We start from the raw sequence: 72,089 nt of genomic DNA, 5'->3' as shown, positions 1-72,089 counted from the left end.
CCTTGCCTTCTCTGCTTCCTGGCATCCCATCCTGCCTACAGAATTGTGGGAATCATCTCCTGCTTTCAAGCTTTCGGGACCCAGATTCCAGCAGGAATTTTGTCTTCAGGGGACTCCCTGTGCCTGGGCGCCCTTGCCCACCTGCTTGTTCTAAGGGAGGAGAGAAAGCCAGAAGCTAAAGGCACTGCAGGATGTTGCATGAATCAGCACTGGCTGCAGGATTGGAACCCAGCCCCAAGCAGATACAAACTATTATACATAAAAGAGATACACAACAAGGTCCTACTGTATAGCACAGTAATTGCTCTTCATTATTACGGCTACGGTGCAGTCAGGGAGAGGCGCTCAGCAAGCATCCCTGGAAGTGAAGATAAAGATGGATAATGACAGATCACATGTTTGCATTAAGCTCTGCAGTTTACAAAACCCTTTTCGAGTTTTCATTTTTATTTCATGCCTACATATACCTTGAGGTCTCCACTGACATCACATTCAATGGCAGGCACAGGACACCCGTGGCCGCCAGAGGACATCAGGGAGCAAGTAATAGAACTGGAACTCACAGCCTCGACGTCTGACTCCAGATCCAGGGCAACTGTTACTGGAATATGACCTTGCTTTTGAAATTCCGTCTTCAGCTTGGTCTGTTCAAGTCTCGTTGGATGGTCTGTCTCAGTCTGGGGACAGTGGTGGGATGATGTCTAGGAGGGAGGATTTTAGGAGATCTGGCATCCGGAGTCAGCCTGGAGCATTTTTTTCTTGCCTCTAAGGAAGTGTAACAAAGACAAAACTTATTTAAAGCGTCTGGTGTTTGATCTTTGATCCCTAATGAGAACACTTTTTTTTTTTTCTTTCAAGAAGACTTGTCATTGTAGAATCATTTTGAAGCTCTAAAGCTGTATTCGGTAGTTTGCAACTTTTAGACTAATGCACAAACACATTTCCAGTGAAGGAAATGAAATAAAATTTTGGGTCAGGATGCGATCAGAGAAACTTCCCAGGGCTTGCATTGGCTGAATGAGAATTATAATTGTATACAGTCCTGCTTTCCTTTTTTCCTTTCTTTTTCTCTCCCCTCCCTTCTCCTTTCTCTCTTGGAGAGGATGCGTGACTATATTACATAATAGGTGAGTGGCGCATCCACAAAGGAGAAGCCTTTTGTAGAGTCATTTTCTAAAGGATGCTGTTTTTCTGGTCTTCCCACTGGGGCACCAGAAGAGTAACAGAAAATTTTAGGTGAATGTATTGACTCTTGAGCACCCTCCCTCTGCCCTCCAATGTCCTTTTGACTTGGGACTTTAGGAAACATATTAAAAGATTCATTGGAGTTCCCCTCGTGGCTCAGCGGTAATGAATCTGATTAGCATCCATTAAGACGCAGATTCGATCCCTGGCCTCGCTTGGTTAAGGATCTGGCGTTGTCATGAGCTGTGGTGTAGGTCGCAGACACAGCTTGGATCTGGCATTGCTGTGGCTGTGGTATAGACCAGTGGCTACAGCTCCGAGGGGACCCCTAGCCTGGGAACCGCCATGTGCTGCAGGTGCGGCCCTTAAAAAAAAAAAAAAAAAAAAAAAAAAGATTCATTGAGCAGAATTACATGGACTCCTTGAAATAAACTGTACAGTATACTAAATATATAAGATAAAAATGGTAATAGCTAACTCAATTCTGGTAGAATCTACCAAGTGCTACTTTCCAGGTATGAGTGAATTCCTTCCAGGGATTACTTCCTATGGCACCTGTCTTGACGGGTCCAAACACCTTTCCCCCCATCTCCCTTGATCCACAGCACTCCTCAGCTTCTGCTTCTTATCTCAATTTACTATTCTCAGAGTTCCAAGTCTCATGGTCCACCATCACTGAAAGTCAAAACTTCTAAATACCTGGCAGCATTCTGCCCAATGAGATGGACTGTCCACGCTTCAACTGCTAACATTTTTTTTTTGCTCACAACCAAGTGCCTCTCTGGGTGTTAGCCTCAGCATTCAAGGACCATGTTCTCCAAGATACCCCCCTTCTCCCCTGTCATGAGAGCAGCCTCATGCAAAGGGAATGAGGGAGGTGGGGAGTGGATCGTAGAACTGGGTGTTCGCAGCTTGTTTGCAACAACTCTGAGGAGCCACTTAGCTCAGTGCTTCCCATGGAGTCACGAAGCCCCCATCCCGATGGCACTGGAGCCCAGCCTCTCCCTCTCCCTCCAAGTTCTGCTTCCCTCTGTCTCTTAGAGATCTTGTTTCTTTCCCATAAGATAAACAGTGTCCTCCAGAGAAACCATCGCCCCTCCATCTCCGCATCCATTTCCAGGAAACCCAACCTGTGACATAGCAGAAGTCCTTTTTTTTTTTTTTTTTTTTTTTTTTTGCCTTTTCTGGGGCTGCTCCTGCGGCACGCGGAGGTTCCCAGGCTAGGGGTCCAATCAGAGCTGTAGCCGCCGGCTTACGCCAGAGCCACAGCAACGTGGGAGCCAAGCCTGGTCTGTGACCTACACCACAGCTCACAGCAACGCCAGATCCTTAACCCACGGAGTGAGGCCGGGGATCGAACCCGCAACCTCATGGTTCCTAGTCGGATTCGTTAACCACTGCACCACGATGGAAATTCCTTTTTTTTTTATTTTTGATTTGGGTAGTATACTTACATATTTATTTGGGTTTTTTTTTAGCATATACTTGATTTATGGTTTTGTGACAATTTCTGCTGTGAGTGACCAGTCAGACATACATATACGTTCTTTTTCTCATAGTATCCTCCATCATGGTCTATCCCAAGAGACTGGATGTAGTTTCCTGGGCTGTACAGTAGGACCTCATTGCTCATTCATTCTATCTCAACCTGTTTATACGTTTCTGCTTTGATTTAACTTCTGGTATAGCCATCCCCTTCGGGCATACATTTGCGTTCCAGCTGGAGGGAAGTGCTCTCAACGTGCCATCAGAGGTCTTTGGATTCCAAGTCCCCCAACTCGCCCTTCAAATTGACATCCCAGATATAGAATGACACGGAGAAAAAGAAACATCTTGGGGTCATTAATGTGTGCAGTGTAATCCAGCCCAACTGCCCAACTTTCCTCTCTGCCATTGTTTAGAAATTTAGGACCCCAATTGCCAAACGGTCTCAGGGCTTGTGAGTGAAACGCCTGGGCCCCTTTAACCTTGGACCTAAACGATGCTCTTACCGAAGGAACTTTCCATCTCTGTGATAGGACTTGGAATATTTTCCTGTCTGGGTGACATCACCTAAAGTTTTGATCTCCGCCACCTTCGCTTGGAGAGCTGCTCCTTTGATAGACGTAGCTGGTATAGGAAAGAGCAGAGACAGGTCTTAAAAGTGTGGGGGCGGAGGAGTGGGGGAGGGGACGCCTCCATCCGTGCCTTCTCCGAGCCTGTTCACATTCCACAGTTTATGTGCTGAGACCAGGGCATGTTTGGTGAAGAAAGTTATACTTGACTAAATTGTCCTCCTGACGTAAACCTATAATTTAAAAATTATATATATTTAGAGCACAAGTCAAAACAGGAAACACTTTCCCAAAGAGGATAAAGATATTTATGTGTTAAAATACTTACTATTACCATAGGAGACCTGGGTCCCAGTATTTAAATAGAAAAACTCTGAAAAAATAAGGAGAAAAGGAGCAAAGAAGTCAACCTACATGCCTGCTTCTGGATGGGGCCATGGGCACTCTTGGGTTGGCAGATATTTCTTCCTTGCTGTCCTTCTCGGAGAGACCCTGGTGCCCACTGCCCCCCACATGGGGGCCGTTGTAGCAGCAGAGGTTGGAATGAGGCAAAGCATGACAAAAAGGAGAGGATGTTTTTGTGTGGGGAGCGGGGAAGAGGTTAAGGGACAGGATAAATGAACTTAAAACTCAAAGAAAGCCAGAGCAGAAGAAAGGAATCAAAAGTTGGGCAGGGAGTTCCCTCGGTGGCACTGCAGTAATGAACCTGACTGGTATCCATGGGGATACGGGTTCGATCCCTGGCCTTGCTCAGTGGGTTAAGGATCTGGCATTGCTGTGAGCTGTGGTGTAGGTTGCAGATGCAGCTCAGATATGGCATTGCTGTGGCTGTAGTGTAGGCCAGCAGCTGAGCTCGGATTTGACCCCTAGCCTGGGACCCTCCATATACCGCTAGGGCAGCCCTAAAACAAAAAAACCCCAAACCCACAAGGTATCAAAAGACTAAATGTGGAATTTTTTTTGTGGCATAGCAAGTTAAAGGATCCGGCATTGTCACTGCAGTGGCTTGGGTCGCTGCTGTGGTATGGGTTCAGTCCCTGGCCTGGGAACTTCCATAAGCTGTGGACATGGCTAAAAAAAAAAAAAAAAAAAAAAAGCCTAAATGTATTTTCCATGGCCACCCAAGGAAGCACTAACAAAATAAGAAATGGAGTTTAAATACCATTCCGGGACTTATTTTCTCCTAGACAGAAGATGATGGCAACCTTTTATGAGAAACATTATTAGTTTTGTTGGTTCCATGAGGTTCGTAGTCATAGCTCCTTTCTTACCTTCATTGAATTCCATTTTTATCTCTTCATGGAGTAACCATTCACTCATTCAGTGCCATCTCTCAGGGTATGTTATTCCTTTAACAAGATAACTTTGTCTTTTCTAAAGAGGGGGGGCAGATTCTAGGCATTCAACATGCATTTGAACAAAATGAGATGACGCATTGGAGAAAAGTAACTTTGAAATAAGCACATAATTATCAAGCAATCGTCTTTCTACCTATCATGTTTGGAACTATCCTATTCTCATTCTTAATTTTGTCCCCAAATTGACAATGCATAACGAAGCACCTCATAATTATACTTTTTTTTCTGTTTCTTTCTTTCTTTTTTTTTTTTTTGCTTTTCAGGGCTGCACTGGTGGCATATGGAGGTTCCCAGGCTAGGGGTCGAATCAGAGTTATAGCTGCTGGCCTATACATAGCCACAGAAACGTCAGCTCCAAGCCATGTCTGCAGCCTGTGCCACAGCTCACAGCAACGCTGAATCCTTAACCCACTGATTGAGGCCAGGGAGCCAACCCGCAACCTCATGGTTACTAGTCAGATTTGTTTCCGCAGCACCACAACAGGAACTCCTGCGCCACAATGGGAACTCCCTTTTTTCTTATTTAATCAAGTGGAAGGAGAAATTATTATATGTGCAAGAGCCGTGTTTTCCTTTCTAGTGAAGTGTTCAGCCAGGATCCTCAGCCTTCTTCCCACAGGGAAATAATAGTTTTGCGTTATCAATCCTGTGACTGAGTACAACATTTGACTATAAGAAAGCATCGCATCAACTAGGCCAATTTAAAACATGTATTGAAGAAACCTAACATGCGCTTAAAAAGAAAAGAGCCGTCTCACACTGTAGAATTCTATACTTCGAGTCTATCTATGGCTTAAGTGTTCCTTTATGATAATTCCTTAAGTACACCAAAAAGGGAGGCACTAGATTCTTACTGTAGTGGGGTCCTCATACTTAGTGACCATCCATGGCAAGCTGACCCTGGACCAGCTCCAAAATGCAGTGGCTGTATAACAAAGATGATTGTGCAAAGCTTTCATTATTGAGTGGTCAGTGAGATAGGAAGCTGTAAGCCTGACATTGGAAGAAAAATAACTTCATCGCTGGGGAGAAAATGACAACTCTAGGACAACACTGCCACTCATCTATGGCTCAAGGGCAAGGTGGTGCTTGAAGCCCTTGGAACAATGACAGGCACCGTCTCAGCAATGACACAGACACCATAAACAAGCTTCTTTAGATGAATAATTCCATGTATTCATCATGACAGCCCTGCTACTTAAGTATCACTTTCCCCATCATGCTGGTGGGAATCAGAGATGAGAAGCTGAATAACTCGACTAAGACCTTTTACCTAGAGAGGGGTTCAGATGATAGTTTTCCAAGCTGGATCACTTCAATTCCAGGGTCTGAGTGCTCTTGACTATGCTAGGTTGATTCTAAACCTCTGAATTCGGAGAAAAGTTGAGCTTCAGGCTTTTAGGTCCGGAGCTTTAACCCATGCTGGTGAAACACAGCTGCCCTTGGTAGAGTATACACACATCGGCAGTGTGGTCCCCTGGGTAGAGAGGAGGGGCTTTCTGGGGAGAACCATTACAAAGTAAGAGGCAGAGCTGAAGCCTCCAAACAACGAAGGTCCCAGAAAGATCAAAGAGTTAATCTTGGGGTTGGCAGCTGGTGAGTATTTTTAAGAGAGAAGCCCAGCCCAATTTTTGATATTCCCCTAAAGAACTCACATGCAAGTTTAGAATAACACAAAGGCCTTGGAGTCACTCACTGTCTGTTCATTATTATTAAGAAAGCTGAACATTTTAGGGCCACACCCACAGCATATGGAGGTTCCCGGGCTAGGGGTCAAATCAGAGCTGTAGCTGCTGGCCTATGCCACAGCCACAGCAGCTCAGGATCCGAGCCACATCTGCAACCTACACCACAGCTCATGGCAATGCTGGATCCTTAACCCGCTGAGTGAGCCCAGGGATCAAACCTGCATCCTCATGGATTCTAGTCAGAGTCATTAACAGCTGAGCCACGATGGGAACTCCAAGAACACTGAACATTTTAATATTTTCTATCCTAATTGAAGAATAATGCGGCTTTTTTCCCCCAATAGGGGCACTCAGCTTGATGTACCATAAATACTATCATAAAATCTGGTATTTTTTGTGTCATTTTCCCAGTAAATAAAATAATCTGACTTGTAACCCCAATAAATTATTAAGATATTCTTTTAGGGCCAATACTAATGCTCCTTTGATATTTAGAGTCAAAGAGGGGAAAAAAAAAGTAATGCATGCTTCCATTTTCTACAGTAATTCCAATTCCACTTGATTAAGTTCCCTAAGTGTTGATTTCCAATGGACAGAGACTCAATCTACCTACAAGTGTTTACTTAATGTCTATTAAAAATCATATTATGGCTATTATTCCCTGTTAGCCTGAGCCATTTGTAGTGAATTTCTCATATTTCCTGTCATTCTTCTGGTGATTTTCTCTTTATAGCTTCTATTTCCCCCCATTAATCCTTCAAAACCCCTGGGAGGTAAGACTGTGCATATAATTTCCTCTTTATTCTAAAATACTGTTTAGAGTTTTGCTTTGAAATTGCTTTTAGGGCTGAATGTTTGGCTTTCTTAAGTGAACCTGTAATAAACACTGTTGAATTCTCTCCAAATTACCTCGAAGAATTACCTGCTTATCTGGAAGAACCATCAGTGTAATTTTAAGGGATTTTATTTTTATTCGGTGGCTCTGGGTCTTTGAACTTCCCTGCCTCCATTTTTCAGTCTTTCCACAGGAAGAGCTCTGCTGCGAACAAGCACTTTGACTCATAAATGCAGAAGGGAGTGTTTTTGTTTCTACTTTGGTGCATGTGATTCTAGCTCCAAAGGAAGCAAGATTTCCCAGATTAGGACAGTTTAGTCTGGAAAGGAGACCGGTTAAAGAGGGTGTGATTAAAACGTACTTGGGGATTGGAGAATGCTTCTGAAAACTATAGGATCCTGCCCCCCTCCTTTGAACCTTTCACAAAACTCCACAAAGAAACACTCCATGAACCGGAGTAACAGTAGACGTTTAGGTCTGGTGATAAATTCCTCGTACAGGGTTTAGGTACAGGTGCCATTATGAGCCCTATTTTGCAGAGAAGGAAAGTGAGATGCAGGGAAGCTATGTGACCTGCTTCGTTAGAATCACAGAGGAAGCCACGGACTAGATGGTGCCCATGGCTGGATTCCAGAGCCCAACCCTTTTATTATAGTCGTATTGTGTTATTTATTATTAATGATCTGTGACGTGATCATTACTCTTGAAAACCAACTAGTAGCTAGTCGTAGGGAATAATTGCACCAAAAGAATTTAGGAATCCTCCCTGATGATCCACCAGTTCGCATGGGTAAGCAGAATCAAGGTGCTGCCCAGGCCAGGTACTGTTCTCCTGGAGGTAGGTTAGCGCGACCAAGTAAAAACACCAGCAAAGGAGGTTCAAAGTCTGCCTCTTCCAGCTGCAGGACCTGGAGATGTTATAAAGTCTCTCCAAACCTCAGTTTCTTTATGTGCTAAAGAAATGCAATAATAGTAACTATTTCGGAGGGTTCAAGGGAGCCTTCATTCAAGGATGACCACAGTGTTCCCTCAATATGAGTTATTATCATTGTTTTCTTGGAGAGGGTATAAGAAAGAAGCGTGATGCTGGCAGAACCCAGTGGAGGCATTGTATTCACTCCTGTAAGCTGGTGAGAGGAGGGCAATAAACTTGTCTCCCTTGAGTATTTGTGTCTATTTGTTACAGCATATCATGCACTCTGCTGACCTATCCTAATGCACAATGTCTTTTCTGTACTGGCCACTGCAATGGTGATAACAGCAGCTATTCTTCTTTCCTTCCTTCCTTCCTTCCCTCCCTCCTTCCTTCCTTCTTCCTTCCCTCCCTCCCTTCTTCCTTTCTTTCTTTCTTTTTAAATTTTTTGGTCTTTTTTTGTCTTTTCTAGGGCCACGGCATATGGAGGTTCCCAGGCTAGGTATCTAATTGGAGCTGTAGCCGCAGGCCTACACCACAGCAATGCAGGATGCGAACCGTGTCTGTGACCTACACCACAGCTCACGGTAATGCTGGATCCTTAACCCACTGAGCAAGGCCAGGGATCGAACCCACAACCTAATGGTTCCTAGTCAGATTTGTTAACCACTGAGCCATGACGGGAACTCCAAATATATTTTCTTTAATGCTCACACCGATGCAGGTACTGTCCGTAACTATACTCAACTAGTTAATAACAGTCATATTCTTTTACTGAATAGTGACCATGTATTGTAGGCACTATTCTAGATTCTACATATACTAATTCATAGAATCCATAAAACTACCCAAGAAGGCAGGTAGTATTTTTCCCTCATTTTACATATGAAAACACTGAGACACAGAGATGTAACAATTTGCTTAAGGATACATCCAAGAAGAGCTAAGATTAGTATTAAACTGAGGAGTTCCTGTTGCGGCTCAGTGGTAACTAACTCATCTAGTAACCATAAGGATGAAGATTCGATCCCTGACTCCACTCAGTGGGTTAAGGATGCTGCGTTGCCATGTGCTGTGGTGTAGATCACAGACGTGGCTTGGATTTGATGTTGCTGTGGCTGTGGCGAAGGCTGGCTGCTGCAGCTCCAGTTGGACCCCTAGTCTGGGCACTTCCGTAGGCTGCAGGTATGGCCCTAAAGAGAAAAACAAAAAACAGAAACCTGAGATACACTGGTAGCAGAGCCTGTCCTTTTAGCCACTGCACTGTTATTTCCTCTCTGTTCTATGGACATTTCACGAATCTCTATCAGGGAGGTTTTGGGGTTTCCAAGGAAACCTTTAGTAACTTGCATCTCTCCCGCATCTCTGTTTATTTTTATAAAAATAAAATTGGAGTTCCCGTTGTGGTGCAGTGGTTAACGAATCCGACTAGGAACCATGAGGTTGTGGGTTCGATCCCTGGCCTTGCTCAGTAGTTTAAGGATCCAGCGTTGCTGTGAGCTGTGGTGTAGGTCGCAGACGCGGCTCGGATCCCAAGTTGCTGTGGCTGTGGTGTAGGCCGGTGGCTACAGCTCCGATTAGACCCCAGCCTGGGAAACTCCACATGCCACCGGAGCGGCCCTAGAAAAGGCAAAAAGACAAAAAATAAGCTAAAATAACATTAAATAAGGAGTCAAGATATTTTATTATTGATGTCACGAAATTAGAGAAGCTCATTTACTGTGAGAACCTACAGGCTTACTCACTGACTGCAGAAATAGGTAGAATTATCCTCCCAAGAAAGCCATGTTGCATTCGTGTAGAGAATCTTACCTCAGGAAGACCAAGGCTTGGGAGAACCAGTGGGCAGTCAGCTTCCCATGGGAAGGGCTTCCTCCCAGAGAAGGGAAATTGAGCTCTGCCTGCCCTGCCGTTTCCCTCAAATGCGTCACGGAGGCCATTCCGTCTCCCCAGAAAGGAAGGGACCAGAGAGAGGTTCAGAATTACACTGATTGAACTCCCTTTGCAGAAAATGAGTTCCTTTTCCTAATAAGAATGGGGCATTAGTGTTCAAAGGACTGGGTTAAAGCATTTTACAAGAATTGGCTGCGAGCAGACATGAAGTTGAAAAACAAAACAAAACTAGGAGTTCCCATTGCGGCACAGTAGAAATGAATCCGACTCGTATCCATGAGGATGCCGGTTTGATCCCTGGCCTCGCTCAGTGGATCTGGGATCTGGAGTTCCTGTGAGCTGTGGTGTAGATCAAAGATGCCACTGGGATCCCGTGTTGCTGTGCATGTGGGGGAGGCCAGCAGCTGCAGCTCCAATTTGACCCCTAGCCTGGGAACGTCCATATGCCACAGGTGCAGCTCTAAAAAGCAAAAACAAAACAAACAAAAAAACTAAGGCTCAGAGAAGTTTAAAGATGTGTCTAAGATTGTAAAGTGGGTTTCCAGTGGAATCAGGACGTAAGTCCACACTATTCTTCACCCTGAGTACTGATGCTTTGCTCTCAGAGGAGGAGGCGTTATGCTTCAGCAAATTATCTGGCTACACATGTGAGTAAATCTCAGAAAAGCTTTCAATACTAAAGAGGGCAGCAATCAGATAAAATATTTCTTGTTTAAATCAACAAAGGCCTACTGTACAGCACATGAAACTATACTCCATCTTTTGTGATAACCTATAAGGCAAACACATCTAAAAAAGCATCTGAATCACTTTGCTGTCTACCTGAAACTAACACAGCATTGTAAATAAATTATACTTCAATTAAAAATTTTTTTGAGGTTGTGGGTTCGATCCCTGGCCTCACTCAGTGGGTTAAGGATCCTGTGTTGCCGTGAGCTGTGGTGTAGGTCGCAGACTCGGCTTAGATCCCTCATTGCTGTGGCTCTGGCGTAGGGCAGCAGCTACAGCTCCGATTAGATCCCTAGCCTGGGAACCTCCATATGCCACGGGAGTGGCCCAAGAAATGGCAAAAAGACAAAAACAAAAAAAAAATTTTTTTTTTGGTTTTACTAAATTAAACCATTATTGAAGCAGGCAAAAATATATCTAGGTATTATTCTAAACATGCATTCTTTATTATTAAAATGAAAATGTAAGTGACTCATCTTTAATATATATTTTTTTCTTTTTAATGACCACACCTGTGACATATGGAAGTTCCTAAGCTAGGGTTTGAATCTCAGCTGCAGCTGAAAACCTACACCACAGCCACACCAATGCTGGATCCTTAACCCACTGAAAAGGCTAGGGGTTTGACCTGCATCCTCATGTTAACTCTGTCCTGTTCTGAACCTGCTGAGCCACAATGGGGACTCCTAATCTTTTTTTTTTTTTTTTGGTCTTTTGTCCTTTTTAGGGCCACACCTGTGGCATATGGTGGTTCCCAGGCTAGGGGTCTAATCAGAGCTGTAGCTGCCAGCCTATGCCACAGCCACAGCAACACCCGGATCCTTAACCCATTGAGCAAAAGGCCAGGGTTCGAAGCAGCAACCTCATGGTTCCTAGTCGGATTCGTTTCTGCTGCACCACGACAGCAACTCCCCTAATCTTTTTTTAAAACAGAAGTTTGTGCGTGGTTTTGTGTGAGGTTTTGTGTGTGTAAGCATCTTCATATTGTGATAAACTTGTGGGCTAAGTGACAAATTTATGTCTATTCTTCTTTTATAAGAATAAAAAAAAGTTTGAAATATTGCAAGAATGACCAAAATGTGACACAGACATGAAGTGAGCCAGTGCTGTTAGAAAAATGGCATTGATAGACTTGCTCAATGCAGAGCTGCCACAAATCATGCTTCCACTGTTTTCTGGTGAGCAGTCACTTGTTATTTGTATGATTGTTCCCTTCTCTGTACTCTATCTCCCCACCCCACCCCATGCCCCCCAACTGTCTACTTTTAAGATTTGGTCTTTATCTTTAGTTTTAAGCGGTTTGACTGCTATTTGCCTGTGTGTCTATTTTTTTGGTATTTATCCTGCCTTAAATCACCAAATTTTTGAATCTATAAGTTAGGTCTTTCATCAACCTCTCAAACTTTTCTACTCTGTCTCTTCAAATATTTCTTCTGTTGTAGTCTCTCTCTCCATTCCTTCAGGGGTTACCACTTAATATTTATAAGCTTGTTTGATATTGTCCCGGAGATCTCAGAGGCATTATTCTCTATTTTCATCTCTCTAATTCTCACTCCCTCTCTTTATCCTGTTGGAAAATCATTCTGTCTTTCACCATTAAGCACATATTTGCTAGCGGCTTTCCTGCAGATGCTCTTTATCAGAAAGAAAGTTCATTTCAACTTCCAGATTGCTGAGAAATTTTATTAGGAATTGGTTTTAGGTTTTGCAGAATTTTTCTTCTTTATTGATAGAAATGATCCAGTTTTGTGGTGGTTGTTTGGGTTTTTTGTTTGTTTTTATAGTTTGCTAATATTGGGAATCACGTTGATTAATTTTTGACTATCAAACCAACCTTGAATTCTGGGGATAAAGCCTAGTTGCTCTCTGGGGCCAGCAGTTCTTAAGGTGGCTTCCAGGATTCCTGTCCGCTGGTATTCACCTTCTTGTCTCATCTCTTCCCCTTGATTCTGGACATGAACTGTGATTTGCTGCTAATCAATGAAATGCAGCAAAGGTGATGGAATCTATATGATTCTGTGTACATGATTATATGGTTACACTACATTAAACTGTAGCACTCATCTTACTTAGGTCTCTCACTTTCTCGCTGGCTTTGAGGGAGCAGATGGTCATATTGCTTCCCCAAGTTGCAGGGAGCTGAAGCTTGCCTCTAGGAGTGAGGACAACTTCTGGCCAGCAGCCATTAAGAACCTGGATTCTTCAGTCTTATAGTCACTGAACTTTGTCATGAGTTTTGTCAACAGAGGCATGAATTTGGAAGCATCTCACTCCCTTCATGAGGACCTAGCTCTGGCCAACACCTTGATTGCAGAGAGTCCAGCTAAAGCATGCCCAAACTCCTGACCCACAGGAATGGAAAGATAATAAATATGTGTTGTGTTGAAAGCTGCTAAATTTGTGGCGATGTTCTTCTGTTGCATAAGGTAATTGACAGATTTTGGTGATGGAAGTGAAGTGCCCATATAACAAACACCTAAAAATGTGGGAGTAACTTTGGAACTGGGCAGTGGGTAGAGGCCAGATAATTTTGAAAGGCCTGAGAGAGAGAAAGCCTAAATTGTCTTGGAAAGACTGTTAAAAGAAATTTGGACTTTAAGAATGTTGCCAGTGAAAGCTCAAAAGGGAATGAGGAACATGTTATTGGAAACTAGAGGAAGAAAAAGCCTTGTTACATGGTGCCAGAAAACTTAGCACAATTGTCTTCTGTAATTATGTGAAAAGCAGAACTTGAAAGTGGTGAGCTGAGTTATCTAAGGATATTTCCAAGCAAAGTGTTGAAGGTGCCATTGGGTTCCTTCTTGCTACTTGGAATATAGTGTGTGAAGAGAGAAATGGAGGGAAAAAACTGTTAAACTAAAAGGAACCAAGACTTGATGAGTCTGAAAATTCTCAGCCTGTCTAAATGGCAAAACATGCTGATATGGAAGGCAGCTTCCAAACACTCTCCAAAAAGTGCACTCTGGAGAACAAGATGAGGGTGTGACTATACAATATTTTACTAAAATCTCAGTGTGATCAAAAGGTTAGAGTATTCAGCCACACAAAGAGCCTTTTCAAGAGATTAAGGGTGTGCCTCACAGATCCTCTAGGAAATTCAAAGGCATGTCATCTCAGCAGAAGCCTAAGGTAGAAAAGGGATTTTTTTCAAGAAGATCTGTGGGTGCAGCTTTTGTCTAATGGAGTAAATGCCAGGAAAATCAATGGAAGCCCATGAAGGCCTTGAGAAAATTGTTTCAGAAGGAGCACTGCCAGCTTGGACTGAAAATACAGACAGAGTAACATAACAGAAGACTGTCGTAACGCTCAGATTCTCTGGGAAAGAAGCAGGTCAATAGAACTACTCAGCAGCAAATACATATACAATAATTCTGCACCCAATTCTCATGTGGGGAGGGGGAGCCAGTTTTCCAGCACCAACAAGCAATTCTCTGATACCAGCTAGGCATCCTATAATTCAACTTACTTCTTACATTATCTACCCAGAGACAGTATCAGATCCCACAAATTAAGGGCTCAGCCCCACAAGGCTGCCTGCCAGCCCTCTAGCGCCACTTCAGATGCCAGTTATGAGTCTGGCTTATCACCTGTGCTTCTGATCAACTGTCTGCAGATTGGAGGTTCCAACAACCCCCTGCATAGCTTTGATTAATTTGTCAGAACTGCGCATAGAATTAAGAGAAATATTTTAGGTGCTAGATGACTAGTGTCTTATAAAAAGATATAACTCAGGAATAGTCACATCTTGGAATCGATGGATGGAAGAGACGCACACGGCAAGGTATGGGAAAGGGCATAGAGCTTCCACACCATCCAAAATTTCATGTGTTCACAAATCCAGGAGCTCTCCAAACTTTCTCCATGTGGATTTCCAAGGAAGCTTCATTACAGAGGCCTGAGTGATTAAATCACTGGCCATAGGTGTTTATTTTAACTTATGGCAACTGTGGCATATAGAAGTTCCCAAGCTAGGGGTCACATTGGAGCCGCAGCTTCAGGCTTATGCCACAGCCACGGCAACACCAGATCTGAGTCACATCTGCAACCTGTGCTACAGCTTGTGGCAATGCTGGATCTTCATTGTTCCCGCCGTAAGTTCCCATCATAAATGCCCACCACAGATCCTTTATAAGCCTAACATCTCCTAGCAGTTGGTGCTGGTGCCATCGTGAACTCAGCCCATCCGCTGCAGATGCCTTAAATTTATCTGGCTTTACCACCCTTTCCCAGGCTAGGGATCAAATCAGAGCTACAGCTGCAGGCCTATACCACAGCCACAGCCACTCAGGATCCAAGCCACACCCATGACCTACACCACAGCTCATGGCAATGCAAGATCCTTAACCCACTGAGTGGGGACAGGGATCAAACCTGCCTCCTCATGGATACTGGTCCAATTTGTTTCCACCGTGCCACAGTGGGAACTCCCCGTTTCAGTTTTAGTTTGATTCAGTGTCCCACTGGCTTCAGATGGTTAGGGAGAAGTCAGTTTCTTCCTTTGGCAGGTCTTATAATCTGAGGATCTGAGAGTCTCCAGATATGGCTTTGTACTTTATCCAAAGGCGCCAGTTTTCCAAACCATGGGATATCTCTCTTTGCCTTATAGCCTGGAAGCCAGGCTCACAGGTGACATCTCTGTTCCCCTGAGATCGGAGAGCCTGGGCTTCCTGTCCCACCTCCTCACTCGGACAGTGTCCTATATGCTCCCCTGCCCTGCCCCCACCTTCTGAGATCACTTGGGCAAGATGCCCTCTTATCTCATGGGAGACCTCTCTCAGCTCTCTGGTCCATGAACTTGGTTAAGACCCTGTAAAAACATGTGGTCTGTGGGTATAGATTTACTCTGTGGCTAGAGGCCCTGGGCGTTCTAATTTCTCACACGATGTCACACCCTGCCATTAGCATTGTCTTACAAGTGGATCTCTCCTCTTCCTGTGGATTCATCTTGTTTTGGTTGTGAAGGCAAGCATGACCATATTTTTCACTGCCTACACCACCACCAGAAACCAGACATCCCTGAAACTTTGTTCTTAACACCCCACTTTGTAGAAAATGAAAAGGACCTCTCTCTCACCAAAGTTGAGATTTCCTGCCATAGACAAAATTCCATCTCTTGGGAGTTCCCATTGTGGCTCAGTGGAAATGAATCCAACTAGTATCCATGAGGATGCAGGTTCCATCCCTGGCCTTGCTCAGTGGGTTAAGAATCCAGCATTGCCGTGAGCGGTGGTATAGACTGCAGACTCGGCTAAGATCTGGCGTTGCTATGGCTGTGGCTGTGGCCAGCAGCGGTGGATTTCTAGGTTTGGAAGGACTTTTAGGGATGAGCCAGTTCAGTTTCCTGGCTGACACTTCTTTCTTAGGATCTCTCCCACTGAGCCAGTCTTCTGTGTGTCTTTTGAGTGCCTGCGTGTTAATGTGTGATCATTTCTGACTGCAGTTGACCCGACCATTGCCACTGCCCAGGGCTCATTTTGTTCTTTCTGAATTTGGTACATGAAACCAAACCGACCCTCAGAAAACTTTCCAGGTGCCCAATCAGCTTTGGTGTGGTTCCCATGAGGGACTGAAACATGGATGGTGCCAGAATGAATGGATCCATATGAGTCCAGGATCTCTGGTCTTATTTGACTCCTAAGTTGCTTAATTGGGGTTTGAGTTCTTTCGTTTGTTGTGTTTGGAACACTAACATCTATTCATTTTGTGCTTTGTTTTTTTTTTACTTGGTGGTCTGTTGTGGCAAGAAAAGTTTAGAGGAAGCCCTGCTCATGGTAACACACAAACACCATTTAATAATAACTTTGTATGTATTTAAAAACAGGACCTATAAATCCTAAACTATTTGTCATTTTATTGGTCAAGTGGGAATGTGCTGTGGTTAATGTCATTATACAAAATCATGTTAGCTACCGCTAGGAAACACGTGATATCACTCTTTTTTAAAGGACAAATTAGCACATCTTGTGACTGCTAAGTAATCTGTTCTGGGTATGGAGAGTGCTGACGTTTCATGGCGAAGCAAGATCCTCTCCTCTGATCTGAGCAGATCCGTATCCTGCCATCCTTGTTGAGCAATCTCTTCAAACAATTTAAAAGAAAACAATTTACTAAGAGTGGGGATTACCTGGCAGTAGTAACACAGCCACTATGGACTATTAAGCTTCCAGAATGTGTCAGCAATGCACGAGGTCTTTTAGACACAAATCCTCATTTTTTTTTTTTTAGGGCCACACCCTGTGGCATCTGGAGGTTCCCAGGCTAGGGGTAGAATCGGAGCTGTAGACTCTGGCCTACACCACAGCCACAGCAACGCCAGATCCAAGCCACATCTGCAACCTACACCACAGCTCACGGCAACACTGGATCCTTAACCCACTGAGTGAGACCAGGGATTGAACGTGCATCCTCATGGATACTGGTCAGATTCGTTTCCACTGAGCCACAGCGGGAACTCCCTTCATCTTTTTTTGGTCGGTTTAATTTGCGGGGTCCAGCTAAAAACGGAAGAGAAGAGAGAAAAAGTTTTCCCTCCCCAACAGAGGCTGAGGTTCAAGGACAACCAGGCAAAGAAGGATCCAGGTACCACAGCGCTGAGGTCTTAGCAGGAGAGGGAGGCATGTGCAGAGTCGTGAAGGTGGCCACAAAGCAGGTCACTCTGACACAGAACTAGCCCTGGGTCCGATTGCCCTTGCAGGGTAAAGCCAGTCTGCTGACTCCAGATTATTGCAGGGCATCAAGGCAGGAGACCAAGGCACCTGATGCTCAAAACGCTCGAGGTTGCAGGAGAGCATTTTTATTTATTGATTGATTGATTTAGTCTCTCTCTCTCTCTCTCTCTTTTTTTTTTTTTTTTTTTTGTCTTTTTGCCATTTCTTGGGCTGCTCTCACGGCATATGGAAGTTCCCAGGCTAGGGGTCAAATCGGAGCTGTAGCCACCGGTCTACGCCAGAGCAACTTGGGATCCAAGCCACATCTGCAACCTACACCAGAGCTCACGGCAACGCTGGATCCCTAACCCACTGAGCAAGGCCAGGGATTGAACCCGGAACCTCAGGGTTCCTAGTCAGAGTCGTTAACCACTGCGCAGAGGTGGGAACTCCTCTTTATTTATTTAGTCTCTTTAGGGCCGCACCCATGGCCTATGAAGTTTCCAGACTAGAGGTCGAATTAGAGCTGCAGCTGCTGCCTTCTACCAAAGTCATGCAGAGCCGTGTCTGCAGCCTACACCACGGCTCATGGCAACACTGGATCTTTTAACCCCCTGAGCAAGACCAGATTGAACCGGCATCCTCATGGATACTAGTCAGATTTGTTTCCACTGAGCTGGAACTCCCCAGGAGAGCATTTTTAAAGGCCAGGAGAGAGCAGGTGGGTGGGTGCATAGAGTACCTGATCCGCTCATGCACAACTCTATGGTTGATGGGCGGTGGCAGGGCAGTGTCACAGACCTTAATGTTATCAACCCTTAGGGGTCAGTGGGTGTGTGTTGGGGGGGGGACATGCTTATGCTCATCAGCTTGTTGAAGCCTCTCCTTTGGTAATGGTTTTAGCATCAGTAAAATAGCTCAGGAAATATGCATCAGTACTGCTATCTAGGTACTTCAGAGAGAAGCTATAGCAGAGGATATGGGGACCGCATCTGTCCTGGGAAGACCTCCTAGCATCCTGCTTGTTTCCAACCCTCCATAAAAGGGGCTCTGTTCCCAGCCATCATTCCACACTGGCCTATGCTCTTTCAGAAACTGGGTCACAGCCAAGGGCAAGGGCTGAGGACTGGCAGACTTTCCCAGTTCTGGCCACGAGGCTCTGCCACGAGGAGGTGAACCCTCCGCCACGCCTGTCTCCTGCCTTCCCTGTGCAATGCTGGTTCTCAAACCTCCAAGGCCCCTGGCCCTTGAAAGGAGAAGGTCAGCAGCATCCCTAGACCCTGGACAAAGCCACACCTTGAACCCTGGGCAAGGGTGGCCCCAGGACCACTCCAGCCTCTGCCCTCCTCTCCCGCTCCCTCTCTTCCCTCCCCTCAACTGATTTGCCTTTGATCAAGCCCATTATAGACATGTTTATACTCTCAAGACAAGAATACAGACAAAAGTAATGAGAGATGAACATTGAATGGCTGAGCCCAGCTCAGTGGGGCTGGGTGGGAAGCTGAGTCAACCAGCTCTAGCAGCAGAGGTTTGCCTCAGACGGCCCTGGCCTTGCTCTTCCCAAGGTCCTTTCTTTGTAGAAGTTGCCTCTGTGACAGCCACTGCCACAGAACTGTGCCATCTCCCCTTTAAACAAGTTCCAAGGACGCTCCAGGCCCCTCACCCCAATACCTGGTGTTCAGTGAGCACCAGGCGTCCTCTTCCTCCCACTCTGCTATCAGTCATGGACACCTTAGTGAGAATTTTTTTTTTCTAACAATTTACTTAGAGTCCAGGGGGTGACAACCCCTCTGCTCCAGCACTCCGGATATCAGCATGAAGAAGAAAGATGGTCCGAACTAAAGCCATTTCAAACTGTCTTGCTGAGAAATAGCTACATGATTTATGTTCTGGAAAATGCAAAGCATCAATTTCACGAACATGCAAAGCATCAATTTCACTTACAGGCCAGGCCTGCTGTAATTGGCTTCTGTCTGCAGGCACCCTATGGAAACCTAGTGTGCTCTAAGAGAAAGGCAGCAGCCGTGTCGGAGTCCTTTTTGCATGATAACCTGTTATTTTGTGATCGATGTAATAGCCTCCTAGGACTCTATGAGATTTTTCTATTCCAACTGAAAAGAAATATTGAAAAGCCGGGGGGGGCGGGGTTCTTTCTTTTCTTCTTCTTCTATTTTTTTAAAATGACCAAGTACAACATTATTACCAGTGATCCCAGTCTGGGTCGCCTTCAGGAACCAGGAAAGAGATGAAGTCGTCTGTACCCACTTGGCAGCTCTTTACTCTGAAGCAGGAACCACGACCAAGGTCAAGCGAACAGGCGGCATCTTTCATTACCACGGAGCGAGCCTCCAGGCCAGCCATCAGAGGAGAGCCTTCTGGTCTCCAGCAAGTCATTATGTACTTAGGATTATCATTAATTTTCTCTCCCTGAAGTGATTCTGATGAATGGGAGGGCTGTGGGCTAAAGCCTGCCTGCATTCCGGGATAAAAGGTTCTATGTTCAATTTTCTAAAAGTGCCCTTAGAGAATCCGCAATGTCCTGCCCCTTCCTAAGAAGAAACCTGAATGTGTGCTGCCTTCTAAAGGAGAACTGAGTCCTCTTAGTGTAAAAGCGTCCAGAAGTTTGGAGGGAGGGGCCACCGGGACACTTTGGAGTCTCTCCTGACCCCTCCTTCTTGGGACTAGCTATGAAGATATAGCTGTTATTATTGATTTGGACTTAAGAACCATACAAGTCTGTGTGGCTTCTGTTTCTCCGTCTCATATGCTATTAGCACAGCCTTGGCCTACTTTCTGGGAATCCTACATAAACTCCTACAAGTGCTACTGAGCCCAGTGCATTAAGCCCATGTAGTAAGTCTGGTGCATTAACATTTTGCTGATGGATCCACACAGCCAGGGCTCCTCCAACTTGGCCCATCCTCTTGGCCACATCCTCAGGTGTCACATTTAATGGAGGACATCGGCTCACTTAGACACACTGAGGATGAAGATGGTGTCTGAAAGCCAGAAGACACCCAATGGGCTAGGCTCCCTGTGTCAGATGGGGTTGGTAAGGACCCAGAGGCTCCAGGCAGAAGTGGCTTGGAGTAGACAGTGTGCTCGCATGTAGGGCTCTGTAGCACCATCTTTTTTGAGCCATTGAGACTTGGGGGCATTGGTTGCCAAGCTCTAAAGTGTTTATTCATTGTCACGAACCAGAAGTGCCTGTAGATATGTCCATGTGTTAAAAGCTATGCCTTCTGGGTGGGGCCCTTGTGAAGGACACTCTGGGGCTTCAAGGACGATGACTCCCCATATTCAGGGCCCTGGTGTGTCACATTCCTCTATTTGGACCACTCCTGCCAGCAACCAGAGTTCTCTGTGGCATTTTAGCCTGTGCTATTAACATCTGCCATACATGCCACGCGTTTCCTCCTCGTAGTGCTAAGAAAGGCCAAGCTATGCAGGCCAGCATCCTCCAATATCTACTGACTCCTCCCTTGCAGTAGCAGGTGGTGCTGCAGCTGACCCACGCACGTGAGCAGAAGAGCTCTGTCCACACACAATAAAGTTCTTCAATTTCCATATGTTCTGATATAGCTCTAATGCCTCCATCACACCACAGACCTAGCCAAGTCTTGATTTTGCTTTCTTTCAATCATCCAAATGAATAATCTCACCTCAGACACCAGAGGGTAGCAGCTAGATGTCAGCTCAATAGTTTGGACACACGGAATGGAAGTCAGCTCTGTCGATAGACTCTGCCCTCAGCCCTGGGGCTCTTCACTGGCATTCTTGGCCACTGTTCTGAGTTCTGAATTTTCAAGGGGCTAAGGTGAGCGGTCCTGGTCTTGGGCAGAAGGGAGGCATTTGTTCAGGACAGCTGGAATTCCTAGTCATAACTTATAGTCATAAAGCCTGTATGTGATGACAGGAAGCATAAGAGTTAACTCTTGACTCTCACGAGGAGCTCCCAGATCTTGGTCAGGCATGCTCAGAATTTGAAGTTTTCATTATCATAAAGAGTCTTCTGGAGAGTTCTGGTATTTATTTATTTATTTATTTCGCAGAACCTCAGGGACGTAGGAATCAAGAGCGAGATCAGGTAGGACATCACTGTATTTCACCCAGAACACCTCCCGCCTGTCTTCTCCTAGAGATTGTGGCTGAGGAGGATTTGTTGGGGACAAGGATTTTTATTGCTTATAAAACACCCCCTTAGAACTGTTTGAAGACTTCTGGCTTAGACACTCTCAAAGGCCCAGCCCCATTCTATCTTTCTAAGATTTGGAGACCCTAGCTACCGTGTAAAGCCCATAGTTTGTATTTTCACTGAGAGACAAGTGAACCCATCCTGTGACCCTGGCTGGAGGCTGGCAGAGGCTGCAGAAACACACAGGCCTGGCTTGGGCCCTGTGGAATGGAACATTAAGCCACCGCATTTGGAGGCAGATACTAGCACAGTTAAAAGATGACTGTTGCTAAAGGAGTGAGAAATGTAATGAGGTCCCACTGCCCAGCAGAAACATCAATTCAGGGAAGCAAAACGATGGAGGGCTTTTGAAAGTATAGAGGAGAATTTTCGGATCCCCCACGCCCCTCGTCTACAGCCCCCTAAGCTCCCTGAAAGGAATTGTAAGAATATTCCAGTAGGTTTGGGACCGTCAGCAGGAAGTTGGTTGCAGCCTTTTGGGCAACATCATCTCTTACTCTTTTTCCTGACATACCAGCTCTTTCAACCACTATCCCCTTGCTAGCGTGAACAAATCCACAACCCTAGAATATTAGTTCCTCCGAAGAAGTTGACCTTGTATTTACAATAGAGGAAGCTGGTCCATTTTATTGAGATTAATCAGTTTGAGGGAAGTCTTTTGTCATATACAACATCAAACAACTGATTCTTCCGCCTGAAACAATTTTTTTTTTCAAGTAATTCCTTTGAAGTTAGGTAGCCTCAAGCTCTGTGTGAGAACAGCTATCGAAAGTGCTGGGTCATTGAGGCTTTGCGTTTTCAGTGTTGAGGACCATGTACGAAACCTTCAGGCACAACGGGGAATCTGAGATGCCCTTTCAAAAAGGGACCGGTAGAGTCAACCTTTTATCTGCGCTGGGATGCGATTTAGATATTATTTCTGTACTCTTGTATATCTCTTTATAAATGCTTTTGAGATAGTAAGGCTTTTTCTTTATTGCGACTGTATTCCATTCAAAACTCAGGACCAGAAGCATGTGACAGGACGCTCTCTTTAAGACAAAGCCATCTTACTGTCACGGGGACAGTCAGATGAGGTGGATGCTAAGGCTGTGTGTCTACAGCGAATTGCTCAGCGTCTCTTGATTGAAAGCCTTGTCTAAGTGTAGTTAGGAGCACACACGTGGAATCAACCAAACCTGGGTCACATCACTTTAAAAGCTGAGTGAAAAAAAAAATAATAAAATAAAATAAAATAAATAAAATAAAATCTGAGTGATTCCATTTAGAATGGAAAAGCAATGAGGTCCCACTGTACAGCACAGGGAATGATCTCCAGTCTCTTGGGATAGAACATGATGGAAGAGAGTATGAGAAAAAGAATGTATGTATTGGCATGACTGGGTCACTCTGCTGTACAACAGAAGTTGACACAACGGTGTCCATCAACTCTACTTCAATAAAAATAAAATTAAAAAAAAAAACCTTTTAAAAGGCTAGGTGATCCTGGGCAAGTGAAGCTGAGTGATCTTGGGCAAGTTACTTAACCCCTCTGAGTCTTGGTTTTATACCCCTACCAAGGGCATGATAACGACACTCGTCTCAAGAGGGGGTTGGGAAGATTAAAGCACACCCAGTCAGTGTGGATTATTCTTCTTATGGACCTTGATTCTCTACCCAGTGATGAGTTTGTATAAGACCGCCTCTAAGATTCTTTTCCATTTGAACATCCCGTGATCTTCAGGTTTGCTCAATCCAGGCTTCTTCCTCCAGAGTTTAACATGTACAGCTGGTCCCAGGGGTACAGTTGAAAAGAGCCCTTTTCTGCTGCTTCTTGCTGGGGTGACCAAGTCCTAAAGAACCCTGCTCTGGGAGTTCCCATGGTGACTCAGCAGGTTACAAACCTAACCAGTAGCCATGAGGATGTGGGTTCGATCCCTGGCCTTGATCAGTGGGTTAAGGATCTGGCACTGCTGAGAGCTGTGGTCTAGGTTGCCAATGTGGCTTGGATCCTGCATTGCTATGGCTGTGGCCAGCAGCTGCTGTCCGATTTGACCCCTAGCCCGGGAACTGCCATATGCCACAGGTGTGGCCCTAAAAAGAATCCTGCTCTGGCACTCAGAACAGGCTGGCCTAAGAGAATGGCAGGGATGCTGAAGGCTGGACTGGAGGGTCTTCAGTGGGACAAGTTGTAGGAGTGGGCGATAGACCATAAATCAGACAGGAGAGACTCAGCTCCAAATGCTGAAAGGAGGAATTGTGGTTCGGGAGGGACAGGAAGTGGGGGTTACAGGCAGGTGTCAGTAGAGGCTTCCTAGCTAGGGAGAAGCATACACATGAGGCTCCTGCATGGAGGGGGTCCTGAGCAGGTCAGTCTGGAGGTGTGGTTCCTGGTGCCTGTCACTCAAAGTGTGTGGCCACTGGACTAACAGCAGGACCCCAGACTTGGTTGGAAATTGAGACCCTCAGGTCCCACACAGATCAATCTGTGCATTTTAACGGGACTCCCAGCTGGATAGGTGGATGAATGAAGCACAGCCTAGCTTTCATCCAGTTCTTTGAGGTAGAGACACTTACAGTGAGATTTTTTTTCTTTTTTTTTCTTTTTCTTTTTATGGCTGAACCTGTGGCATATGGAAGTTCCCAGGTTAGGGGTCAAATGGAAGCTGCAGCTGCCAGCCTACATCATAACCACAGCATCGCCAGATCTGAGCCGCATCTGTGACCTACACCACAGCTCGTGGCAGTGCCAGATCCTTAATGCAGGGATTGAACCTACATGCTCATGGACGCTATGTTGGGTTCTTAACCCACCAAGCCACAGCAGGAACTCTGAGATTTTTTTTTTTTAAAAGGCAAGTGGGAAATAGTGCCCAAAGCATGAAGTAGTCCTTGGCTGAGAAACTTCCACAGAGAAACCTGGTTTTAATTTCACCTTCCCAAAAAACTAAAATTTCAAAGATGTCTTCAAAACATGTTTTTCCTAGGCAGCGCATTAAACCATCATTTCTAGTGGCTCTTGCAGCAAATGTCCAGCAGCAAGTCATCTGCTATCTTCTGTTCTCCTGTCACCTGTCACAGGGTGGAGATGCCTGGGAGAGAAAAACCAAATGGGATTCTGTCCAATGATCCCATGCCCTGGTGGGCCTCCGCTTTCTTACTTGGAGGGAGTTTGCTGTAGGACATCAAAAGTCAGTTTTGCCCCATGGGAGACTCAGGAGAGGCTGACAGCCTTGGATTCTGGGAGCCCCTGATGGGGCCAGTCAGGGGCTTGTCCCAGGAAAATCTGTGAACTATGGGGGTTCACCATTTTTTTTTTTAATTTTTTAAGTGCAGGGATCTGAGCTGTGTCCTCCACCTCCACCTCAGCTCAGAGCAACACCGGATCCTTAACCCACTGAGCAAGGCCAGGGATCAAACCCGCCTCCTCATGAACACTGTGTCAGGTTCTTAACCCACTGAGCCATGGCGGGAACTCACAGGTTCACCTTCTTACCTAGCCATCTCTCATCTCTTTTGCTCACAATATTCTCACTTGTTTTATGGCTAAGGGGGCTCAGGTTAGGTAATTTGTCCAACATGAGGACTCTTGCATGTTGTTTCCAGAGGGGGAATCTAAATGGGTACCTCTGTTTCTGAAAGCGTTTGGGTCTCAGCTCCCTGGTGTCTTGCCTCTGACCTTGTGGGCCCCTCCTGGGATTAGGTGAGGTGGCTGTTCCCCCAAAAATGTCAAGTTCCTGTTCTGATCATTGTTCCAATTTTAATAGAGTGGGCATTTGTTTCAGCCTGCTTCAGCCGGATCCTGGAAACCACACGCAGGGATGTGAAATGAGCAAATCACAAAGGCCCCAGAAAAAGTCGTATTCTGCTTCAGCTCAGAGACAGGGCATTTCTTTGAGGTTGTGATGCTTCTATTAAAACAGAACATCAGTCAAATAGGAAACGTTTTCTGGGTAATGGGAAAGCACTCAGACAAAACATTTAAAACTATCAAGAGCTAAAAAGACCCTCCCAGCCAAAAAGCTGGGGGGTGAGTTTATTTTCTTGCTGGGGGCATGAGAAGTGCATGCCCAGAAGGGTCTGTGTGGAAGCCATTTGTGCAACATTGGTCTGGGGCGCAGTCTCAAGATAAAAGTCAATTTTGAGGTCTTGCTCCTCAAAGTGTTGGCCCCATTAGCCAGAAGCTCTTAAGAAATGCAAAGTCTCAGGCCTTCTGACTCAGAAACTGTATTTTTTAAACATTTTTTTTATTATTATTACTATTGTTATTATTATTATTTTGTCTTTTTTTTTTTTTCTTTTCTATGGCCTCACCTACCGGCATATGGAGGTTCCCAGGCTGGGGGTCTAATCAGAGCTGTAGCCACCAGCCTACTCCAGAGCCACACAAACATGGGATCCGAGCCTTGTGTGTGAACTACACCACAGCTGACGGCAATGTGGAATCTTTAACCCACTGAGAGAGGCCAGGGATGGAACCCAGAACCTCATGGTTCCTAGTTGGATTCGTTAACCACTGAGCCATGATGAGAATTCCACATTTTTTAAACTATAGTTGATTTACAATGTTCTGTCAATTTCTGCTGTACAGCAAAGTGACCAGTCATACACACACACACACACAATGTATATGTGTGTGTGTGTATATATATATTCTTTTTCTCATACTATCTGCCATCATGTTCTAACCCAAGAGATTGAATGTAGTTTCTGTGCTTTACAGCAGGACCTCATTGCTTATCCATTCTAAATGTAATAGTTTGCATCCAACAACCCCAAACTCCCTGTCCTTCCCACTCCCCCTTCCCCCTGGCAACCACAAATCTGGTCTCTGTGAGTCTGTTTCTGTTGTGTAGATAAGTTCATTTGTGCCATATTTTAGATTCCAGATATAAGCGATATCATATGGTATTTGTCTTTCTCTTTCTGATTTACTTCACTTAGTATGAGAATCTCTAGTTGCATCCATGTTACTGCAAGTGCCATTATTTTGTTCTTTTTTTATGGCTGAGTAATATTCCATCGAGTGTATGGACCACATTTTCTTAATCCACTCCTCTGTCAATGGACATTTATGTTGCTTCCATGCCTTGGCTATTGGGAATAGTGCTGCAATAAACATAAGGGTGTGTGTATCATTGCTCCTATATACTTCAAGTTTGAGAAATCCTGTTGGAAGGTAATTCATTAGGAGTCTTAAGTCTTTATGACTCAGGAGATGATTGGAATTACCCTCCTGGCCTTTGAGAAACACTCGTGCTTTACTGGGGGTTCTTCTTACCAAGAGGCTGAGCCTTTGGGGAGGAGTAAAGAAAATCATCTGGCAACTGTATTGGGTGTATCATATCTGATGCCAATTTTTGAAGGCCCAAAATATCATAAAATGCCCTTCAAACAAAAATGACATTGACATTTGAATCTCTGATGGGCATTGGGGACTGACCTTGCAGGAGATCACAGTCTCCTTAGGAATATCAGCTCTCTTGGTGGAAAAGATGTGCAAAGGGCCAGCTAATGGAACATCCTGCTGCTGGAGTTGCCAGGGCAGGCAGCTCAGGGTAGCACTGTGAGCCGAGGGGGAGGGCTCTACCTGGACAGGGAAGCATAGCAAAGAGTGGAGGCATTCTTTACCTTGAAAGGGCTGGTTTCTCTGGTTAGGTGAGTCTGGATTGATGGCACTAGGAATTTAACTTAATGAGGGCCAATCCTCCCCATGGGAACTTCTTAACAATGTAGTTCTGCCTCCAGGCTGGGCTTGGGGCTGGGATGATCAGGCAGGGGAGTTTCCAAACCCTCTTAGTCTGGCCTGAATTCTGCTGAGAAGGATTGCTGTTATTTTTGTTATTTCCCTCCCATCCATGTGGACTTAAAAGATTTGGCAATGCCTAGACTTTTTCAGCCTGCCCTGGCCCAGAACCCTGAGTCCAGTTTCTTTCTGTTCTGTGGCCTATGTTTGCACAGAACAGATGTAAAGCTGTAGACCCCAAATTCAAGTGATGCCAGGTGGGCTTCTGTCTCCACTGCCGGTCACCTGGGAAAGTGACTCACCCTCCCCGTACTTGGATTTTTGCAGTTGTAATGGAGCTGATAAGCATGCGACCTTGACAGGGGGCCTCAGAGAACTGTTCTGAGGATTTTTTTTTTTTTTTGCCATACCCATGGCATGTGGAAGTTCCCAGCCTGGGGGTCCAATGAGAGCTGCAGCTGCTGGCCTACACCACAGCCACAGCAACAGAGGATCCAAGCCAGGTCTACAACTTACACTGCAGCTCATGGCAACAACAGATCCCTCATCCACTGAGCAAGGCTGGGGATCGAACCCATGTCCTCACGGATACTAGTCAGATTCGCTTCTGCTGACTACAATGGGAACTCCTGTCCTGAGGATTAATGAGTTAACACATGTTAACATGCTGTCTGATGCCATAAGCTTAGGACACATAGTAAGCATAGTTACCATCTTAAGACATCAGATTCAGAACCCACACCCAGGCACTTTTCCCCCATAGGGGAAAAGGAAGAATTGAATTCCCATTAGCCACAAGGAAATTGGGGTCACCGCCCTCTCTGCCCCAGTCTCGGGGTTCTGAGTGTCCCAAGAAGAGGAGGAGGCACCCTGGGGGGAAGGAAGGCTGGAGTTTGGGATACCCAGATGCTCTGAGTGTGTACCTCGACCCAACTTGACCCCACCATGCAGAAAGTCTGGGGCTAGAACCACTGCCCTCTGTATATATGTATGACTGGGTCACTTTGCTGTACAGCATAAATTGACAGAACAGGATAAATCAACAATAATAAAGGGAAAGTTATAAAAAAATAAACGATCAGAAAGTTCTCTGAGGCCACAGGTTTGTTTAGGTGGTTCCTGCTTGGCTGGAAAGCCTATGCATATTGGAGCCGCTCGGCTAAATTCTCTGCATCCTGGCAAAGTGGAGTTCAGCCTGAGGTCAGGCTCTGCTGAAATTGGCACAGTGACATAATGTGAGATAAGCCCCGGGGGTTTCCCTTGGAATTCACTGCTGTCCTGTTCTCCAAGCTGGCATTGCCACTTCAGAAGTTTATCCTGGGGTGGGACTGGACCAGCACATTGATTCCACCAAGATAAAAACAAGAAAATCCTTTAGGAAGAGAGAGCTGCTTTAGGGGACAGATAAACTAGCTACCTAAAGGGCAGACGGTCAAGGACATGGAGTGACATTCTGGCTCATACCAAGCTGCTTCTTTTGGCACCAACAGCAGCCAGGAGACCTATTAACCCTTAGCAGACTGTTCGTGTCTGTGTTGGCTTTGTTTTTGTTTTGTTTTGTTTTGTTTTTTTCAGGGAGACTACCTTTAGCATTTATCTTGCAAACCCAGAAAAACAAAGAACTCCCAAACTGTCCATCTCAGCCAGCCCATGGAACTTTGCCTAGTCATAGGAAAGAGTTACAAGAAGTAGGCAGAAGTGTCATCACTTGGAAACCAAACCGGGATCGGGTTCGATCCCTGGCCTTGCTCAGTGGGTTAAGGATCCGGCATTGCCGTGAGCTGTGGTGTAGGTTGCAGACACAGCTCAGATCCTGTGTTGCTGTTCTTTTGTCTAAATATGTCTTTGTTCCAAGAACTGTCATCCTTCTAGTTCTCTAAGTAAGCTCTTGCTGCATCGGGTTCCTGTGTTGCTGTGGCTGTGGCGTAGGCCGGTGGCTACAGCTCCGATCCGACCCCTAGCCTGGGAACCTCCATATGTCGAGGGAGCGACCCTAGAAAAAAAAAAGGCAAAAAGACAAAAAAAAAGCAAAAAATAAAATATTGGCTATATTGCCTGTGCTATACAATATATTTTTAAGGTTTGTTTTTATCAAAGTAGAGTTGATTTACAATGTTGTGCCAATTTCTTTTTTTTTGTTTGTTTGTTTGTTTGTTTTTTATTTTCCCACTGTTGTGCCAATTTCTGCTGTAACTTCATATGCTTTGAGGAGACCAAAAAAGAAAAAAAAAAAAAGGCTACTATTAGCTAACTCATTATTTTGCGCTCACATCACCCTTAAAATTGAAAGTAGATTAAGTTTGGGGCAGTCACTTGGAAGATGAAGGCACAAAGTGTGTTAGGTTATTTATCTAGAGTCTGCATTTTTTTTTTTTTTTGTCTTTTTGGGGCCACACCTTTGGCATATGGAAGTTCCCAGACTAGGGGTTGAATTGGAGCTGTAGCCGCCAGCCTACACCACAGCTCACAGCAATGCCAAATCCTGAACCCACTGAGGGAGGCCAAGGATGGAACCCGCAACTCATGGGTCCTAGTTGGATTCATTTCCACTGCGCCACGATGGGAACTCCTAGAGTCTGTAATTTTTTAATTGTCAAAATAGAGTCTTAGAATAATGGCTCTCGCAAAATTATCAGAATCTAAAATTCCACCTGCTAGGAAAGGAGCAAACGATAAGAAAACAGACCCATGTCATGGACTCAATCAAAGCAGAGCTTGTGAGTCTTGGAGGTGTGAAGACTCAGCTGAAGCTCTACATTTTCTGATCCAAGGGACAGGGCTATATGTTGGACATGCTAGGTACTGCCTGGGGCCGGGGACAAAACACAGACCCTGCCCCTATGTTCAAGTTGGGGGATGGGATGGGGTGGGAGGTAGACAGAAAATAGATAAATAAACAAGAACATGCCCTATATCTGTGCGTTAAGATCTATGGGAGAAAAATAAAATAGAATAAAGGCAATTGGGAGGAGCAGGCTAGGAGAAGGGGTGCTATTTCTGTGGGTTGGTTGGTGAAGGGCTGACTAGTGAGCAACATTCAAGTAAGCACTGAGGGAAGAGGGTGAGCCAGGCACTTATCTAAGGAAGGAACATTCCAGAAGGTCTTTACAGCTGATGTAAAGTCTGGGAGGAGGGCGGGGGAGGGTCTGGTGTTTTCAAGAAGACCAAGGCGGGAGGCAAAGAGTGGCAGGAGAGGACTGCCAGAGGGATGAGGGGACCAGACCACCCAAAAACTTAGAGTCATTGAAAGGATGTTGAAAGGACCTTGGCTTTTATTTTCAGTGCGATAAGGGGCCACGGGAGCAGGTGAATTTGGATCTGACGTCTTGAAAGGATGACTCTGGTTATTGTGTTATGAATCTGTGTTGGGGGTGGGGACGCTGGTGAGGCAGCTGTCAGGAGGCCACTGCCACAGCCGGGGAGAGGTGAGCATGGCCACCTCGGAAGGGACCGGAGGACAAGCTGAAGATTCCGGAGCTGGGGGCCTGAAACCCTGGAAGGTGGAGTTGCTGGTTGACATGAGGGGCAAAACAGGGGAGGAATGGAAATGGCAGGTGTGGAAGCAATTCAGTTCCAGGCCTGGAAGCCAAAGGCAGATGCCAGGCAGGCACCAGATACATGAGTCTGGAGTCTGGGATTGACCATGGACTTAATGAGCATTTACGCCATGAAAGATGACCGCCATTCTGGATGGTATAAAGATGAACACATGTCTTGGCAGTAGTGTATGCTTATCCAGGTGAGACACGTTTCCAGGGGTCAATGGTAAGTTCTAGAAGCTGCACCTGGGAGCACCTAAGGGCGAGGACTTTTTTCTTTTTACTTATCTTTGTTCTCCACCGCAGCTGTACAATCTCTGCAAGTAGGATGTGTTATAGACATATCTATAGGGCTAAACCCATAGAAATAGAATTAATGTTTAAACCCCCTTTCACAGTAAATGCAATGAACCAAATCACCAGCAATTTTTCTTCTGGCTCAACTTACCTAAAATGAACCTCTCGCCCAATTCGGCTCATTTTTTTCAACACATCTTTCAAGATTTCAGAAAACATATTGTACCTGGAATAACAAGCCTCACTAAGAGAGGGAAGTGGGGGGGGGGGGGCTTGCATTAGCTGAAGAAAACCTACACGGCAATGAAGCAAGAAATATGCTCATTTTCTTTGCTTTCAGCAGATTTGTTTATAGCAACAGTCAGAGAGACTAAACATATAAATTTAGAAAATGATCTCTCCCCTCAGGAGACTCTAGAATCATATAAACCCAGTTAAATCAATTTAACTAAACCACACACAATTCATTCCTTAGCGTGGCTCCTTCTGTTTCCCCTTTCCAAGATCTCACGACACTTTCCGGGTATCTGGAAGGGGAGTCGATAAGGAACAGCACCCTGAGGCAAACAAAATAGGCAGTGAGCTTCCAGGAGGAAAACGACCAATCCCTTTAGAGACACGACCTTGCTTATAAGATCCTTTTCTTTCCTGACCAAAGAGGGCTGGCCTTTGGATTAAGAGCAGAGGATCCATTTCTTTCAATTCGATGACATTTCAGACACCATTGGATATAATTCCATTGTCCCTGCATTTAGTTTCCAAAGTACTTTCGGCCTGCAGTCTTCGGAATCGAGCTTTGGTGATTCATGTCCTGCTCCACAGACTGCAGAACATGTCCTGGGAAACAGAGGTCCATAGACAGGGTCTTGCAGCAGGCAATCACTTCTAAACTGTGTGATCTTTCTCTCTGAAAGACCAAACACTTCTTAAAATGATGCCACTAGTGGCCAAGTGGTTGGGAATCCAGGATTGTTACTGCTGTGGCGCAGGTTCAATCCCTGGTCTGGGAACTTCCACGTGCCGGGTGAGGCCGAAACAAAAAAAGATGAGGAGTTCCCGTTGTGGCTTAGGGGATGCGTGTTCCATACCTGGCCTCACTCAGTGGGTTAAGGATCCAGCGTTGCCACAAGCTGCAGTGTAGTTTGTAGATGCGGCTCAAATCCAGGGTCGCTGTGGCTGTGGTGTAGGTTGGCAGCTAAAACTCGGAATTGACCCCTAGCTCAGGAACGGCCATACACCACAGGTGCAGCTATAAATAGAAAAAAAGAAAGAAAAAGGATGCAACAGTTGGTATTCAAATTTCAAGAACTATTTACAAGCTCAACTAAATCTTCCAGTCTGGAACAAATGAAGCAAGCAGTCGAACTTATTTCCCAACTGCACCAGACTAGCTCAAAGCAGTTACAGCCTCTCCAGAGGGCTTTTGTGGATAAGAAACCATCTCAGGAGAACTTGGAGCCCAGACACCCTCTTTCCAGACCTCATGGTTGTTTACTCTTTTCTGCCAGCCACCAGGAACTACATTCATCTTGCAGCCTGAAGAAATAAGATTCTTGTCATGAGCCAGAATCCCTCACCTGTTATTGCCAACTGTCTCTAGAATCATCATGAAGTGGCCTCTTTTAGTTTAATATTTTTTTCTATTCTTACTTTTTTCTATTCATATATATATATATATATATATATATATGATTATATATATGTCCATAATCTAATATAGATATTAGATAAATGAATGAAAAGTCTAATTTATTTTATTTTATTTTTTAATGGCCACACCTGCAGCATAGGGAAGTTCCCAGGCTAGGGGTTCAATCAGAGCTGCATCTGAGGACTACGCCACAGCCATAGCAACGCCAGATCCCAGCCATGTCTGTGATCTATTATGGCAATGCTGAATATTTAACTGAGCAAGGCCAGGGATCCAACCTGCATCCTCACAGAGACAAAGTGGGGTCCTTTAAAGGCTAAGCCACATATGGAGTTCCTGTGGTGGCGCAGTGGTTAACGAATCCGACTAGGAACCATGAGGTTGCGGGTTCAGTCCCTGCCCTTGCTCAGTGGGTTAACGATCCGGCGTTGCCGTGAGCTGTGGTGTAGGTTGCAGACGCGGCTCAGATCCCGCGTTGCTGTGGCTCTGGCGTAGGCCGGTAGCTACAGCTCTGATTAGACCCCTAGCCTGAGAACCTCCATATGCCGCGGAAGCGGCCCAAAGAAATAGCAAAAAAAAGAAAAAAAAAATAAAGGCTAAGCCACATTGAGAACTCCTATTGATTTTTTTTTTTTAAAGTACAGTTATCCCATCTAACCTACACAGTTACATGTATGTGTCAGAAGAGGATAAGATTAGAAAATGGTAAACACACGGAGTTTAATGAAAGGATCATACCCAGCGATGTGGGCAGAGAACCCAACAAGGACCAACGAATTGTCTCCGGTGCAGCAGTGGAAACCCACAGCCACCTCTGAGCCTAAACCCTGCAGAAGCTGTAGGATCTCTGGATGGGGGGCTGGAAGCCAGAGAATAATGCAGCCACCCTCCGATCTGCCGATCTGCCTCTAGGAGCTGCCCCTGGCAGAAACCCCTGAGGAAGTCAAAGGGCCGAAGATGCTCCGATTGATGCCATCTGCAGAGATCAGCTTCCAGGGCACAGAGAAGACAGAAATGCAGAGCGAGGGTCTGACCTACAAAGACAAAGAGCCGGGCACTGGTGCTTCTGGCACGTACAATTCTGCTCATCCCCCGGCATTTGTGAGCCATCAAAGACCATTAGGAAATGTGCTGGACATGCGTGTGGACGCCAAAGCTCACAGCTCTGCTGCCAGAGCATCACTGCGCTGCCAGGGCACTCACCCGGGTGTACATCCGCACAGCCTACGAGCCCAGGGACCCCGCAACGTCAGGGTTATCCATTCCCAGTAAAACCACACACCCTAAAAACCAATGGAACCTCCTGTTCTACTCAAACCGTAAAGCTAGTGTTTATTAGCACCGTGTACCTCTTTTATAATAAAAGGAATTATGTTTTTTTTCCTGGCACTTCTCGTAGGTCTACGCTGCAAAGGATGTGTTGTACCGTTAACATCACCGAGGAGCAAAGCAGAAGAGACGCATGCAAAAGGAAGTGACAGATCTTGCACTTTTTAGTACTTAGTAAACTTAATAAATGAATACAAATTAGTACCTGGTAATTTACTGTTCCTCCCAGCTCCTCTCTGTCTGGTTAGAGAGGGCACGGACAGGCAGAGGCACACACAGGCAAATGAAATTCATTTGAGAGGAGGCAAATTGGCACCTCCCTGTGCCAGGTGACAAGATTGCCCCCATTTTCCTATCAGCAAAGAGAAGTCATGGCTATAGGTGACATCAACAGCATGATCAGGGGCAGGAGTTCTTGTGCCGTTAATCTGGCAGAAGAGCGCAGTGGTTGTGTTTGAAAATTACGTTGTTCAAAAATATATTGTCCTCCCACTATTGTATTTAGAATGGATAAGCCATGAGGTCCTGCTGTACAGCGCAGGAAACTATATCTTGTCTCTTGGGATAGAACATGATGGAAGATAATACGAGACAGGGAATGTATATACATGTATGCCTGGGTCACTTTGCTGTACAGCAGAAATTGGCACAACATTGTAAATCAACTCTACTTTGATAAAAACAAACCTTAAAAATATATTGTATAGCATAGGCAATATAGCCAATATTTTCTTTCTTTCTTTCTTTCTTTTTTTTTTTGTCTTTTTGCCTTTTCTTTTTTTTATAGGGCCACTCCCACGCATATGGAGGTTCCCAGGCTAGGGGTCGGATCGGAGCTGTAGCTACCGGCCTACACCACAGCCACAGCAACACAGGATCTGAGCTGTGCCTGCAACCTACACCACAGTTCATGGCAACGCCAGATCCTCAACCCACTGATCAAGGCCAGGGATCGAACCTGAAACCTCATGGTTCCTAGTCGGATTCGTTAACCACTGAGCCACCGTGGGAACTCCAATATAGCCAATATTTTCTAATAGTTATCAATGGAGTATAACCTTTTAAAAAAAAGAAACTTTAGTTTTTCACAGGTGAATTCTACTTACATACTAACAGATTTGATTTTTTAAGTAAATAAAAATCAATTATATTAGAATATGGGTTTGCTTTTTAAGATTTAAAGGTACTAGCTTTGTTTAAAGCCATTGTTGAATATATTTAAAATAGCCATTGTTGAATGTTTTTGGCTTTCCTTTTAGCTCCTTTTCCTTTGTTCCAATTGGAATAAAGTGATACGTGTGGATAGAAAAATTTTAAAAATTACTTTGTTTACCTATTTAAATATTCTTTACCATAGAGCAGATGTTCTTATTTGTAAGATATGAAGAAATTCAAACCTTGGGCAAGCTACCTTTGATTTAATCAGCCTGTTGTCAATTTAGAAAGGGTGGATGTGAGCTGTGCATTTTGAGAGCTTGTTTTTATTTGGTCTTTTGTTTCTGTTTTTATTTCATTTTGATCATTACTGCCCACATCCATAGCCCATATATTTATTGCCAACATCTCGGAGGCCCAGCTCTTGCTTTCCAGTTTGGTTAGAAGTAAAGAATGGTGGTTTGGTAGAAAGCACAAATCCTAAAAGATAAAGTACTTGGGAAGTTTCTCCCTCCCCACTGCCGGCTGCCTGCCAGCATCGGCAGAGGCAGATACCGTCAGGGATTTCAAATGTCTGGGTATCATGTTCCCAGATAAGACCCAGCCATCACCTCGGGGCGGATGCAAGAATGAGTGGAATTTAACCATTTTATTTATTACTAGGGATTGCAAATAACTTTGCTCCAGGTTTATTAAATTTCCAAAATGGTCTCTGGGTCATACGGAATGGGAATGGGAACTTTTTATCTGCAGCTTTCTGATTGGGTACCGAGTCCACAAATTCCTGTGTGACCTTTCTTAATTTTTTTTTCCCAGGCTCTTTGTTATAAAGAATGATTCACTGACGATATATATAAACATTTTTTTTTTTAAAGGAAATGCTGGGCTACGGCATTACATGCTCATCACATTTCCTAAAATCTTTAAAAAGCTATTATGTGTTGCAAAATGACAAAGGGTTGAAGAACCCCACCAGGACGAGCCAGTGGTCTAAGAGTGTGATTCGAGGTGGATGCACTGGTTTAATTTAAATGCTGCTGAAGAAGCTGCTCCTCTTTCCCAGGCTTTTACCCATCTTGAAGCGCAAATGTTTATTTTTTAAAGCTTCAGGGCAATTCGATTGGCTTTTTTGGACTGGATTTTTTTGCAGCCCTTTGGAATTTGTCAGATCAGATATTAGCGTACTAATATCATTACCAGAAAGTGAGACTAGCTGCCATTTTCCACCTCGCCAGGGGCCAGCCAGAACAAGCATCTCTTGATAAAGATGTTGAACTAAGCCCTTGGCTCAGTTTTTTCAAACCCACAACCATGTGCATCTAGAGAAGGTCCACATGGGGCACTCTCTTCTGCAGTCATTTGGGATCAATTAGAAAAATGGGGGGGGGGTTTAGATAAAATTTTTCCTGCTCTCTGTGCCCAGGGAACAAGTTCAGCAGAGAATCAAATCAGAAGGCAGATTTTCATCAAGAAGTTAAATTCCAAAGGGCCTTTCTGTTTTTCTCAAGTCAGTGTTTTTATGCACAAGGACATGTGTGACCATTCTTCCCAAGTGACTAAGGATTTGTGACGGATACGAAGATTTGTGTCCAAAAGAACCAAAGAAACTGGAATTTTGTCTTGTTTCGTTTTGAAAGAACCACGTATATTCCTCCCTTTCCTGGAAAATATTTTCGGCAGGTTTCAAGAAAATGTGCCTTCCCACTAAGGTGGTCAAAATAGAAAATCAGAAAACATAGGAATGGGGAGATTTAAAATAGTTACTGTCACTTAACGTTACATTTAATTCTGAGCTTCCTGGCAGTTTAGGGAAAGAAGAAACACAATGGATTACCCTGTTTTCAGCATCTGATGAAAGGGAGCATTGCACTCTTTCAGAAGGTACTTGCTTTTCCTGTTACTAAATTATAAGAGGGCTGTGTCCAGGGGGCCCTCCTATGGTCGACAGAAAATGCCAAAAAAAAAGTCTTTTTCTAACCCCCCCAAAAATACTGGGAGCACAATACTGGAAATATACCCAAAGAAACTAAAGCACTGCCAGTGATTAGTATGGTCTTAGGATTATTCCAAGACACCAGGCCGCATATTTTCTAGTTTTAGATTTCCTATGAGATAAAACACCCCTAACATTGCCTTTTAAATGTATGTGGGAGAGTTCCTGCTGTGGCAAAATGAAATAGGCAGTGTCTCGGGAGCCCTGGGACGAAGGTTCAATCTCTGGCCTGGCACAGTGGGTTAAGGATCCAGCATTGCTGCAGCTGCAGCTTGGATCGCAACTGCAGCTCAGATCTGATCCCTGGCCCTAGCAGGTAACCCTTTATGCCATGGGGTGGCCAAAAATAAATAAATAAATAAATAAATAAATAAATGTATATGGGATTATTTTCATTTGTTCTGAGTAAAAAATAATGCCATTCTCTTCCTGAGTTGTCATATTTTAGAAATTCTGAAAAGACTAAGAATTCTAAAATAAAAGTATATACATGCCATTATGACAGCATATCAAAAACCAAGAGTCCTGGAGTTCCAGTCATGGCTCAGTGATAACAAACCTGATTAGTGTCCATGAGGACTTGGGTTTGATCCCTGGCCCCACTTAGTGGGTTAAAGATCTGGCCATGAGCTGTGGTATAGGTCATAGAAGCAGCTTGGATCTGGCATTGCTGTGGCTATGGACTAGGCCAGCAGCTGCAGCTCCGATTGGACCCCTAGCCTAGGAACTTCCATATGCTGCAGGTGTGGCCCTAAAAAGCAAAAAAAACCAAGAGTCCCCAAGATGTGCTTAATTGAATATGAAAATGTTTTCCATTATTACTATAACTGGTCACTGGAGCTTTTGTTGTTGTTGTTGAATGGCCACACCTACAGCACATGGAAGATCCTGGGCCAGGGACAGAATTCAGTAAAGGCGGGGGATCCTTTAATCCACTGACTGGACGGGGATGAGCCTGTGCCTCTGCACCGACCCTAGCTCCTGAAATTGATTTTTTTTTTTTTTTTTGGCAATCGATTCTTAACTCACTGCACCACAGCAGGAACTCCTGGTATGATTTTTTGTTTGGTCTCCATGGCTCAAAGGAATGTAGTGAAATAATAAAAATCATTATCTGAGATTTGTTGACATAAAAAAAGGAAGTGCTCAGTTTACGAGTGAGCAGAGGGCTGTGGAGACCCAGGCAGGACTCCGTGTCCCGGGAGAACCATGGCTTCTATTCAGCATGGATGCACACTAGGCATCAAGGGTGCTTCCACTGGGGCTCAAGCTAAGTTCTTGCAGGGGCGGGGCGAAAGCGACTGGGTTCTCCAAATTTAACTAAATTGGCACTGTGGGAAAACTTCTTTTCCACATAACAGCCCACACTGGGTACTTCGTGTAGGCCCAGGTCTGTTATTAAGAGAGCTAAAGTCGGGGCGTGGCTTTGCACCACAGTTTCCATGAGCTACCATCTTGGTACCACAAAGTCCCTCAGCAAAAGTTAACCCTGTGACTTTAGGGAAGGAAGGAGCTCTAAGGAAGACAACAAATTCCAACTCTTCAAAAGAGGGCTGGGTTGGCTTTTTAATTGCATCTATATTTAACTGATCCCAGGGTTTTCCTCCTTGGGCTCTTCTAGCTTTATTCCAAACTGCCTTATTTGACTATTTCTTTTGTCTAAATATGTCTTTGTTCCAAGAACTGTCATCCTTCTAGTTCTCTAGGTAATCTCTTGCTGCATTATGACTTCCTGGCTTTCACAACACTTTGCAAATTGTTACAAGCTTTACTAAAACATTTATTCTTCCAAGTATCTATTAAATAAACTCCAAAAAACATCCAACCAATACTAATTCCTATAGACTTTGCTCCCTTTTCTTCCATCTCATTCTACAGCCATTGATTATTCTCCCTTGGTCTCTCTCCGTGGGGTTTGGTGTGTCCTAAAACAATCTCACGATTCCCCTCGTTGAACTTCACTCATTCATCTTCTAGCTTCGTTGTCAAAACGTGGCAGTCAGTACCGAGATTGTTATTCAACGTCGTGGCTCCTCACTCATTAGCATTCACTTATTCACTCTTCATGTACTTATTCTATATCTAGTATGTGTGGAGCATATTGATTTGTTAAATGAATTTTAGATTTTAAAAATATCCATCAGAACTATTTGCAACAGCCAAGACATGGAAACAACCTAAATGTCTGACAGATGAATGGACTAAGAAGATGTGGTATATAGACACATAGAATACTACTCGGCCATGAAAAAAACAAAAACAAAATAATACCATTTGCAGCAACATGGATGGAACTAGAGATTCTCATACTAAGTGAAATAAGTCAGAAAGAGAATAAACAAATACCATATGACATCACTTGTGTCTGGAATCTAATATATGACACAAAGAACCTTTCCACAGAAAAGAAACTCATGGACTTGGAGAACAGATTGGTGGTGGCCAAGGCGGAGGAGGGGGAGTGGGATGGACTGGGAGTCTGGGGTTAATAGATGCAAACTATTGCATTTGGAGTGGATAAGCAAAGAGATCTTGCTGTATAGCACAGGGAACTTTATCTTGTCACTTGTGATGAAACATGATGGAGGATAATGTGAGAAAAAGAATATATGCATACGTGTGTGTGTGTGTGTGTATGGCTGGGTCACTTTGCTGTATAGTAGAAAATTGAAAGAACACTGCAAACCAACTAAAATGGGGGGAAAAATCATTAGAATGACCAAAAATTTAAAAATTAAAAAAAAATCCATTCAAATTGACACTAGACCCCAAGGCATATCCATCACCTGAGCACCCTTACCCTGAACCCTCCCTGTGGCATCTGTGCCTTTGGTCCAATTTTCCAAAGCAGCAGAAGAGAAAGGATCCCAAGTTATAGATGATGTTTCTGGATGTGAAAGGAGATGCCATCAGGTCAGGACATGGCTACAGTGGCCCAGGACAAAACAGAGGGAGGACCCAAGTGCTACGCATAAAACCAGTTGTGGGGATATTAAGTTTCCAGCAGCAGCCAGTGGGGGAGGGAGGTGAAAGCTGCAAGGAGTCAGGGACTGGGAGTTTGAGGACAATGGTGGGAGCCTGTGGTTCATGGTGAGAGCAAATGGCCAGTGAGAAATTCCCAGGGATGGAAATGCACTGGAGACTTTAAAAAAAAAAAAGTGTTATCTAGTACTCATTGAAAAATCCTTTCTCTGCCAGCTGGGATGTGAGCTCCTATTACCCTTAAAGCCTCAGAACAACCAGGTATAATAAACATTCTGCTATAATCAGGAGTTGTATGGACTTGGTTGATAGGGGGCTGGGATTCACATTTAGGGTGGGGTAGGGTGAAAAGATGTGACCAATAACAGGAGACATGATGAGACTGATCAAGAACTGGATGGGGAGTTCCCGTCGTGGCACAGTGGTTAACGAAGCTGACTAGGAACCATGAGGTTGCAGGTTCGATCCTTGGCCTTGCTCAGTAGGTTAAGGATCCGGCGTTGCCGTGAGCTGTGGTGTAGGTCGCAGACATGGCTCAGATCCTGGGCTGCTGTGGCTCTGGCATAGGCCAGTGGCTACAGCTCTGATTAGACCCCTAGCCTGGGAACCTCCATATGCTGAGGGAATGGCCCTAGAAAAGGCAAAAAGACAAAAAAAAAAAAAAAAAAAAAAAAAAAAAGAACTGGATGGAACAAGGGAGAAACAGTGAACCTCTGAGAGTCTGCAGACTTCGTGTTCCTTTCCAATGGGAAGTGTGAGCTAAGGCTGGAGAAGTTGGCATTTAAATTTTGCAAGAAGACTGAGGAGTTCCCACTGTGGCACATCGGAAAGAAATCTGGCTAGTATCCATGAGGATGCGGGTTTGATCCCTGGCCTCTCAGTTGGTCGGAGATTCAGGGTTGCTATGAGCTATGACGCAGGTCACAGATACGGCTCGGATTCCGCATTGCTGTGGCTGTGGCTGTGGCATAGGCTGGTGGCTCCAATTGGACTCCTAGCCTGGGAAAACTTCCATATGCCATGGGTGCAGCCCTAAAAAGCAAAAAATAAAATCAATAAAAGAAGACTTCCCCTGAAGGTTTAAACCTTCTTTAAAGAATTTGGAGGCACCAAGGATGTTGATATTTAAAAACCACTGTGGGCCTCTTGAGACATGGCTTCCTCATCTATAAAATAAGCATCATGCACTAAGGTAACTAAGAGGGTTAAATGAAACATTACTGGCGAACATGGTTGCTTTGGGCATGATGGGATATAAAAAAAATGTTCCTTTCTCCTCCCGGAAGACACATCTAAGAATTACACATGCACTTACAAGAAAGTCCAAATGATGCTTTTATATTTGTAGTCATTGGCCAATATTACTATTTGTTGACAAGTTTGGAAAAAGCCTGAGGGTGAAACACTTCACTCTGTAGCCTGTCCTGTTGATGTTGGTGATTTAGCCAACATGAATGTATTTAGGCAATTTTGAAATTCACTGTGGTGGTTTAAAAATGGCCCCCAATTCTGTTACTCCTTCCATGGGGGGGGGGTCATATTCCTTCCCTTTGAATTAGGGTGGGCTCTGTGGCTGTTTGACCAACACAGGATGGTAGAATGTGGTAGAAGTGGAATATTTACTCAGTTTCCAAATCCAGGCTTTGAGAAACTGGCCGCTTTCACTTTATCTCTTGGAACACTTGACCTGGATGCTCTGAGCTGCCATATCGTGAGGAAGCCCATGATCACTATTTAGAGAATGTGTGTGTGTGTGTGTGTGTGTGTGTGTGTGTGTGTGTGTGTATTGGGGGTGGGGGGAATGCCTGCTGAGCCCTTAGCTGTTTCACTCCTCCAGCTGTGCAGGAATTCCCAACCAAGGTTCCAGACATTGTGGAACAGAAGCAAGCCTGCTATGCTTGGTCTGAATTTCTGACCTACAGAATCATGCCCATGACAATCAAAGTTATTTTTAAGCTGCCGCACTTGAGGGTAAGCTGCTATGCTGCACTAAGTCACCAGAGCATCGACGGTTATAGTTTACTTCCCAACATTATTTTTCAGTTCAATTCAGGATTAGGTGCTTCCTAAATCTACTTGTAATATGTATTTCAATTTTTAGAAATTCACATAAACTCACTCAACTTCAAGAATTTCAGGCAGCCAGTTCAGGTGGAGGAAGGTGAGTGGTTTATGGAAGCAGAGCCACTTGGTGTGCAATCCCAGCTCAGCTAATTCATGATGTAAACTTGGCTGTTCAAAATCTTTTGTGGGAGTTCCCACGATGGCGCATTGGAAGTGAATCCAACTAGGAACCATGAGGTTTCAGATTCCATCCCTGGCCTTGCTCCGTGGGTTAAGGATCCGGCATTGCCGTGAGCTGTGGTGTGGGTCGCAGACACGGCTCAGATCCTGCATTGCTGTGCTGTGGTGTCGGCCAGCAGCTACAGCTCCAATTGGACCCCTAGCCTGGGAACCTCCATATGCCATAGGGGCAGCCCTAAAAAGAAAAAATTTAAAAAAAAGAAAACCTTTTGTAAAGTACCCGATATGACGCATTATTGCCCAGATGCCCACGCCACCCCCATCTCCTGTTCCCTTTACTTTCATGTGTCGTTAGTATTTTAGAGGCAGGAGAAGTGGATTCCTATGGATTCTGAGGTCAAAAGACATGGCATTCAAATCTATGCATTTTGTATGTGACCTCTGAAAAATCACTTAAAACCTGAGTCTCAATTTTCTCTAGAGTGTTACTGAGAAGGGTCACTGAAATAATTTATGTCAAGGGACCAGCAGCATTCCCAGCACAGAATAAATGCTCAGTAGCTAGAAGTTACTATTGTCATCATTGTCACAATTTATGTCAAACACAAATGTTAAGCAGACTGTCTTATGAGGTCAAGCTTATGTTGAAACCATGTTTTGTGGGAGCAAAAAAAGAGGATATATTGCAATCATTTTAAGTCTTTTCTAGGATGTATTTCTCTTCCTCCAGAAAGGGGGATTAATATCTGTTCCAGCAGATTCGGTTAGATGGAAACTGTCATCTCTCAGGAAGCAAAGGACCACAATGTCTATAATATAAACATGACCACGGGGTTTATCTCCTGTGAGTCAACTGTTTAAAAAAAGAGAGAGAGAGAAGCATTTCCACTTTTACGAGCGAGCGCTTTTATTCCTAGTTTCATCTGTTATAACCACAGTGTCCACCCTTATCTCAACATCTTAACTCAATCCTGCAAACATGTTTTTGAAAATCAGGGTAATTAAGGGACTTTCAGGACACATATTTCTGCAGCAAGCTACATTTCCTCTCTGAAAGGAAGAAAGAAAGAGAGAGAGAGAGGGAGAGAAAGAAAGAAAAGAAAGAAAGAAAGAAAGAAAGAAAGAAAGAAAGAAAGAAAGAAAGAAAGAGAGAGAGAGAGAGAAAGAGGGCGGGAGGGAGGGGGAGAGAGAGAGAGAGAGAGAGGGAAGGAAGGAAGAAAGGAAGAAAGAAAGAAAGAAAGGAGAGAAAGAAAGAGCGAAAGAATTGAATCAGGATGGTTGAATACAGACCCTGTGGGATTCTGGAATCTTTTAGGGAGTGACAGAGCACGCACTTACTATGAGTCCTTTTGCATAGAGCCAACTGCTGTTTTTGAAAAGCTTTAGAAACTTTGCCACTGATGCAAAGAAAGCATCAAACAGAAAAATCTTTCCCCTTCTGTATTTTCTAGATTGAATGTTGATGCTGAACCGGGACACCGTTAAAGCCCTTTGGGAAGCGTGGCAGGTCCGTAAGGAACATCTCATCCTCCATTTAATTCAAGGACTGACTGAAGCCTTGCCTCTTTCCTCATCATTCCAAACGCATCTTTCTCAAAGCTGTGTGCCTGGCAGATGAGAGCAACTTTCTCCAGGGAAATGGGAGAACTTTGCTTTAGTCAAGAGACGAAGGTCCCTGGGATCCTTTGCTAGAACTTTCAAGTAAATTCCACAAAAGCTCTGCCTGCACCAGCCAGAGGATAGTCTTGGAGAAGGAAGCACATATCGGGGATGGTACACAGTAGGTCAGTTTTTAGTGCATGTGGGTTCTCTTCTCTACCAACTAGGAGCCCTGCCCTCTATAGCTTTCATCTTGTTTAGTATTCACAGCAAATAAATAAGAGAGAACTCTGGAGAAAGAAAGCTGTGTTTGTGTCCCAGCCAGACAAATACTGCAAGCACCAGTTCTCCCACCTATAGAAGAAGAACATTATAAAGGTAGAATAAAATAATGTATGTAGGAGTTCCCATTGTGGCTCAGCGGTAATGAACCCGATTAGAATCCATGAAGATGAGGGTCCCATCCCTGGCCTCACTCAGTAGGTTAAGGATCTGGCATTGCCATGAGATGTAGCATAGGTCGCAGAAGAGGCTCAGATCCTGTGTTGCTGTGACTGTGGCACAGGCTGGGCAGCTACAGCTCAGAGTCGACCCCTAACCTGGGAACCTCCATCAGCCACAGATGCGGCCCTAAAAAGACAAAAAATAAAATAATGCATGTGAAGTTCTTAGCACAGTATCTGGCACATAGTTAGCACTCAATAAACATTAGCTAAAAGTTACAAGTTAAATATTATTACATCCACTTGAAACATGAGGAAATCGGGGCTCAGAGAGTTCCAGCAACTCAGTCTGGTCCTACATCCAGTGGCGAATGGGGAGAGAGGAGCAGAAATTTGATTCAGATCCAGATCTTTATGACTCCAGAACCCCACACTGAATCTGGTTTGTGTTTGGGCATCTCTTACCTCCTGACACAACAGCCAGGCTAAGCTGTCCCTCTATCTACCAGCTGGAAAGAAAAGTACTTTCTACAATACAGTAAGAACCTAAGAATCCGTACTTATTTTTGCTTTATTTATTTTTCACTGCCTTTCCTATACCGACTTGCCAGAAACTTCGTTCCTGCCTCACTGCCTACTGATGGGCTCTCCGTGTGCCCTGAAGGAGAGCGGTGTGGGAGTGGACCGCTCTTTCCTGTCCTTTGGGGAAACTTAACAAAGACGAGGAAGGGAAAAAGTAAGCAAACATATGACAAAAGGAGTCAGACCTCACACGGACCCAGGTTGACTTGGGCGAGTCTCATTCAGAAGACCCCTCGGTTGGATAAAGACAAGAAACTCGCTCTGAGTCTCCATTAAACGCCTGCTGGGAACAACATGTGATGGGCTTCACCGAACATGAGTCAGAAACATCTGGATCACACTTCCAGGGAATGATCTAGGGATTGAAAAATTTAGAGGAAGAGAGGCTTGGCCACCGGCAATCTTGGGGTTCCCCCAAATCCCTCCAGCCTTGCCAGAAGATAGCCTGAGATAGACCCAGGTGATGGGGTCATGGTGGTGGAAAGTCTGAATGTACTGCTCAGGGCTTCAGTCCCGCTCCAGGTCAGCAGCGGGGGATGGGAAGGGGATCCTGTTGGAGCCACATCCCTCCTTTTCTCTCTAAGAGGCGGCGAGGATCTCATTAGACTGGAGTTTGGGACCACAGGTTCCCTGAAGGCATCTTTTGTGGATCTTGCTGGTGAAAGATAACGTGATCTCGGAACAAAACTTCTTCTATTTTTAGGTACGTTGTTGATGGTGAAACTGGAGGCTCCAGGGCTTGTTTCATAAACATACCAGAGATTTGTCCCACGAGACAAACGGCTTGAAGTTCTTGCCAAGGGCAGTTTATGGTGAGCTCCAAGGGCTCTCAAAGACCCTGGCATCTTCCGGGTTGGAGTTGTTGAGGCAGGAGGCGGGGAGGCATAGAATGAACCTGGAAACCTGTGGGCTCGGTCACTGTCCCTGTTTTCCACTTTCAGCTCTTCAGGAAAATGACGGGCTGAAGTTAGGACAAACCCTGACGCCTCCTCAATACAGATGGAGAAAGCCACCAACCGGTATCAGGCTGCCTGGCCCTCCTGTGCCCAGGGCCATGCCACTGGCTCCAGGACGTCACTGCACTTTCTGCTTGAGGAGGCCTGAGCTGCTGGACTAGCCATTCTGGTCTCATTGCTGGAAGGAGGTAGAGGCCGGTGAGATGATCCTTTGAATTAAAAGAGAATGGCATAGGGAATTCCCTGGTGGATCAGTGGGTTAAGGACCTGGCAAGGTCACCACAGTGGCTCAGGTCACTGCCGTGGTGCAAGTTGGAGCCCTGGCCTGGGAACTTCCGCATGCTGCAGGCACAGCCAAAAACAAAAAAGGTGAAACTGAAAAAAAAAAGAGGGAGAATGAAACAGATGTAACAGGCCTTTCCAACTCTCTAATTCATGTCTCTTTTAAAATTGTCTTTAATTTTCAGCTTCTTCCATTCCATCCTGACCCAGTCAGTTTGTTTGCATGATTCAGGAGAAGCGGCAAAGAGCTTGTCTGCTGACCAAGCACAGGCTGAGCTGCAGTGGCCCTGGGAGGATGCCCCAGCTCATCCCCTGCTTTCTGGGGCCCTGGCTCCTGACCCAAGCCACTTGTGGCCACTTGGTCTCCTCCAGTTAAGACTTTGTTGGGATTTACAGGCATACCTCCTGCCTCCTGTCCACATCCTAAAGCTCCGACTCAATCCTCCCCCGAATATTCAGCCCTCACCCTGATACCCCATTGCCATGTGCGTGAGAAGGCTTGGAAATGTCCACTAATCCTCTCTCTCTCTTTTTTTATGGCCGCACCTGCAGCCTATGGAAGTTCCCAGGCTAGGGGTCGAATCCGAACTGCAGCCACCGGCCTAGGCCACAGCTACAGCAACGTGGGATCTGAGCCGTGTCTGTGACCTACAGCAGAGCTCATGGCAGTGCAGGATCCTTAACTCACTGAGCTAGGACAGGGATCAAACCCTTGTCCTCATGGATGCTAGTAGGGTTTGTTATGGCTAAGCCATGACAGGAACACCTACCAGTTGCCTTTTGCGATGAAACACTGACGTTTTAAGGCAAACCTGCCCGTACTGGCACAATTAAAACCTTGAATCAAACCTGGAGATGACAGCTGTAATTATTAGAGGATTCATCACTTTTGTATTCTATTCCAAAGTACTTACACCCAATCACAACGGACCAGCCTGCAGCACCTTCCTTCCAAACTAGTTCCACAAGCTGACAATAGACCATCATGTAGCCTCATCAGAGTGAAGGTGAGGCCTCCCTGCTGTCAGCTGAGCCTTGGTCCTGCTGCAATGCTCTTGCAAAGCCACCCGGGATTCCCCGTCCTGTGTGATGACCTGAGTGTGTCTGGTAGGCTGTGTCCAGGGCTCAGCATCGGTAATACCAGGAAGATGACGTCTATGTAAAATCTGCTGATGACTTTCAAAAAGACCATGGTGCCTGTGGCAACTGACTTGGAATAGAAATACTTAATAAATAAACTCGGGCAGAGAAGGAGAAAGAAAATAGCACTTCCCCACCCCACCCCACCCAGACACTATTGTATTCCTCCCTGTCTTACCCAGGGGGTAAAGGGTGATATGGGATGTAGGGTTTGATGGGGGCTGGGCAGTAGTGATCTGGGCTACACTTCTTTTTAGGGTAAGGAGGAGGCAACCAATATCTGACTACAGCAGTAAAAGACTTGGCATTCTCATCCTTACACTATCCCACATTATTATTATTATTATTATTATTATTATTATTATTATTATTATTGGCCATGCCCAGGGCATGCAGAAGTTGTGCAGACCAAGGATCGTACCCAGGCCACAGCACGGTCAACACCAGATCCTTAACCCATGGCGCCACCAGGGAACTCCAACTTTAACCCACTTTGATGGTAAACAAGCCAGTGCCATCTTTTTGTCAATGCGTAGCTACTGCAGAGTAACTGGTTGTAGAGTTGGCATGGAGAAAGTACATGTTTGTTTTTCCTTTTAAAGAGATTCTGAACAACCATCAAATTTGAGAAATCCTCAACTACTGCACACCATGAGTCTGATTCTTACCCTAAGAGCCTTCCACTTTGGTGCGCAAGCAGGGCCTCCTTTTGCCTGGTTGGGGTCCACTGGGAACTCTCCCTTGAGCAGGAAAGATAACCTAGCCAAGGGGCCCCTAGTGGCCTGAAAGTGTTACTGCAGTTTTCATTAAAATCGGTAGGTATATCCACTATTGGTCTCTGAAAACACAGTCCATCGGCCTTGTGTGTTTAGTAAGGATAGCGAACCTGTTATATCAGAAATCAAACACATGTACCTGGAATTAGCACAGTGCATTGGTTTAGCGGGATCACTAGGAGGAGCCCTTGCTTTTTAATAATAGTTGCAAAGCCATGGGTTAATGAACTCAAGAAGAGTTTTTAGGTTTAAAAAAAAATGCAAAGATTAATTTTGAACAATTATCAAAATAACACAGTGATAGTCTTGCTCGTTCTGAAAAGATTTTGGGCCCATTATAGAAATATGTAAATTACAGAGAGATGTATGGAGGGGATGTAAAAAAAACGAAAGGACATAACCTGGAGCTTGGAATGAGGTTAATAATTCTCTCTCTCGCCCTCTCTGTCCTTCCAAAGGATAGTAGATAATATACCCTCCTGTTTTAAACATTTCCCTCTGGGATTATTCTTTTACTAACCCAGTACATTTTTGACTGTCAGTAAGTTTCTCAGAAATGAGGCACAGAATTATGGATATTATTCACCTCTACCCATTTAGAATCCTTCCTGTATTAAATACATATCACTGGGAGTTCCCAAGTGGCTCATTGGGTTAAGGATCTGGTGTTATCACTGCTGTGGCACAGGTTTGATCCCTGGCCTGGGAACTTCCCCATGCTGCAGGCACCTATCAATAGTCTTAAATTGTATAGTGTCCACAAAACTTTATGGTGTAGCTTAAATTAAAAAGCAAACAAGCTATAACAACATAAGTCAATATATCCCTAATTTCTGCTTTATATTACAAACACTTTAAGAATTCCTAAGGGTATACTTCTTATTTATTTTTTGTCTTTTTAGGGCACAGCTCATGGCTAATGGAATTTCCCAGGCTAGGGGTCAAACTGGAGCTGTAGCTGCTAGCCTATGCCACAGCCACAGCAACAGGGGACCTGTGCTGTGTCTGTAAACTTTGCCACAGCTCACAGCAATGGAGGGTCCTTAACCAACTGAGTGAGGCCAGGGATCAAACCCACCTTCTCATAGATACTAGTCAGGTTCATTACCGCTGAGCCACAACAGGATCTCCCTAAGCTTATACTTGATAGAGGAAATAAACTCACCCTTTCACCTCATTTCCAATGAGCAAGAGTATAAGCCCATATTTTTTGTTTTTTTGAACCTCTCATAGGAGTGCCCTGGTGGCTTAGTGGGTTAAGGATCCAGCTTTGTCCCTGCTGGGGCTTGGGTTTGAACCCTGGCCTGGGAACTTCCACATGCCTTGGGCACAGACAAAATAATAATAATAATAATAATAATTTTTTAAAAAAGATTAGTTTAAAAATAAACCTCACTTCAACAGTATTCAAATCCAGAAGAACAAGACAGGTGGGATGAAAGCGAAATTACAGGGTTTAAGACTTTGTCTGCCCCATCCATAGATGTTCCATAGTTTTCCTTTTAGGCAGGTAAAGGTGTCCCTACCAACTTTTGAGGTTTTTTCCCTTCAGGATTATGGGTGGGTTTCTGACTCCTATGATTTTCTTCTCTCACAAACGTTGGTCATTCACAATCACCACGAGTCTGGAGAGATTTTCTGTATCTTAAATGATTGTAATTGTAAATTGTCAAACTGACAGTGCTGTGGTTTACGTAATGTTACAGAGCCCCATTAGCTCCTGCTCATTTCAGAATAAAACGATAAGACCAAAGGCTGTGTTGTCATTTCTCTGATTTCTGGTCCATATTTTCATAATTAGACACACAGCACATCAGAGGTGAGCCCAACAACACTTTGTGTTTATTTTTTTAATTTTTTCTTTGTTTTTGTTGGTTTGGTTTTGTTTTGGCCATACCCATCAGCATGTAGAAGTTCCCCAGGCCAGGAATCGAACCTGAACCATGACAGCAATCCTGAGCCGTTGCAGTGGCAACGCCAGGTCCTTTACTGCCAGGCCAACCAGGGAGCTCCAACATGTTGTGTTTAGGTATAAGCTCTGGGGGGCAGTGAGGAGCTTGAAGTGAGTTCTCTTTGGCCAGGCGTCTTCAGAACAGTACCCTGCACCCAGCTCTTCATCACCAGGCAGGGCCATTGATGTCTCAAAGTGTTTGGGAAGAACTAGCTTTCTCTTTTATTGACTTGCTGTGAATAAGTAATTTTTTTGTTGTTTTTTTAGGGGCACACCTGTGGTATATGGAAGTTCCCAGGCCGGGGGTGGAATCCGAGCTGCAGCTACCGGCCTACACCACAGCCACAGCAATGCCATATCCAAGCCGCATCTGCAGCCTACACCACAGCTTTCAGCAACACCAGATCCTTAACCCACTGAGCAAGGCCAGGGATCAAACCTGCATCCTCAGGGATACTAGTTGGATTCTTAAGCCACTGAGCCATAATGGGAACTCTCTAAGTAATGGTTTTTGAAATCTTTTTTTTTTTTTTCCTTTAGGAGAGACAACCTTGTGAACTTCAGCTACTCATTTCCCTGGACAGAATGACAAGCTGGTGAAAAAAAAAAAAAAACTAATATGCAAAGCTGGGTCATATGGCATATAGAGAAACATTTTCTCCAGTATCGAAAAATGTTACCTCTCTGTTAGAATTCAAACTCCTGTGTCTCTCTAAGTTCATCTGAAAGGCAGACAGAATCAATTAGCAAGGCCTTTCACCCTCCGGCAAAAAAGGCATTTCTGCAAGAATGCCTTCCAGAAGCTCTTCGTTGCTTGACGCTGGCTGTTTGGCTGAAGTGAAGGCAGAGACACAACTTTGGGGCTTCCCCAGGGGACAGGAACCGGCTCCATCCTGTCTCTCTTCCACCTCTGTCGGCTCGACTCTCTACCCCCGGGGGGAGGACCACGGGCACGGCCGAGGCTGGGGTCAGCTGTCAGGAGACAGATCTGTTTAATATTTAGCTTTGAAGGGAATTGGCTGAATCAAAGATGAAAGGGATCGGCTCCAACGGATGGGGAAAAACAAAAACAAGTCTCCATCGTTTCAGGATTTCCAGAGGAAAAAAAATCAAAAGATGATGTCAAGGCAGGTAAGAGAAAGAGATGGAGGGAGGAAAGGAGGGATGGAGAGCCCGCTCTCAAAAGCCCCATACGTCCCACATCCATCTGCCAGCTTGGCCTGGTGCCCACATACCATTGAGACATGCAAGGACCACTCTCAGGGATGGTTCTGGAACAGAGCTTCTCAACTGTAACGTGCTTACAGGCCCCCGGGGAATCTTGTTTAAAATGCATGCTGGGAGCTCCCCCTGGGGCTCAGTGGGTTAAGAACCCAACATAGTGTCCATGAGGATGCGGGTTGGGTCCCTGACCTCACTTAGTGAGTTAAGGGTCTGGCTTTGCCACCAGCTGTGATATAAGTCAAGGATACAGCTTGGATCTGGTATTGCTGTGGCAGTGGTGTAGGCTTCGACCCCTAGCCTGGGAACGTCCATATGCTGTGGGTGTGGCTGCAAAAAAAAAAGGAAAAAAAAATGTAGATTCTGATTCAGAAGGTCTGGGGTGGACCCTGAAATTCTGCACTTTTACCAAGACCCCAGGAACTACTGAGGCTGGGTCCCCAGGGGACAGAGTCTAGAGCACATTGGCACATCTCAGTTCTGGCCATTTCTCAGATCTGGCATTGCTGTGGCTGTGGCTGTGGCATAGGCTGGCTCAGGCTGGCAGCTGCAGGTCCCATTCGACCCCTAGCCTGGGAACTTCCATATGCCACATGTGCAGCCCTAAAAAGACCAAAAAAAAAGAAAAAAAAAGAAAGAAAGTAAAATGGCCCCAGTGTGGTCCCACCCCTTTTGTACCAGGTTGGGTCAGTGGGTCAAATGGAATAACACAACAGCAGAGCCGACATGTCACATATCCCAGATGAGGTTATAAAAAAATACCTTGGCTTCTTCCTAAGCTTCTCTCTCACTCGGCCCTTAGCCACTTGCTCTCTGGGCAGCAGGAGGCCATGCAGCAGGCAGTAGCATGTGGCCCTCGGCTGAGGAACAAAGGCCTCCCGCCTCCACCCACATGGGAAGCTCCTTCAGGCAAGCTTGTCCTTCGGCCAACAGCTGGACTGGGGCTCCTGCAAGACCTTGACCCAGAACCACCCAGGGAAGCCCGTTCTTAATCCCTGACCCCCCAGAAACTGTTGGATAATAAGTGATTGTGGTTTTAAGCTACTCTGTTGGGGACAACTTCTATGCAGTGACAGATAACAAAATACAGTGGCTTCCAAGTTATTCTGAGGTATGTGGAGACAAGAGGCATGTCACCATTTGGGTGGCTGGGGCCCCGGGAGGATCGCCTGTCCTCCAGGGTCCTAGTCCAGCCCTCCCAACAATGGTGCTATGACATCTAAGTGCCCAGGGAGAGTTTATCACATTTGCGCTGCAGGGTCAGATATTCTTTCAGTTCATCTGCCTGGTAAGGAACCATGTGCTGGAGTTCCCTGGTGGCTCAGTGGGTTAAGGATCCGGCTTTGTCACCGCTGTGGCTTGGATTGCTGCTGTGGCACTGGTTCCATACCTGGCCCAGGAATTTCCCTTGTGCCATGGGCATGGCCAAAAAACAAACATGTGTTAGAAGAACAGGAAGAGCTAACATTTGTGTCGTATGGGACAGCTTTCTGTCCCAACTGTTTATTTGCAAGCTACTAGGTCTTTGGAGATTGGCTAAGGTCACTCAATTAAAGGAAAGAGCAAATTTTTTTGTGTGTCTTTTTAGGGCCATACCCTCGGGATATGGAGGTTCCCAGGCTAGGGGTCGAATCGGAACTGCAGCTGCCGACCTACGCCAGAGCCACAGCAGCCCGGGATCCAAGCCGTGTCTTCAACTTACACCACAGCTCACGGAAGCGCCGGATCGTTAACCCACTGAGTGAGGCCAGGGATCGAACCTACGTCTGCATGGATGCTAGTCAGATTCATTTCTCCCAAGGAAAAAGCAGTTTGACTCAGAACTGGGGATCTAGATTCTAAGGTCTGACTTAGAAATGGTACGAATAAATGATTCATGGTAAGCATAAATAATGCATTTAAATTAAATAAGTATTCATTGACATTAGCTTCACTAAAGTGATAGGTAGAATTAAAACTGGTATAATTTGTTCTATGTTTTTAAAAAGTCATCTTTGGGTGACTACAGCTGTGGCATATAGGTCACAACTGTGGTTGGGCTCTGGTCCCTGGCCCGGGAACTCCATATGCCTCAGGGCGTCCAAAAAAGAAAAAAAATCGCCACATCTCATATGTGAAATTTGAGGTGATTTTACTATATGTCTAAAGGAATTCTGGATTGCCTTTAGTGCTCTTTTTGGCTAACCCATCCACCTTCCCCTATTTCTTCTAATAATCAATCATATAGCACTTAGGGGCAGGGTATTTTCTAAGTGCTTTACATAAATAACTTAATTCTTTTTTATTTAACTTTTATTAAGGTATAGCTGATTTACAATGTCATGCCAATTTCAAATTGCTTCTTATTAAAACTCTATGAAGTAGATACATTTGTGCTCTATTTTATTTTATTTATGTATTTATTTTGCCTTTTTTTTTTTTTAAGGCTGCACCCGCGGTATATGGAGGTCCTCAGGCTAGGGGTCGAATCAGAATGACAGCTGCCAGCTGACACCACAGCCACAGCAACACCAGATCCAAGCCGTGTCTGCAACCTACACCATAGCTCATGGCAACGCCAGATCCTCAACCCACTGAGCGAGGCCAGGAATCGAACCCACACCTCATGGTTCCTAGTCGAATTCGTTTCTGCTGCACCACAACGGGAACTCCTAATTGTGCTCTCTTTTTATATACGGAGAAACTGAGTCACAAAGAGGTTAATTCATGCATCGCCTTATCCGTCATCTATTGCTACACACAAAAAAACCCTCCCCAATTTAATGACAAAACACAATTGTAATTATTAATTGTTCTCACTCATCCACGACTCTGGCAAGGATCCGCAGGAATGACTTGCCCCTGCCCTATGTGGTATCAAGGTGGGGCTGGGAGTCCACTTTTACAATGGTTCACATGTTTGGGAGATTGTCACCTGGGGTGTCAGCCAGGGCTGTAAGCCAGAGGCCCCCGGTTCTCTGCTTTTGTTTGTTTATTTATAGAAGAAACTTTATTTTACAAAATGATGGTTATTTGTCTCCCAGAAATTTCTGGGCACCAATAAAATGGTCCATTTTACAGCTCTAGCTCCAGTTCTTCTTACAGATTAAAAGCGCTCCCAAGACCTGTGACTGTGGGCACTGATGAGGACCCAACATGCTTGGGTCCCGTTAAACTCCTGGTGTTTGAGCTGTGTGGATGCTGGCTTCCTGGTCCTGCCACAGCCCCTGAAGCATCTGGTTTAGGAGTGTAGGGTTGCAGTCATTTCGAGGTGGGGCAAGGCTGGCAGTTCTCTTTATACTCCACCACCGCCTTCTTGGCTCATCCTGCTCATTCTGATTTGGGATCTGCAGCATTCTCTCTGTAGCCCCCATTCTGACCTTGGCACCAAGGGGCCAGTACCTGAAACAGCTTTGGGATCAAGTCTTTCTCCGTGAGCCTGAAGTCAGCCCTGCACATGGCTGGTTCATTGGACTTCCCGTGGTCCATCATTGAGCTTCTCCGAGTGGCCCCTCAGCCTGTCCACACTTGCCCATGACGCCTCCACACGTTGCATCACAGGAGTCTAAGCAAGTGGATGCAGGATTTGAGACTGATCAAGGCCCAGGTGGAGCAAGACAAGGCCCTGGGAGACGGTGGCTGCTGGTCCCAGCCTCTCTCCTCCCGCAGAGCCAGAATTGGGCTGTCCAAGGGCTGCTTGGGCTTCCTCATAGTATGGTGGATGGAGTCCCAAGTAGAAGCATGGGGCATTTTTCTGACTTTGTCTCAGAAGTCACAAAACATTACTTCAGCTACCTTCAACTGGCTGAAGCTGCTGCAAAGGCCCACCCAGATTCCAGAGGAGGAGAAATTGTCTCCATTTCTTGATGAGGGGAATGCCAAAATTTTTAAAGATTCTAGAACAGCACGTGGGGTGGGAAATATTGTGGCCGCCTTTGGGAAAATACACCCAGATACACACTACTGATTGAGATCGAGTTAACCCAGCTAGTCTCAGGGTCCAGGCTCTTACACCATAATACTGTCTGTCTTCCTGCTTTGATGCTCCTCCTGTAGCAAAATGAGCGAGCAGATGTTTATCATCTTTCTTATCCACAGCAGAAGACCTCTCTTTGTAGAATTACAGAGATTCTGATCTCCAATAGAAGTAGCCATTTTAGCTTTTTCTTATTCAATTTTAAAAGTGAGGGGCGTTCCCATCGTGGCTCAGTGGTTAACGAATCTGACTAGGAACCGTGAGGTTGCAGGTTCGATCCTTGGCCTTGCTCAGTGGGTTAAGGATCCAGCGTTGCCATGAGCTGTGCTGTAGGTCGCAGACGCGGCTTAGATCCCGCCTTGCTGTGACTGTGGTGTAGGCCGGTGGCTACAGCTCCCATTAGACCCCTAGCCTGGGAACCTCTATATGCTGTGGGAGTGGCCATTGAAAAGGCAAAAAGACAAAAAAAAAAAAAAAAAGTGAATCAGGAGTTCCCTGGTGGCTCAGCTGGTTAAGGATCTGGTGTTGTCACCACTGTGGTTTAGTTACTGCTGTAGCACGGGTTCAGTCCCTGACCTGGCTCCTTCCACATGCACCACACTTGGGGTGGAAAAAAGAAAAAAGTAAATCAAATACAAGTTTTCCAAGTGCTTTGGAAAAAAAAATATATAAACCATGCAGGCATTCTCCCTCTATGGCATTCATCCCCGTCACCCGAGAAGCCTGTGGGAAATGAAGGGCACTGATTCCCCTGCAGAGATTCTAGTTTATAAGATTTGGTTGGAGGGCTCAGAAATCTTGACTTTTCTTCTACACCCTGAGTTACTACAACGCAGATGCCAAGTACTCAGACACTGAGAAATGACTGAAGACATTTTCCATTCTTTTTAGCTGGCCAGCACCTTTAAATACTCCCCTATGTTTGGGAATTCCCTCTCTTACCTGTCAGGGCTGTCCTGCTCCTTCAGAGACCTGCTCCTTCAGCCTTCCTGCAGGCAGGGACACGCTTTTTCAGCCTCACTGGCAGCCAGGACACAGGGGGCGGGACCTAGATATCAGCCAATCAGATGCAGTTACGTGAGGCTGTAGCAGATGGCCCTGCTGTCCGGAGCTCCCTGTGGAAGTAGACACCTTAGGCTTCTGGAGACCAGAGAGACAGCATCTCTGCTACTAGAGGCCCAAATTCAGTATCGAAAAGACAAATTTTCAGAGTTCCCATTGTGGCTTAGCAGGTTACAAACCTGACTAGTATCCTTGAGGCTAAGGGTTCAATCCCTGGCCTCGCTCAGTGGGTTAAGGATCCAGTGTTGCCGTGCCTGTGGTGTAGGCCTGGAGCTGCAATACAGATTTGACCCCTAGCCTGGGAACTTCCTTATGCCACAGGTGAGGACCTAAAGAGCAAAAAAAAGAAAAAAAAAAAAAAAAAGGGGAAAAAAGACAATTTTCAGTATCTATGCTTTGATTTTTTTTTTTTTTAGTTTTATTGGTCTTAACGGCTGTCCTCAGGCCAGGGATTGAATCCGAGCTGTACCTGCCACTATGTGGCAGCTGTGGCAACACCAGATACTTTAACTCACTGTGCTGGGCCAGGATCAAACCTGCACCTCCACAGAGACTAGAGATACTGCAGTCAGGTTCTTAACCCACTGTGCTACAGCAGGAACTCTGCCCTGCACTCTTGTTCTTATTTATTTTTCTAAATTTTATTTTATTCTTGTAAAACACTTAACATGAGATCTACCTTCTTAACAGTTTTTATTTTCTTTTATTTTTTCTTTTTACAGCTGCACCTGAGGCCGTTGGAAGTCCCCAGCTAGAGATGCAGCTGCTGGCCTACACCATAGCCACAGCAACACCGGATCCTTAACTCATTGAGCAAGGTCAGGGATTGAACCTACATCCTCACAGACACTATGTAGTGTTCTTAAGGTGCTGAGCCAAAACGGGAACTCCTTAACCTTTTTTTTTTTTTTTTTATAATGACTGTAGATTTTATTTTATTTATTTATTTATTTATTTTTTGTCTTTTTGCCATTTTCTTGGGCCACTCTTGCGGCATATGGAGGTTCCCAGGCTAGGGCTCGAATCGGAGCTGTAGCCTCCAGCCTAAGCCAGAGCCATAGCAACGCAGGACCCGAGCCGCGTCTTCGACCTACACCACAGCTCACGGCAACGCCGGATCCTTAACCCACTGAGCAAGGGCAGGGATCAAACCTGCAACCTCATGGTTCCTAGTCGGATTCGTTAACCACTGCGCCACGATGGGAACTCCCTTAACAATTTTTAAAGTAGACTGCACACTACCCTTGACCAGAAGTATGAGGCTATACAGAGATCTTTAGGGCTTATTCATAATCTTATTCAAGATGATTCATCTTGCTTCACTGAAGTTTTATGGCCATTAATTAGCATGGCCATATACTTTTCACTGTTCCTGGATACATTATTTTCAAGACTGTTCTTCTGGCCCTTCCAGGGAATCTGTGAACTGTTAAATATTTTTCAATTAATTTTGTGTCTACTTAAATGTGCTGAGGAGGCGTTTTCTTGTTTGCAAACTGAAGAAGCTTGATTGACTCGGCATAAAGCATTTCAGACTTTGAAATCCTTGTTATTATCATTATTCCTAAGAGACAGCAAAGTCTATGCTTTTTTCCCCCCTTTTTCTTTTCTTTTTTCTTTTATCCTTTTACAGCCACACCTGCAGCATATGGAAGTTCCCAGGCTAGGGGGTTGAATCAGAACTGCAGCTGCTAGCCTATGCCACGGCGACAGCAATGCCAGATCTGAGCCCCGCCTTCAATCTACACTGCAGCTGAACCCATTGACCAAGGCCAGGGACAGAACCCGCATCCTCAAGGACACCATGTTGGGTTCTTAACCTGCTGGACCACAATGGGAACTTCCAAGTCTATGCTTGACTGACATCATACTTCTGCTTTGCTCATGGTTGATGCCGGCTTCTTACAGTCAATGTATAAAGATGTTTAGCTGCATAGATGGCAGTGCCCGTGCTGACTATTTTAGGTGTAAATTTCTAGCATATGGGGCCCTCATGTCTTTGACTGGTTTGGAAAAACTCTGAGCACACCACCATACATAAATAACTCATTTATTGTAAAATGAGCATCACCAATTCAATCAGGTCTCAGTGGAACAGAAGGATTTTGAAACTCAAATAAATGCTTGATTAACAATAAACATCACTGGATGTAACAAACTTCACAATAATAAAGATCAGTTAGACACTATGGCAGGCAGAGTTCATTGTAATGAAATTTGACTTGTAATGAAATTTGAAACATGATTTGAGCCAGTCCTTATATAGTGGCGAGAAAAGGCAAAGGCAGAGAAACACAGTAAACTAAAACTGAAAGGAGCTTATTTGTTTACAAGTAACAAGATTAATCACAGGTCATTTGAGGAAAGGCTCCCCTGGAGTCTGTCTGTATTTAGACAGAGGCTCATGTTAGAGTATATGAATCATAGGCAGCCTTCAGAGTCTCAGCACTACGGACTGATGTTCTGATGCTGCTAGGGTGGGAACATAGGGGCAGGAATTGTCTGATGATGTATCACAGTCCAGTGGGGTGACCTGGATGAGCAAGACAAGAGAAGGCAGTTCCTCCGTTAGGAAAAAATAAATACATTGAAAAGAAGAATGAAAGAACTAAGCCTTTGGAGTCCCTGCTGTGGCTCAGTGGGGTAAGAACCCGACTAGTGTCCATGAGGATGTGGGTTCAATCCCTGGCCTTGCTCAGTGGGTTAAGGATCCGGTGTTGTTGCAAACTGCCAGTGTAGGTCAAAGATGCAGCCACAGCATTGCTGTGGCTGTGGCTGTGACTGTAGCTGTGGCTGCCAGCTGCAGCTCCGATTTGACTCCTAGCCTGGGAACTTCCATATGCTGCAAGTGTGATGAAAAAAAGAAGAACTAATCTTTTGCTGCTGCTGCTGCTGCTGCTGCTGCTTCTTCTTCTTCTTCTTTTTTTTTTTTTTTTTTTTTTTTGTCTTTTTAGGGCTGTACTTATGGCATAGGGAAGTTCCCAGGCTAGGGGTCGAATCAGAGCTGCAGCTGCCTGCAACAGCCACAAGCCACAACCACAGCAATGCCATATTTGGGCCACATCTTCACCCTACACCATGGCTCATGGCAATACCAGATCCTTAACCGACTGAGCGAGGCCAGGGATTGAACCTATGTCCTCATGGATACTCGTTGGGTTTGTTACCACTGAGCCATAACTGGATCTCCAACTTTTGCTTTTTAAAGTGGCTGTCTTTTCCATGATTACTCCAAAGGTTCACTTTCTTCTGCTATTACTGAACCCATATTTCTTATCTAGACATAATTGCCAGGTAAAACAACATAAACACTTGCGGCATAAGTGTAGCTATTATCTTAAAACTCCAAAAATTCACCTGACAACATCACAAAATAAGCCCGACCTGGCACAGATCACCAAGGTGGAGTGCTGGTTGTTTAAATACTCTCTGTCAAGTTTGAACCCATCCTTTTATCATTGGCTTTGCGATGCTGATGCAGGTGGCTTGCCTTTGCCAGCAGGGTCTGTGTGAGGCTCCGCCAGCAGGGGGCAGTAGAGAGGAGCCTGGCTCCTCCCTGTTGGTGTCTTTCCCTGGGCAAAGCTGTTTGTTCCCCGAATCGGCCACTGATTCCAGCTGGCAGGATTTCTAGCATGCCTAGGGCCAGCATTTTTGTGGCTCCAGTGACACCTGACCAGATAATGGGGGGTCTCCTCAAAGTTCCTAAGGCACCAGCACCTGCAGGGCTCCTTCTCAGAAGCCCCAGTTTTAGCTTCACAGGCCTCCCTCCAAACTTTTATGCTTGATTAATTTCATCCTGTTTCCTTTGACACCCCCCCCCCCAGCTATAGAGGTAATAGCTGCAACAAAGCAGTTGGTGCCTTAAGGTTCCTTTTCTGCCTTTAGAATACCCGGTACCTGGGAAACCATTTACAGGACTAAATTCTGTCTTCTGAAAAAGCTGGTGTGTTCATAGCAACACTATTCACAATAGCCAAGACATGGAAAAAATCTAAATGTCCATCGAAAGAGGAAAGGATAAAGACGAAGTGGTGCATATATACAATGGACTGTTACTCAGAAATTAAAAAAAAAAAGGCATTTGCAGCAACATGGATGCAACTAGAGATTCTCATACTAAACGAAGTAAGTCAGAAAAAGAAAGACAAATACCATATGATATCACATATGTAGATTCTAAAATGTGGCACAAATTAACCTATCTACAAAACAGAAATAGATGCACAGACATGGAGAACAGGCTTGTGGTTGCCAAGGGGGAGGGGGAGGGGGAGGGAGTGGGATGGACAGGGAGTTTGGGGGTAGATGCACACTGTTACATTTAGAATGGAAATCAGTGAGGTCCTACTCTACAGCACAGGGAACTATATCTAATCTCTTGGGATAGAACATGATGGATGATAATATGACAAAAAAGAATGTATGTATATGTATAACTGGGTCACTTTGCTATACAGCAGAAATTGACAGAACATTGTAAATGAACTATACTTTAATTTTTAAAAATTTTAGTAAAAGCGGTGTGGCTCCTATCACTTGATGACACAGACAAGCTCCAGGCTTCCTCCCTCCTCAGATATATGAAAATCAAAGGCAGTCACTGGCTTGAACCTCAGAAAACATTTTTCCAACCAACATACTGTAATTAGAGTATGGAAGATATGTTTGATGCATTTGTTAAGTTTAAACTATCACAATTTCAAAGAACTCTGTTCTCAACCTGTTATAATTTTCTCTTTGGGAAGTAGTGAGCCAAGAAATCATAAAAATTTGGACCTTTAGTAAGGGAACTAACGATCATCTAAGTGAATTCTCTGATACAGGAAAATGGAATTCAGAGAGATGAGGTTACTCACCAAAATTCATTATTAGCAATAAAAACTGGACTTGAATATAGATCTTTCAGTCACACAACTCACAGAACCCCAGAAAAAGGACTCAGTGAGGGAGTGACAGTAATAGTAACCTTGGGACAATTTGAACAAGTTTTCTTGCCAAAAGCAATCAGAAAGCCTAAAAAACTATTTTAAAAAATCCTTGAAGTTTTCAAAAAGCTAATCAAGATAAGATTTAATCAAGCCAAAACAAAAGTAAGATAAGCCTTGAGAGACTGGGAAGATAGAGATAACTGTGCAGGGAGTTCCCTTCATGACTCAGTGGTTAACGAACCCAACTAGAATCCATGAGGATGCAAGTTCAATCCCTGCCCCGGCTCAGTGGGTCAGGGATCCAGCCTAGCCCCTAGCCTGGGAGCTTCCATACACTATGTATGGCCAGAAAGAAAGGAAGGAAGGAAGGAAGAAAGAACTGTGAAAAACTCACTAAGTGTGAGAGTCTCTCTCTGGTGAACCCTTCACTCTCTGGTTAAGACATAGAAGAGACGAACACAAGGAGAAAGATAAATCAGCTCTCAAATGGATTTCAGGTCAGCTCCAGATAATCCAGGTGGCACAGAAAATCCCAGTCCCTGAAATTGGATTTAGATGTCCCAAGAGTACTAATGGACCCAGGTGCCTGGAAGAAGAAGAAAAAACTCTGGAAGAAAAGGCCTCACGTTAATTTCCACAGTTTTTCAAATACAGTGTGTAGTACAAAAATAAAGTACATACAGGCACAAAATAGAGATAAGACAACATAAATTAAAACCAAAAAAAAGAAAGGAAATATAAATAAAAAACATAAATCAGAGGAACTCCAGATGGTATAATTACTAGACACGGTCTTTTCAATAACTATGCTTACTATGTTCAAGAGGAATAAGAAAAAGATTAAAAACCTTGAAAAAGAATTGGGAAGTTTGAAACATGACAAAGAAGATCTGAAAAGGAACAAAGGAGAAATTCTAGAACTGAAAAATATAAAACCAATATTATGAACCCAGTGAAGATAACAGCAGGTTATTTCTCAAGGCAATAAGAGCAATTTAGATGCAGATGAAGAAAATATCAGTGAAGTGGAAGATAAACCAGAAGAAAATGTATGTAATGAAGAATGGAGACTCAAACTGATAGAAGATACAGAAGTGAGGATTAGAAAGAGAGGGAAATGTGGCATTAAGGAATAGGTTTGTTAGCTTTTCAGGTTTTCAGGTGGGAGATTTCTGAACATATACAAAGGCAAGTGAGAAAGAGCCATTTGATGGGAGATGCTGCAAATGCAGGAGGAGGAGAGAAGATGCCTTGAGGCTTCTAATGAGCAGGAAGGGGGTGGAGTCTTGAACAAGGGTGGGGCTGGCCAGGGGCAAGAGGAAGGACATATATCTTCTTGGTACTCAACAGAAGGAATGAGGATGGGCAGGGTGTGGGGACATTTACAGGTGGGGGAGATAGAGTGGGTTAGAATTTAGGAGTTTCCACCCAATGGCTTTTGTTTCCACCAAGACGAGGAAACAAGATAATTAGCCATGATTGATGGAAGAGGTGGTGAATAGGGACCTTAAGAAGAGTGAAAAGGTTTTAAATGTGGAGGAGGGAAGAGAACCAAGTGGAGAAACATAGAAGGATGTGGGAGATGATGAAAATACAATTCTGGGACTGCCTCCCTCAGCATTCAAGAGTTGAGGGGTAGGATTTACCCAGTGGAAGAGTATGGATTTGAGAAGGTAGGTGAATTGATTCTGGGTTGGCATGTCATTGAGTAAATCTGACCCAAGGTCAAGTGCACTAACACTGATATTTTGCAAATAGAGAGGGCAAGGGAACAAAAACCCAGGGTTCACAAGGTCAACCTGGCCCCATCCTGCCTCCCCAGAGGTGAGATGTTTTCTAGAAAAATCTAAGCAGCAATCCGGACACCTGCTTAGATTTCCTATGTCTCCCTTCCATCATCCCAGGAAATGTCCCACCAGGTTACAGCCTTGCAGGTAGGAGACAACATGCTAATTAACACTCTTGGTCACAAACACCGAGAGGCAAAGCTTATATATTCTTCAGACCCCTTCCAGCCTAGATTCAGACCGGAAGTAAAACAATTTCACTCTGGGGCTAAACCCACCACGGCACCAGTGAACTGCAGAGTGACCCGGGGCGAAAACATTTTTCCAAACAACAGCTCATTTTCCAATTAAACTATTCAACCTCATGGAGGCTTAATTTTTCCCTTTCTCCAAAGTGTTGAAAACATGTTCTTAACTTAGACGAGAACTGCCATGACAACCTTTAAGATTTCCTCAATATTGGGAAAACAGAGGGAATTAGCACCGGCTGAAAGAAAAGCAGGGCCCGGAGAGACACGCAGGAAGATTTCTCTATGGCCAAGCAGGTAGTACATGAAGATTGTCCCAGACTTTGAAAATTTAGTGCTTCTGTGATGTGTGAATGAGGCCCTGCAGGCCAGGGACTGCACTCCTGCATTCGTTTTTGATCTCTGTCCGTAATGAGATGCCAGCAGCCTCTACTTCAAAGCCTTAACTGATACAGATAATCTCCTGAAAGGCCCCCAGAATCTCAAGTGATCTCTCAGACTAAAGTATGGGGGATTACAGAGACACCAGAGCAGATGATGGAAGAGGCATTTCTTGTTTGATAGTTGCCCTTTGATTTCTTTTAAATGTCCTCGTTTCCCGACTCCAAAGGGGCAGTCTAGAGCTACCACACTATTAACACCAAAGGTTGTCATTGTCAGATTACTGCGAGGACCATGGGACATCCATAAATTTTATCTTTCCTTTTTTTTATTCCCACTGTCTATAAAAACACTGCCAGTCTGGACTCAGTGACAAATGTGGTGCTGGGTAACTGTATCCAGCCGGCTGTGGAGACTGGGTTTTCCTGACCCATCTGTAGCCACTCAGAGATTACACTCAGATTCTTTTGAGGCTTAATCTCCTCTCTGTGCATTCAAGGATGGGGGTGGGGGTGGGACGAAAGGCCACAGGCTATGAGAAACATTCTATAAAACAGCATGAACATGAGTTTCTTAGATCCAATTATGCTTTGAGTTGAAAGCATGTAATTTTCAAGGCATGTTGTACCAGGAAACATATCTGGAGTATTTTATGCTGGACAACCTCACACTGTGAAAGCAAAACAGCAGGGCAAGTTTGATCCTCATGACCCGGTCTTTGGTTATCTCCAGGCATGAAAAAGCAGCATCATTTCAGTGCTCCAAGAAAACACGTGAGACCCAAAGGTTAAAGTCAGTCTGCAAGAATCTGCTTAAAAATTACTTGACACCCTCTTAATATGCATATAATTTACTCTAAAGAATTATTTACAATTAAAATAACTGGAGTTCCCATCATGGCTCAGTGGTTGACGAATCCAACTAGGAACCATAAGATTGCGGGTACGATCCCTGGCCTTACTCAGTGGGTTAAGGATCCAGCATTGCCGTGAGCTGTGATGTAGGTCACAGACGTGGCTTGGATCCTGCTTTGCTGTGGCTGTGGCATAGGCTGACAACTGTAGCTCTGATTCAGCCCCGAGCCTGGGAACCTCCATATGCCTCGGATGTGGCCCTAGGGGAAAAAAAAAAAAAAAAGACACAAAAAAATTATGAACTATATTACAGATTCTTCTGGGGAGAAGCCGCATGTGTCAGCATCATCAGAACAGAGACCACAGCTGAGTTCACAGACCAGCTCAGGGCTGGCAATATGTTGGTTGACCAGTTGACTGATGTGATCATGTTGGCAGATGGTTGAAATGCTCTCAGGTAACAAAAAAGCAGGTAGGTACCCAAGATGCAATCCTTGCTTTACTAGAGAATGGAAGCTGTGGTCTCAGCCACAGTGTCTCGTATTCCCAGGAGTTTGATGACTTGACATTGCTCATGTGGGTAAAACTCACCCACATCCTCTTCCTGGGCCCACAGCTGGATGGCACAGCCCCATCTCTTTGCATCAAGGTGCCCATGTGGTTTGTTCTCACCAATGGAGATGGAACAGAAGTGGTGTGATCACTTCTGGACAGAGGCAGCTTAAAGGCAATATGTCCCCTCCACTGTCTTTCTTTCTCCTTTGAAACTAAATGTCAAGGAAGATGAGGTCCTAGAAGAGGAAGAGCTATATAAGAGGCGTGAATGACCATGTGGAGAACAGCACTGATTTGCCCTGGGCTGTGTTATGAGCAAGAAATCAGCACTTAATACACTAAGTCATTGAGATGTGAGGGCTGTTTGTTATAGCAGTTAGTCTATCCTGACAAATACAGAGTATAAGTCAGAGCTGTCATTTGAACTCAGCTCTGTGTAAATCTGATTTGCAGGATTTTCTATAAGAGGAGGAACTTTAAAAATACAAATGTGGAGTGTCAATCAACTGTAGTCTCATTGTCACCTTCTCCGGTTTCCTCCCCTGTGCTCCCAGTCTGAGTTGGGAGTCTCTTGCTCTTGCTTCTATTACCTCCCATATAAAGATTTTTCTCAAGCACCTGCCACGTAGTTAATGCTGAATGGATATTTTCCTCTAAAACCATAGAGGCAACGTAAGTATAGCCATCACTCACTTAATGTTTATTTATCCAAACTCAACTAAAGAGAATCTTTTTGTTCCTTGAAGATTCAGCCTAACAAGCTGACACCATCAAGACGAAGTCAACCAAAAGAAGACAAAAAAAAAAAGAAGAAGAAGAAAAGAAAGGAAACAAAACACTCTGTGTTGGATTCCATGGTGCTTCAAGTATGATTAGCATGCACTGGTCTATAAATGCAAAGCTCACGTCCATTCCAGCTAGGGACTTGGGTCACCTGGCAGTGATGTGAAAGGTACAGGTAGGCACCAGGGCCCCACCTGGGTTAGAACCTCTTAAAGATGAATGATCTGGACACGCACCTGGGTGATGCTGCAGCCCAGTCCAGGCTATACACAGGAAGGCAAGGAACTGTGCTCTGTCTTGACTCGACTGCAGCACTTGGGGGGAGGGGCTGTGGGGAGTGTGTCCTCTTCCCCAAAGCTGGCCTTGGAGAACCCCCCGGGCCTCTGGGAGTCCCTCCTCCTTCTCCGGCACAGAGAAGAAACTCTGGTCCACAATGTGCCTTCCCCATCATGCGAGACAATCTGATCACTGTGACCTCATCCACAGAACCCTGGAGCCACGGGAAAATGGGGCACAGGTGCTAGACTACACTCCCTATAGCAGTGGGACTCATGTGGTCAGCGCAGCGCAGCTCAGATGGCATTTCAAAACCATCTCAGGACACAGCTGGGCAGGATCAGGAAGGACCTTGTTCTTTCTTTTGGACGAAATAGAAGGCAGCAAAGCTCTCTGTTGGCATTCTGGTGCAGCGGACTTAGAGCTTTGATTTTAAATACAGAATGTGACCTTTAAAAAGCTTGAGATTGATTGCTCAATTGCCTTCTGCTGTTCTAACCAAAATATCAGAAGGGAAAAATGATCCTTAAAAAGGATTCTCTCTTTGTCTCTTCTCTTGTCCCTTCCCTACCCAATGCTTCTCCACTGAACAAAGCCATGTCCTAGAGACTGGCAAGAGGTCTGCCCCTGGGTGGGGCACAGGGCAATGCATGGCTTCACATGTGACAATGAGCTGGGGGAGTGCCAAGGGTGGGTACCTGGAAACCACTCTCTCCCTGCACCTGTCAGGCGGATGTGTGGGACCTGGGCTCTCTGGACACTTTCGTTCGCCAGGCTCTGTGATTCTGTGAGTGGTAGACGCATCTCCACGCAGATTCTGCTCACCTGGCAAATACTCTTCCTTCCCCTCTCACCTCAACTTTCCACTAGTTGTTGAAAGCTGAGGATTGTTCTAAGGATGAAAAGAATTCATACACGGAAAGCAGGTTGAACCGTGCCTGGGATGCGGCAAGTCCTGCTTATACAGTGTTTATGTTCTGAATGGAGTGAAAACTCTTGGTAACTAGTCCTGGAACAGTACATGATTGGTTGCATTTAATTTCTCAGTGACTCATGGTCATGCTCGTGAAGGGGCATTTCCTGGGTGAACCTGGGAAGGTAGGAAAGATCTAGTACCATCCCATACCCCTCTCATCCTCTGCTCAGGCTTTCCTTTCCATCTCCAACTGTGACAGGCTTCTGTCTGCTCCCAGTGCCTCCAAGACAGCTCCCCACTGGACTGGCACCCACCTGGGCCCCGGGATCCAAAATGCTTTCTAATTCCAAGTCAGCAGCACCCACACGTCCTGCACAGCTAACATTAGCCAGTTCCTGTCATCAACGTGAACAAACTCATACTCGAGGTTTGCATGGTTAATAGGTTAAAAGTGTTGGCCCTTTCAAGGTGGGGCTGGGGCTGCAGTGTCTTGAAATGTGTGTAGTAGCAGAAACACTCTTTGGTTTGGCATCAAAATCTCATGATTTTTTCATTTCAGAAATAGTCAAGACTGCCTCATATGTGTCTGCATTGGCAGGCACTGGGATATGGTGATACTCAAGACAGAGAAAGTGAACCTTCCTGGAATTGGCATCCTGTAGGTGAGACAGATAATAAACTAATAAATAATATACTGAACACATAAATAATATAGGGAGTTCCCATAGTGGCTCAGCAGGTTAAGAACCCAGCTAGTATCCATGAGGATGCAGGTTCAATCCCTGGCATCACTCAGTGGGTTAAGGATCTGGAGTTGCTATTGCCATGAGCTGTAGTGTAGGTTAAAGATGCGGCTTGAATCTGGTGTTGCTGTGGCTCTGGTGTAGGCCTGTAGCTGCAGCTCCAAGTCAACCCCTAGCCTGGGAACTTCCATATGCTGCCGGCTCTGTCCTAAAGAAGAAAAATAGGGAGTTCCCAAAGTGGCTCAGTGGAAATGAATCTGACTAGTATCCATGAGGATGCAGTTTCGATTCCTGGCTTGTTCAGTGGGTTAAGGACCCGGCTTTGCCGTGAGCTCTGATGTAAGTCACAGACACAGCTCAGATCTGGTGTTGCTATTGCTGTGGTGTAGGCCGGTGGCTACCGCTCTGATTCAACCCCTAGCCTGGAAACCTCCATATGCTGTGGGTGCGGCCCCAAAAAGAAAAAAAAAGCGCCCATATATTATTTTTTACAAAAATAAAAGAAAAATAAATAAATAGATGAAATAATTTTCAAACCTTTAGGGTTTTACATGCTGCTTGTAACCCAGTCCTGTTCCCCTTCCTCTCAGGCAAGCGGAGTTGGTCCTGAGTGAGAGCAGGTTGTACCTCCAGGCAGGGAGACAAAGAGATGCTTTCCAATGCCTGATGAACAGTTGTTCTGTTCTGATTTCCCTTGACCTTGACCTGGACCTTGACCTTGCCTGCCATCAGTCCTGTGCGCAGCTCCAAGCATACCAGATGCCACAGTGGCCAGCCTGCTGCAGCCTATAAAATATTTATACTGATATTTCAAATAAATACATTATTTACTTTAGAGCCGATCAAATATTTACATGTCATGCTAAATATACACCATATTTGTATTGCATGGTTTTTCCTGCTGCAAGTCAGGAGACGTGTTTGGAATGTTCCTCCCCAGTCACGAGGAAGGCATCGTGTCAAGGGAGAGTGGCGGGGGGGGGGGCACTTCAGGAAAGAGAAGCAAGATGTCCCTACCTCCTGGAAAGATGCTTCTTAGGAAGAAGCAAGATACTGAAGATGTCTGGAAGAAAATCATTGTGTCCTTGAGGTCCTCCAAGGTTTTTTGCTACTGTTATGATTGAACTGTGTCCTCCACTAAAGGCATGTGTTGAAGCCCTAACTCCCATACATTAGAATGTGACTGCATTTGGAGACACGGCCTTTAAATAGGCAATTGAGTTAAAACGGGGCTGTTAACTACAGAACAGAAACAGACTCACAGCCATAGAGAACAGACTTGTGGACGCCAAGGGGCGGGATGGACAGGGAGTTTGGGGTGAGTAGATGCAAACTATTATGTTTAGGATGGATAAGCAATGAGGTCCTACTATACAGCACAGGAAACTCTAGCCAATCACTTGTGATGGAACATGATGGAAGATAATATGACAAAAAAGAATGTATGTATATGTATAACTGGGTTACGTTGTGGTACAGCAGAAATTGACAGAATATTATAAATCAACTAGGACAAAACATTTTAAAAAATAAAATAAAATAAAATGAGGCCATCAAGATGTGCCCTAATCCAATCTGACTGCTTTCCTCACCAAGAAGAGAGGGGGACCCACAGAGACACACCAGGGGTGCACACACAAGGAGGAAAGACCATGTGAGGACTTGGCAAGAAGGAGGCCATCTGCCAGCCAAGAAGAGAGGCCCCAGAAGATGCCACACCTGACCACACCTTGATCTTGGACTTCTGGCCTCCAGAACTGTGAGAAAATAAACTTCTGTTGTCTAAGGCCCCCAGTCTGTATGTCTCGCAATGGCCACCCCAACAGCCTATATTTTTAGTAGGCACCTACTTTTAATTTAATTTAACTTTTTTTGTCTTTTTTTGCCTTTTCTGGGGCTGCTCCCACAGCATATGGAGGTTCCCAGGCTAGGGATCTAATCAGAGCTGTAGCTGCTGGCCTGTGCCAGAGCCCCAGCAACACGGGATCTGAGCTGCGTCTGCCACCTACACCACAGCTCACGGCAACACCGGATCGAGGGATCGAACCCACAACCTCATGATTCCTGGTCAAATTCGTTAACCACTGAGCCATGACGGGAATTCCTACTTTTAATTTTATGGGCGTAATACCTATAATGCATATATTTTTCGTTCTTGATCCAAGATAAGCACCCAGGCCTCTCTGATTCAAACTGACAGAAGCTCTAACTGGGAGGGTTGGAGACATGGGTCAATTGAGTGCATTCAGCAAACCAAGAAGTAGGGCAAGGAGCTCAGTAACATCTTACCTAGTGCTTTCGTGGTCCACAAAATTCTATAGAAAACCTTGGCCATTCTGCCCAGGTGTCCAGCCACATCCCAGAGCTGCTCCCCCTCACGATGGGTCACCCAATCTCTCTGAAATCCACATTCATTCTGAATTGCACTTTGACACTGGGAGGTGTGCCTTTGCACAAAAATGCCTCTCAAGCTGATCTTGTAGCCCTTCTTCTGCCTCCTCCTAAGCCCAGGACCGATGGACCACACCCTCTTCCTGCCTTTGTTCATCCCACCTGCCCTTCCTTATGTGTCTGTCTTTTCCATCACCAGTCTCAGGTTCTCTGTGGAACATACAGACTCTCTATGAATTGTCTTACCATCTTGTGGAAAGCCTCTCCTAGAAATCAAAGAAGGCTCCTGTTGGAACAATGGCCGAACTTCTGCATTTTCTCCACATTGAAAATGAGGTGGGAAGCTCAGGGAGTGGGCAACGTCTTCCTTCCTGCGGACCTCAGGGGTCCTCACTCAGACAGACAAGCCATTTGCGGTGACTGCTGGATGGGCTTTGCCCAGCCCAGGTCGGCAAGAGTGGCTGCCGGTGCACCTGCTCATCTCTCCTCACAGCATCTCTTCATCTGATTTTCCTGAGCCACGCCCTCCAGGTAATCCCACCCCTTCCGCTGCGTGTGACATGTAACCAGGTACTGACTCTCCCTGCTAGGTGTCAAGTTGAGATGCGACCCTATCCCTCTGGAGATTGAGCTTTGGATGGAAAACTTGGAAAGACCAAAATACTGAAGATTCAAACAAGACTCCAAAAAAATACATGTTTGACTGCCAGAGCTGGACTGACAATGGGCGGACATACCTGGTGAAGTTACCCCACCAGGCACCTTGCACCTCCTGGGTAAAAGCATTGGTCAACCCGTCCATTGGAAAGCTGACCTTGATTTCCTCTGGCTCTGGACTTCCTGATTTGCTGAAGAATGAATGGCACCATTACCGAATGACAGAGGCTGCCTGCCTTCAGCCTGAGGGTGGGAGGGGCCATGTCTGGGGCTTTTAGATCCAGGCTTGGAGAGAGGCAAGAATAAAAGAAGCAGAGGCTGTCAAAATAGTTTATTGGCTTGACTCACTGGGTGCAACAGCTGCCACAAAAAAAACAGATTCCTCAAGAAAGACCAGCCAGACGGCATGCGCTTTCAAGGGGCCCTGATGAGAGCAAAGATAAGGCTTTGCTTTTAAAGTATCATGCTTACCTTAACTGGGATTCCATCTACAAACAGGCTTATGAGTGTGTGTATATGTGTGTGTGTGTGTGTGGTGGGAAGGACGCAGGGATGTGACAGTACCAGGAGCCCTGGCGTACCATGCCACTATGGGCGTGTATTTCCCTTTTGCCACCACCAGGAACTGTGATCAAACAGAGCCTTTCTGTGTCAGCCTCTTTTGTGCTCAACCGTTGAATTCCAGAGATAAGGGTCAGGAGTACAGAGCACAGTCTGGAAACTGCCCAGACAACCCCCCTTCCCCAGCAGGTTCCCACCCCAGCCTGGGGTTACTGGGCTCAGCATTCCTACTACAGGGTTAACAGGGTTTAAATATCCACCTAGAGGACAGCAAGTTAATTCACTGTTCTTCAAGCCATTCCACTTTTTAACTCTTGGGTAGCACATATATCCTGGCAGGGTGAAGTTTGAAATGAAGTTTGTTGGGGACGGTGGGCAATAATTTCAATTTGAATTATTTTTCATCTTAACGTGTGGGAGGGAGAAACAGCACCCCAAAGCAGTGGGATTTTACAGATAATAAGCTAAGGAAGGGATTTTTTTTTAAATAGTCTCCTTTCTTTTTATTTATCATTATTTTGTTTTATATTTTATTTTTGGCCATGGCCTGAGGCATGTGGAAGTTCCCAGGTCAGGGATTGAAGCCATTTTTAAATTTTGTTTTAAATGTGAGATAATTTCCAGAAAAAA

General features: G+C 45.0%; 1 long non-coding RNA gene across 2 annotated transcripts; it reads left to right on the top strand.

Moving 5' to 3' along the window:
- Nucleotides 1-21,191: 21,191 nt before the first annotated feature.
- Nucleotides 21,192-53,727, top strand: LOC146399480 (uncharacterized). 2 transcript variants are annotated; one of them, XR_014817822.1, is made up of 5 exons: nucleotides 21,192-21,327; nucleotides 43,864-45,739; nucleotides 45,978-46,190; nucleotides 50,682-51,501; nucleotides 52,054-53,727. It is a non-coding gene; the product is annotated as an uncharacterized LOC146399480 (long non-coding RNA). The 2 variants fall into 2 exon arrangements; XR_014817821.1 differs by lacking the exon at nucleotides 52,054-53,727 and having other exon boundaries at nucleotides 50,682-52,003.
- Nucleotides 53,728-72,089: the final 18,362 nt, after the last annotated feature.

This window comes from Sus scrofa, chromosome 10 (genome assembly GCF_054392235.1).
Source record: "Sus scrofa isolate SSC_HxYL_T2T_F1_AM1 chromosome 10, Sscrofa_HxYL_maternal_Yorkshire_Landrace_v2.0, whole genome shotgun sequence".
Lineage (NCBI taxonomy): Eukaryota > Metazoa > Chordata > Mammalia > Artiodactyla > Suidae > Sus > Sus scrofa.
This window is presented reverse-complemented; position numbering and strand designations above follow the sequence as displayed.